Below are 72,089 nucleotides of genomic sequence, written 5' to 3'. Positions count from 1 at the left end.
CAATGTTTTTACAATTTTTCAAAGTTTCAAAAGTATTAATACTTTAACATGAACCAATTTTTTCAACAGGGCTGCAGACAGGCTCTGTTACAAATTAAGCAACAGTGAGCTATAAAAATATTTATGGGTTTCACCTGCCCTCTTCGGTGATAAATTTTTCAGAGGTACACTTGTACTCTTGGCACACTTATTTTTCGGGCCCACGCCTACACTCTTATCCAACTAATTTTTCCGGCCTTTGCCTACGCTCATGGTACCCCAATGTTTCAGAGGTTGGCCTATACTATTACTACAGAAATTTTACTGGGGTCTGCCTGTCTATACTTCTGCTACAAGAAAGTTACAGGGGTCTGCCTATACTGCTGCCACTGAAATGTTACAGGGGTCTGCCTATACTGCTGCTACAAAAATGTTACTGGGGTCTGCCCATACTTCTGCCACGTAAATGTTACAGGGGTCTGCCCATACTGCTGCCACAAGGATGTTACTGGGGTCTGCCTATACTGCTGCTACAAGAATGTTACTGGGGTCTGCCTATACTGCTGCCATGTAAATGTTACAGGGGTCTGCCTATACTGCTGCCACAAGGATGTTACTGGGGTCTGCCTATACTGCTGCTACAAGAATATTACTGGGGTCTGCCTATACTGCTGCCACGTAAATGTTACAGGGGTCTGTCTATACTTCTGCTACAGAAATGTTACAGGGGTCTGCCTATACTTCTGCTAATTAAATGCTACTGGGGTCTGTCTATACTGTTACTACAGAAATGTTACTCGGGTCTGTCTATACTGTTACTACAGAAATGTTACTCGGGTCTCCCTAGACTTCTGCCACATAACTCTTACTGGGTTCAGCTTATACCTTTGCTACAGGAATATTACAGGGGTCTGTGTATACTATCAGTGCACTAAGTCTTCCCATCACGGTGTTCTACCTATCTGGCCCAAAAATAAAACTCAGACTGACTAGGGCATGAATTGTGGGCCGGGGCCAACATGTATTTTCTCTCGCGTTACCACAGGTATCCAGGGCACTGCAATGTGATTAATTTATGTACCTTCTCTGGGTTCCTGGGACCCACCCATGCTGTGGGTGCACACAGACTTCCCATAGCGGAGTTGTACCTGCCTGGAACAAAAAAAAAAACAGACTGACTAGGGCATGGATTGTGGATGAGGCCAACATGTATTTTCTCTCAGGTTACCTCAGCTATCCGGGGCACTGCAATGGGATTTCTTTATGTACCATCTGTGGGTTCCTGGGAGGCACCCGTGATGTGGGTGCACACAGACTTCCCATAGAGGTGTTTTACCTGTCTGTCCCCAAAACACTGAGAGACTTGGGTAGGGTGCAGAGTGCAGATATTTTACCCCTTGTGTTGTCGATGAGGTATCCGATACCCAAACAGAATGAGTAGTGTGTGGACACATGGAGTCCCCATTGCTATGTCACTCGCAGCACCTTGGGCCACACAAGCTGTTTGCTGGGACGGAGGCTGACCCAGGGCCCGCTCACATACTTCCCACACAGAGTATTGCTGCATTGTGGAGATGTGTAGAAGTGCTGGGCTGGCAGCTGAGTCCCCTTTGCACAAATGAAAACCTTAGCAAGCATGGGTCATATACAAAAATGCTCGAGTCACCCATTGACTTCAATGGGGTTCGTTACTCGAAACGAACTCTCGAGCATTGCGGAAAGCTCGACTCGAGCAACGAGCACCCGAGCATTTTGGTGCTCGCTCATCTCTAATAGAGAAATTATATTAGACAAGATTAAGAACTATTTTAAGTGTAATGCTAAGTGGGTCTGGTTGGCACATACAGCTTATACGAGAGGTATATTTATTTAATTGGGGGCAAGATTTAAAAAAGAGAAGTCATAAGAAGTAGATGATCTTATTAACCCATTAAGAACCAGGCACAGTAAATTTATGGGCTTAAAGCACCGCCGATCGTAAAATTACGGCGGCACTTGAAGCCTCCTGGCTCTGCAATAATTCAGAGGCAGGAACGGGTTATCAGCTGTTTGTGACAGCCTTCTGCTTCCCAAAGTATACAGTGCTCAATGAGCACTGTGTACTGAAAGTGAAATTACAGTGTAACTTTCACATCGGGAACCCAGGGGGTCATGTGACCGCTGTGGTTCTCTGCTACAGCAGAGCTGGAGGGTCATTCTAGACCCTGGCCAGCACTGCCAGTGACTAATGTCACTACAGGGGTTGCTTTCCCCTGTAACTGCGGCTCCTATGGATGCCTCAGCTACAGTGGGAAAGTGTCACAAAAAAAAAAAAAGAATGATCCCCAGAGGTCTTATATGACTTTATGGGGGACATAGATAGTAAAAAAACATAATTACATACATAAGAAGAACAATATCACAGAATACAACAACAATATATACATCATAAGATACATCATATATCATAAGAAAGAAAATAACACAAAGCCGACGCCAACAAAAACCGTCGCTGTATGTGCCCTGTAAACCAAAACTATATATACTATATATCAAAACATCCGAAATAAATAGAAGAACCCATTCCATACTTTATTTTAGCATAAATATACTAAATTAAAATATAACTATAAATGTTAAAAAAAAAACAATTTTTTTTAGCATTTTACCCCCAATAAAACTTTACAAAATACGGGAAAAAAAGTCAGTGAAAAAGATATTTGAAAAATTGCCTTATGTGTCACGGGAAACGAAAAACGCAGTAAAAATAATTTTGGTAGCTTAAGGCCTCATGTCCACGGGGAAAATCAGATCCGCTGCAGATTCTCAATGGAGAATCTGCAGCGGGTCCCTCCTGCCCCGCGGACATGAGCGCCGAAAATAGCAATTTAAAAGCATTTACCTATCCGTAGCGGGCGGGGACGCTCTGCTCTTCCTCACGGCCGGATCTTCATTTTCGGCCGGCGGATGAATTCCTGACGCCGGCGGCACGTCGCCGGCACGTCGCCGACGTGCCGCGCGCATGCGCCGGGCACATCCGCCGAGCCGAAGCAAGGGAGATGCGGCCGTGAGGAAGAGAAGAGCTTCCCGGTCCGCTGCGGGTGAGTAAATGCTTTAAATTCCTATTTTAGGTCTCCCGCGGATCCGGACGGCTTCCATAGGCTTCAATAGAAGCCCGCGGGAGCCGTCCCCGCGGGAGACCTGCATGAAAATGGAGCATGGTCCAGATTTTTTCATGCTCCATTTTTTTTTAAATCACTTTTATTGACGATCCGCGGGTATTTATGTACCCGCGGGTGGTCAATGCATCCCTATGGGGTGCGGATCCGCGTGCAGGTAATCCGCTGCGGATCCTAAATCATATTTTCCCCGTGGACATGAGCCCAAAGGAAACAATCAGCATCCAACATCAGAAATCTTAGAAGACTTTTTTCGCCGCATCCCTTTACAGACTATATCTAAAGATGATAATAAGATATTGGGGGCCCCTTTCTCTTCAATAGAGTTAGATTCGGTAATAATATCCTTGAAGCCCCTAAAGGCCCCTGGTCCCGAGGGGTTTGCAAATAAATATTTTAAAAATTTTACAGAATATTTGTCTCCATGTTTACTAGAAACATTAAATTTAGCTGCAGACGACGGGTTCCTTCCAGAAGAATGTCTGCAGCAATATCCGCCCAATTTCTTTGTTACATTCAGATGCTAAAATTTATGCTAAATTGATAGCTAATCGCCTACTGACTATCCTCCCTAAGGTTATTCACTCTGACCAAGTAGGGTTTACAAAGGACAGACAAGTGCCAGACAGCATACGCAAAGTTATAAACTTGATCCATAAATCAGAACAGTCTCTTACCCCTACTGTGCTCCTAATTTTGGACGCTGAAAATGCCTTTAATAGGGTCTATTGGGACTTTGCTTTCTTAGCCCTGAAAAAGTTTGGCATGGGAAATACCGTGATTAATAAAATTACAGCACTTTACTCTTCCCCTGCGGCTAGAGTCCTGGTTGTCGGAACACTTTTGAGACCTTTTAATATTTCCAATGGGGTAAGACAGGGTTGCCCGCTGTCTCCTTTGCTTTTTACTATGGCTATTGAACCTCTGGCTGAATTGATCTATACCAACATGTGTGTGCAGGGTGTTATCACAGGTTCCCTTAACCATAAATTAGGTTTATTTGTAGATTATATCAATCTGACTTTAACCATAACTCTCCAGCCTGACGGAGGTCTGGAAGGATATACAGATGTATAGAAAGTGTCTTATTACAGCTTGAATGCCACCAAGTCCCAAATTCTGGAAATTGATATTTCACCCAGCCACCGTGAAGCTTCAAGGAAAGAGTTTCCCTTCCAGTGGCAGGAGAATAGCATTCCCTACTTGGGGATTATGTTGTCCCATCCCTTAAATTTGATAGTAGAAAGAAATATTAACCCTTTGATGGATTCTCTGCGGCGAGAGCTAGACTCATACAAGTCCTAGTACATATCATGGCTGAGCAAAATTGCAATTTATAAAATGATGACGCTCCCTAAGCTCTTGTATGTTTTTAGTTTTCTCCAGATTGTGCTGCCCATTAAACATCTCAAAAAATTGCAGCGACAAGTTACTCACTTTATCTGGGAGGGAAAGAGACCCAGAGTAGCTCTAAATATTATAGCTCTGAGAATGGGTAAGGGCGGAGTAGGTCCACCAAAAATAGAAACGTATCAAAAGGCTGCAATTATAAATCAGACAACATACTGGTCATCCCTGGCTAGAGATATGGGCTGGTTAGCAATCGAGGAAGCAACCATCAAGCAGAGACCATTGGGGGCGCTATTATGGGCTTATATTCTATCCCTTCTTGGAAAGGTTCCCACACTTAATATTATATATCCTGATTTGTCCCCCATGGTACAGGCTTCTCTGAACGCCTGGAAATATCTGATCAAAAATCTTGTTCCCTCTCCTCAATCTAATACACCCCATATCCCCATAGAGACACTGGAGTTTTATGAAAGATCTGGTCTAAAGATCTTGGAAATCAAGAGGGGTACAGTGTCCAGTGTCTCTTAAAAACAGGGGCCTGTGTGAGGGTGACGTGTTGCAGGCGTTGCGGTGGTAAGGGTTCTCTGCTCCACACTTTTTGGGACTGCCTGTGTTTAACCATTTACTGGAAAGAAATATTTCTTATGATCAAAATTATTGCAAATCTCAGTCTCGCCAAACGTCCCGAAAGTGCCCGCCTTCTTTTACACATGGAAGGGATACACGACCAACTTAGAAAGATAATAGGACATATGTTTATGTCTGCGTCTTACCTAATAGCCAAACAATGGAAGAAAGTGCTGCCCCCAAGAATAGAAGACCTCTGTGATTTGCTGATCGCTCATGCTTCAAATGGAGAAATTGATGGCAACTCGATCTAACAATCTGTTGAAATATAAGGAAATGTGGAATGTATGGCTTTCAAGAAATACCGAATAGATGTTTAGAGAGCAAATTCTGTTTTTTATTGTTTTTGTGTTGTTCTGTGTAGTGCTGAGGTTACTGTATTAAAAGAGAAAAAAAAATGTCAGGACATAATTTAGAAAGTATTGTCATATACATACAATCGCACTGCAGCACTCGTTTATCCAATTACCGTAACATGGTGATAATCATTAGGGGGATGTCACGCCTCGGTCCGGGTTGGATCCACACACGCTCCAATAGAAAATATAATCAGAGGCAGCATCCACGGCAATGTTACAGCAATAAAATTACACTTTATTCCATCATGGTCCTATGAAACAACAACGTTTTGATTCAATAATGGATCTTTGTCAAGCCTGGTTATATTATCTATTGGATAATCTAGAACGTTTTCATGCGTGTATCATGTGACTTGTATAACGATTTTCAAAAGGTTCTTTACATGTCTGTAATATCTCGAATTCCACCTGCGTATAACCGTACAAAAGAAAAATGTTCTAAAGAAGGTAAAAAGCTCTTGATTTTGCCGTTACATTCAGCATCAGGCGTCCTTTCCATTTTATATTATACTTTTTTACTACTGTAGATATTTGCCGTGCTAACGGAAAGAGATGAAGCTTCCAGAACACGAACAAACATTCTGCAGGCGCCGTCAGCTTATTCTAGGATGGGGGATGATGTAAGATATATGAAAAATAATCAGAAATTACATACAGTGCATGAACAGCACTAAATCATGTATTTACCTCACTATATATAAAGGGGTTTGTTAGCTGCCACAGAGAGACGGCTACTAACCTCCAGTATAATAAATGATGCCACACGCAGTATAATGTCACCACTAACCTCCAGTATAATAAATGGCGCCACACGCAGTATAATGTCACCACTAACCTCCGGTATAATAAATGGTGCCACACGCAGTTTAATGTCACCACTAACCTCCAGTATAATAAATGGTGCCACACGCAGTTTAATGTCACCACTAACCTCCAGTATAATAAATGGTGCCACACCCAATATAATGTCACCACTAACCTCCAGTATAATAAATGGTGCCACACACAGTATAATGTCACCACTAACCTCCGGTATAATAAATGGTGCCACACGCAGTTTAATGTCACCACTAACCTCCAGTATAATAAATGGTGCCACACGCAGTTTAATGTCACCACTAACCTCCAGTATAATAAATGGTGCCACACCCAATATAATGTCACCACTAACCTCCAGTATAATAAATGGTGCCACACACAGTATAATGTCACCACTAACCTCCAGTATAATAAATGGTGCCACACTCAGTATAATGTCACCACTAACCTCCAGTATAATAAATGGTGCCACACACAGTATAATGTCACCACTAACCTCTAGTATAATAAATGGTGCCACACGCAGAATAATGTCACCACTAACCTCCAGTATAATAAATGGTGCCACACACAGTATAATGTCACCACTAACCTCAAGTATAATAGATGGTGTCACACGCAGTATAATGTCACCACTAACCTCCAGTATAATAAATGGTGCCACACACAGTATAATGTCACCAGTAACCTCCAGTATAATAAATGGCGTCACACGCAGTATAATGTCACCACTAACCTCCAGTATAATAAATGGTGCCACACACAGTATAATGTCACCACTAACCTCCAGTATAATAAATGGTGCCACACACAGTATAATGTCACCACTAACCTCAAGTACACTAAATGGTGCCACACGCAGTATAATGTCACCACTAACCTCTAGTATAATAAATGGTGCCACACGCAGTATAATGTCACCACTAACCTCTAGTATAATAAATGGTGCCACACACAGTATAATGTCACCACTAACCTCTAGTATAATAAATGGTGCCACACACAGGATAATGTCACCACTAACCTCCAGTATAATAAATGGTGCCACACACAGTATAATGTCACCACTAACCTCCAGTATAATAAATGGTGCCACACACAGTATAATGTCACCACTAGCCTCCAGTATAATAAATGGTGCCACATGCAGGATAATGTCACCACTAACCTCCAGTATAATAAATGGTGCCACACGCAGTATAATGTCACCACTAACCTCCAGTATAATAAATGGTGCCACACTCAGTATAATGTCACCACTAACCTCCAGTATAATAAATCGTGCCACACACAGAATAATGTCACCACTAACCTCCAGTATAATAAATGGTGCCACACGCAGTATAATGTCACCACTAACCTCCAGTATAATAAATGGTGCCACACGCAGTATAATGTCACCACTAACCTCCAGTATAATAAATGGTGCCACACGCAGTATAATGTCACCACTAACCTCCAGTATAATAAATGGTGCCACACACAGTATAATGTCACCACTAACCTCTAGTATAATAAATGGTGCCACACGCAGTTTAATGTCACCACTAACCTCAAGTATAATAAATGGTGCCACACGCAGTATAATGTCACCACTAACTTCTAGTATAATAAATGGTGCCACACGCAGTATAATGTCACCACTAACCTCTAGTATAATAAATGGTGCCACACGCAGTATAATGTCACCACTAACCTCCAGTATAATAAATGGTGCCACACCCAATATAATGTCACCACTAACCTCCAGTATAATAAATGGTGCCACACACAGTATAATGTCACCACTAACCTCTAGTATAATAAATGGTGCCACACACAGTATAATGTCACCACTAACCTCCAGTATAATAAATGGTGCCACACACAGTATAATGTCACCACTAACCTCAAGTATAATAAATGGTGCCACACGCAGTATAATGTCACCACTAACCTCTATTATAATAAATGGTGCCACACACAGTATAATGTCACTACTAACCTCCAGTATAATAAATGGTGCCACACGCAGTATAATGTCACCACTAACCTCCAGTATAATAAATGGTGCCACACGCAGTATAATGTCACCACTAACCTCCAGTATAATAAATGGTGCCACACACAGTATAATGTCACTACTAACCTCCAGTATAATAAATGGTGCCACACGCAGTATAATGTCACCACTAACCTCCAGAATAATAAATGGTGCCACACGCAGTATAATGTCACCACTAACCTCCAGTATAATAAATGGCGTCACACACAGTATAATGTCACCACTAACCTCAAGTATAATAAATAGTGCCACACACAGTATAATGTCACCACTAACCTCCAGTATAATAAATGGTGCCACACACAGTATAATGTCACCACTAACCTCCAGTATAATAAATGGTGCCACACACAGTATAATGTCACCACTAACCTCCAGTATAATAAATGGTGCCACACGCAGAATAATGTCACCACTAACCTCCAGTATAATAAATGGTGCCACACACAGTATAATGTCACCAGTAACCTCCAGTATAATAAATGGCGTCACACGCAGTATGTGTAAAAGGCATCTATCACCAGACACATGCTGCCGGATCTGAGAGCTGCATAAACTAGTGGCAGAAACCCCAATAATGGCGCTGGGTCACTTACTGGATTTTATTCATTAGTTTCCATAAAATTACTGTTTCCGCATCAGTATTAGCAGCTCTTCAGGAACATGGCACCTCTCCACTTCCAACCCCGCCCCGGTCTCATTCCTGGGTCACACGGTTTCCCTTACACAATCCATAGCCCTTTCAGTGGAAGCACATCTTCTCCCTCAATTCCTGGATCTCGTCAATCAGCAGCAATAGGGTTGTCACCTTTCTCCCCAAAATATAATAGACAAATTCAAATTAAAGGGGTCTGATTTGAGGGCGGGGCTTATCATGGAGTGCAATTTGTCAGTCCTGTCCTCCATATCCGCACACAGTCCCCCGTACAGCCCTTCTAAATACATACAATATATATCTTACTTCGCAGTTTATATGTCAGGACTACCCATGGCTCCTATACAGCGTTGGTAAGACATTATATAATAATCCAGCCCTAAAAGGCAATCTGTAGTGGCCACACTCAGGAAACAGGTCACAGAGCTCCAAGAGTTTTGTGCCTCCTACCAGGAAAGGGTTGCTACTCTGCAACAAGAGATCGAGAGGTTATAGAGGCAACTCTTGGAGATGCACAACTCAGTGCCAGACGTCTGCATGCCACCAAAATTTGCAGGAGATCGTCGCCAATATAGAGGTTTCCTAAATCAATGCAGAATTTACTTCCAGATGCAGCCCACCTTGTTTATGAGCGACAGGAAGAAGGTGTTTTTCATCATTAACCTCCTCACTGATGAGGTGATTGCATGGGCCTCGCCATACAGAGACCAACAGTAATCTGCTTGGTAGCTTTGATGCCTTCATGACCACTATGGGTTAAACCTTTGATGATCTGAACCGCTGTGTCACGGCTGTAAGGAGGTTACATAACCTACGACAAGGGCGACGTTCCATTACAGAGTATATGGCGGAATTTTGCTGCTGGGTGTATGATACCACATGGAATCCAGCTGCACAGCAGAGCCAATTCTGCTGGGGATTATCTGAGTGGGTAAAGGATGAACTTGCCAGAATGGAGACTCCTGATGACCAGGAAGACTTTATTCAGCTGTGCATCTGAATTGACCAGAGACTTTCCACATGGTGAAAAGAGAAACTGCGTGGTTTGGGCACCAGCACCCCTTAGTCATTGTCAATCCACATTGAGTCCTCCGCTGAGGACTAAAGCCACATCAGGACGGATACAGATCAATGTAATCTGCAAACCCCTTTCTACTGTTGAAAAAGAAAGGCACCATGCTGATATAATTTGTGCCTTTATTGTGGAAACTCAGGACATTATGCTTTAACCTGTCTAAATAAGTTCCAAAGGACGATCGCCCTAGCCAACATCAAGGCCACAACCAATCTAGTGGTCACAAAACAAGGTGATATTATGAAACACACCTTTGCACTGAGTAGCAACCCGGGGAATAATCACTCACATCACAGGTAGAGATGAGCGAGCACCAAATTGTCGGGTGCTCGTTACTCGGGACGAAAATTTCGCGATGCTCGAGGGTTCGTTTCGAATAACGAACCCCATTGAAGTCAATGGGCGACCCGAGCATTTTTCTATATCTCCGATGCTCGCTAAGGTTTCCATTTGTGAGAATCTGGGCAATTCAAGAAAGTGATGGGAACGACACAGCAACGGATAGGGCAGGCGAGGGGCTACATGTTGGGCTGCATCTCAAGTTCACAGGTCCCACTATTAAGCCACAATAGCGGCAAGAGTGGGCCCCCCCCCCTCCCAACAATTTTTACTTCTGAAAAGCCCTCATTAGCAATGCATACCTTAGTTAAGCACCACACTACCTCCAGCAAAGCACAATCACTGCTTGCATGACACTCCGCTGCCACTTCTCCTGGGTTACATGCTGCCCAAACCCCCCCCCCCTTCCCCGCACGACCCAAAGTCCACAGCACACACCAAAGTGTCCCTGCGCAGCCTTCAGCTGCCCTCATGCCACGCCACACTCATGTCTATCTATAAGTGCGTCTGCCATGAGGAGGAACCGCAGGCACACACTGCAGAGGGTTGGCACGGCTAGGCAGCGACCCTCTTTAAAAGGGGCAGGACAATAGCCCACAATGCTGTACAGAAGCAATGAGAAATATAATCCTGTGCCACCGCCATCAGGAGCTGCACACGTGGGCATAGCAATGGGGAACCTATGTGCCACACACTATTCATTCTGTCAAGGTGTCTGCATGCCCCAGTCAGACCGCGTTTTTTTATAAATAGTCACAGGCAGGTACAACTCCGAAATGGGAATTCCGTGTGCACCCACAGCATGGGTGGCTCCCTGGAACCCACCGGCTGTACATAAATGTATCCCATTGCAGTGCCTTGGACAGCAGAGCTAACATCAGATTAAATGCAGGTGGGCTTCGGCCCACACTGCATGCCCCAACCTGACCAGGGTTTTTAATTCATAGACACAGGCAAGTACAACTCCCTATTGTGAAGTCCCTGTGGACCGACAGCATGGGTGGGTGCCAGGAAGCCACCGACGGTACATAAATATATCCCATTGCATTGCCCATCACAGCTGAGGTAATGTCATGTTTAATGCAGGTGGGCTTCAGCCCACACTGCATGCCCCAGTCAGACTGGGGGTTCTTTAGAAGTGGACACATGCAGTTACAACTCCGTGTGGACCGACAGCATGGGTGGCTCCCTGGAACCCACCGGCGGTATATAAATATATCCCATTGCAGTGCCCATCACAGCTGATGTAACGTCAGCTTTAATGCAGGTGGGCAAAAAATTCATTGGATTACACTGTAGGCGAGGGCCCCAAAAAATTGGTGTACCAACAGTACTAATGTACCTCAGAAAAATTGCCCATGCCTAACCAAGAGAGCAGGTGAAACCCATTAATCGCTTTGGTTAGTGTGGCTTAATTTGTAACTAGGCCTGGAGGCAGCCCAGTTAAAATAAAAATTGGTTCAGGTGCAAGTTTCAACGCTTTAATGAGCATTGAAACGTATAAAAATTGTTTACAAAAATTATATGACTGAGCCTTGTGGGCCTAAGAAAAATTGCCTGTTCGGCGTGATTACGTGAGGTTTCAGGAGGAGGAGCAGGAGGAGGAGGATGAATATTATACACAGATTGATGAAGCAAAAATGTCCCCGTTTTTGATGGTGATAGAGAACGATGCTTCCATCCGCGGGTGCAGCCTACGTATTGCTTAGGTATCGCTGCTGTCCGCTGGTGGAGAAGAGAAGTCTGGGGAAATCCAGGCTTTGTTCATCTTGATGAGTGTAAGCCTGTCGGCACTGTCGGTTGACAGGCCGGTACGCTTATCTGTGATGATTCCCCTAGCCGAACTAAACACCCTCTCTGACAAGATGCTAGCCACAGGACAAGCAAGCACCTCCAGGGCATACAGCGCAAGTTCAGGCCACGTGTCCAGCTTCGACACCCAGTAGTTGTAGGGGGCAGAGGCGTCACGGAGGACGGTCGTGCGATCGGCTACGTACTCCCTCACCATCCTTTTACAGTGCTCCCGCCGACTCAGCCTTGACTGGGGAGCGGTGACACAGTCTTGCTGGGGAGCCAGAAAGCTGTCAAAGGCCTTAGAGAGTGTTCCCCTGCCTGTGCTGTACATGCTGCCTGATCTCCGCGCCTCCCCTGCTTCCTGGCCCTCGGCACTGCGCCTTCTGCCACTAGCGCTGTCGGATGGTTATTTTACCATCAGCTTGTCCGCCAGGGTCCTGTGGTATAGCATCACTCTCGAACCCCTTTCGTCTTCGGGTATCAGAGTGGAAAGGTTCTCCTTATACCGTGGGTCGAGCAGTGTGTACACCCAGTAATCCGTAGTGGCCAGAATGTGTGTAACGCGAGGGTCACGAGAAAGGCATCCTAACATGAAGTCTGCCATGTGAGCCAGGGTACCTGTACGCAACACATGGCTGTCCTCACTAGGAAGATCACTTTCAGGATCCTTCTCCTCCTCCTCCTCCTCAGGCCATACACGCTGAAAGGATGACAGGCAAGCAGCATGGGTACCCTCAGCAGTGGGCCAAGCTGTCTCTTCCCCCTCCTCCTCATCCTCCTCATGCTCTTCCTCCTCCTCCTCAACGCGCTGAGATATAGACAGGAGGGTGCTCTGACTATCCAGCGACATACTGTCTTCCCGCGGCTCTGTTTCCGAGCGCAAAGCGTCTGCCTTTATGGTTTGCAGGGAACTTCTCAAGAGGCATAGCAGAGGAATGGTGACGCTAATGATTGCAGCATCGCCGCTCACCATCTGGGTAGACTCCTCAAAGTTTCCAAGGACCTGGCAGATGTCTGCCAACCAGGCCCACTCTTCTGTAAAGAATTGAGGAGGCTGACTCCCACTGCGCCACCCATGTTGGAGTTGGTATTCCACTATAGCTCAACGCTACTCATAGAGCCTGGCCAACATGTGGAGCGTAGAGTTCCACCGTGTGGGCACGTCGCACAGCAGTCGGTGCACTGATAGATTAAACCGATGTTGCAGGGTGCGCAGGGTGGCAGCGTCCGTGTGGGACTTGCGGAAATGTGCGCAGAGCCGGCGCACCTTTCCGAGCAGGTCTGACAAGCGTGGGTAGCTTTTCAGAAAGCGCTGAACCACCAAATTAAAGACGTGGGCCAGGCATGGCACGTGCGTGAGGCTGCCGAACTGCAGAGCCGCCACCAGGTTATGGCCGTTGTCACACACAACCATGCCCGGTTGGAGGCTCAGCGGCGCAAGCCAGCGGTCGGTCTGCTCTGTCAGACCTTGCAGCAGTTCGTGGGCCGTGTGCCTCTTATCTCCTAAGCTGAGTAGTTTCAGCACGGCCTGCTGACGCTTGCCCACCGCTGTGCTGCCACGCCGCGCGACACCAACTGCTGCCGACGTGCTGCTGCTGACACATCTTGATTGCGAGACAGAGGTTGCGGAGGAGGAGGAGGGTGGTTTAGTGGAGGAAGCATACACCGCCGCAGATACCACCACCAAGCTGGGGCACGCAATTCTGGGGGTGGGTAGGACGTGAGCGGTCCCAGGCTCTGACTCTGTCCCAGCCTCCACTAAATTCACCCAATGTACCGTCAGGGAGATATAGTGGCCCTGCCCGCCTGTGCTTGTCCACGTGTCCGTTGTTAAGTGGACCTTGGCAGTAACCGCGTTGGTGAGGGCGCGTACAATGTTGCGGGAAACGTGGTCGTGCAGGGCTGGGACGGCACATTGGGAAAAGTAGTGGCGACTGGGAACTGAGTAGCGCGGGGCCACCGCCGCCATCATACCTTTGAAAGCCTCCGTTTCCACAAGCCTATACGGCAGCATCTCCAGGCTGATAAATTTGGCTATGTGCACGTTTAACGCTTGAGCGTGCGGGTGCGTGGCGGCGTACTTGCGCTTGCGCTCCAACACTTGCGCTAGCGACGGCTGGACGGTGCGCTGACAGACATTGGTGGATGGGGCCGAGGACAGCGGAGGTGAGGGTGTGGGTGCAGGCCAGGAGACGGTAGTGCCTGTGTCCTTAGAGGGGGGTTGAATCTCAGTGGCAGGTTGGGGCACAGGGGGAGAGGCAGCGGTGCAAACCGGAGGCAGTGAACGGCCTTCGTCCCACCTTGTGGGGTGCTTGGCCATCATATGTCTGCACATGCTGGTGGTGGTGGCTCCCCGGCTGATCTTGGCGCGACACAGGTTGCACACCACTGTTCGTCGGTCGTCTGCACTCTCAGTGAAAAACTGCCAGACCTTTGAGCACCTCGTCCTCTGCAGGGTGGCATGGCGCGAGGAGGCGCTTTGGGAAACAGTTGGTGGATTATTCGGTCTGGCCCTGCCTCTACCCCTGGCCACCGCACTGCCTCTTCCAACCTGCCCTGCTGCTGCCCTTGCCTCCCCCTCTGAAGACCTATCCTCAGTAGGCGTAGCAAACCAGGTGGGGTCAGTCACCTCATCATCCTGCTGCTCTTCCTCCGAATCCTCTGTGCGCTCCTCCCTCGGACTTACTGCCCTTACTACTACCTCAGTGATAGACAACTGTGTCTCATCGTCATCGTCCTCCTCACCCACTGAAAGCTCTTGAGACAGTTGCCGGAAGTCCCCAGCCTCATCCCCCGGACCCCGGGAACTTTCCAAAGGTTGGGCATCAGTCACGACAAACTCCTCCAGTGGGAGAGGATTCGGAACCATTGCTGCCCATTCTGGGCAGGGGCCCGAGAACAGTTCCTGGGAGTCTGCCTGCTCCTCAGAATGTGTCATTGTAATGGAATGAGGAGGCTGGGAGGAAGGAGGAGCAGCAGCCAGAGGATTCAGAGTTGCAGCAGTGGACGGCGCAGAACTCTGGGTGATCGATAGATTGCTGGTTGCACTTTCTGCCATCCACGACAGGACCTGCTCACACTGCTCATTTTCTAATAAAGGTCTACCGCGTGGACCCATTAATTGTGAGATGAATGTGGGAACGCCAGAAACGTGCCTCTCTCCTAATCCCGCAGCAGTCGGCTGCGATACACCTGGATCAGGAGCTCGGCCTGTGCCCACACCCTGACTTGGGCCTCCGCGTCCTCGCCCGCGTCCACGTCCACGTCCTCTAGGCCTACCCCTACCCCTCAGCATGCTGTATTACCAGTAGTGCAGAAACAGAACGCTGTAATTAAATGTGCCGCTTATTGGCCTGTGGTTGGAGGCTGACTTCGCTTACGGAACGCACAGCAGAGCCAGGAAAGAATTTTGCGCAAGCCTGCTGTAACACTTAGCTGGCGGCGTATGAATTAGGACAACTACCCCCAGCAGAGACGCAGTACACTGAGGACGGTCACAGGCAGCCCAAATAGATTTTTTTTCCCAAATGTTTTTGGAAAAGCCCACTGCCTATATAGACCGTATATGTCTTCTGTCCCTGCCTCACCACTACTGGCCCTGGACTATGTAAAATTACTGCAGACTGTTTCACTGTGGACAGGAATACAGCAGTGATGTAACAGGCAACACAGAGCCAGGAAAGAATTTTGCGCAAGCCTGCTGTAACACTTAGCTGGCTGCGTATGAATTAGGACAACTACCCCCAGCAGAGACGCAGTACACTGAGGACGGTCACAGGCAGCCCAAATAGATTTTTTTCCCAAATGTTTTTGGAAAAGCCCACTGCCTATATAGACCGTATATGTCTTCTGTCCCTGCCTCACCACTACTGGCCCTGGACTACGTAAAATTACTGCAGGACGCAATGCTCTGGACGCAATGCTCTGCACGGCCGATATACAAAAAAAAAAAAGTGCAACACTGCAAAAAGCAGCCTCAACAGTACTGCACACGGTCAGATGTGGCCCTAAGAAGGACCGTTGGGGTTCTTGAAGCCTACAATAACTCCTAACACTCTCCCTATAGCAGCTCCAGCAAGACAGCACTTTCCCTGAACAATGTCAGAATGCATCTGTGGCGAGCCGCGGGAGGGGCCGATTTATATACTCGGGTGACACCTGATCTCGACAGCCACTCACTGCAGGGGGGTGGTATAAGGCTTGAACGTCGCAGGGGGAAGTTGTAATGCCTTCCCTGTCTTTCTATTGGCCAGAAAAGCGCGCTAACGTCTCAGAGATGAAAGTGAAAGTAACTCGAACATCGCGTGGTGCTCGTTTCGAATAACGAGCATCTCGAACACGCTAATACTCGAACGAGCATCAAGCTCGGACGAGTGCGTTCGCTCATCTCTAATCACAGGTAGACACCAATGGGTTAAACTCCATATGTCTATTTATTTTAAACTTCACAATTCTCAGCAATAGCAGCTTGCTTCAGCACAGCACTTTATACACGTAAACTTAAATGTCCTTTTATTTCAGGGTTTTAATAAACAGTCCAACTGTGGTTCTCACCCACTCTCTAGGGCAGCTTCATACTGTTGTCTTCAGGACTCACTCTGTTTTCCCTCAGGACGGTTTCACTCCAACCTTCCTGAGGCACACGAACAGTCTCTCCAATGTCCAGGTCTCTCTCCAGACCTCTTGCTCCCAGTCCAGGTCTCCCCCTGGATCTGTCTTGGGCTCTTCACAGCCTAGGTCAGTCTCACTGGACCTCTCTGGCTCACAACCCAGCACCCTCTCACTGGACCTGTCTCTGGCTTGCAGCACACTTCACCTCTCACTGTAGTAGGAATGAACAGCTATATCCTACTTCCTGACCACACCTGTGGGTGTTTTCCCTTGTCTTACTCACCAGACTGCCTGTCTGAACCCCTACAACTGGTAATTTATGATTGTGTAAAAACCCTTCCCCCGCTCCACCTTTTTGTCCTCCCAATAGAGATTTTAATGGATAATCAGAAGACGCAGTGTTCAGCGATGTTGAATTCAGAAGCAGGAGGAAACTGCTGCCACCAGACTTAAGGCCTTACGGATTGATATGGAAATCGTGGATGGGTGACCCTTGTCTTTTGGAACTGTCACACAGGAGACGGTCGAAATGGAGCTCTGCATGAAAGCTGACCATCAAGAAACAATCAGCTTCCAGCTCATCTTGTCTCCTAAATTTCCAGTGACTCTCAGGATCCTCTGGTTCTCTACCCACAATCCCTCTATCAACAAGGAATTAACAGCCATTTCTTTCCCTTCAGAATTCTGTAAAGAGAATTGCCAGATAGCAACATCCACCCCTAAACCAATGCAAGACCTCGAGGATCGTCAACAGGACTTTGAGAAATTGCCAGATGTTCAGGAATGTCTGCAGCAAGAAGAAAGCTGACCAACTGCCACCTTATCGCCATATGACTGTCCTATTGAGCTGATCTCTTGATCTTCTATTCCATTTAGGCGTATCTACAACCTCTCAGAACTAGAGTTAGGGTCCCTTAGGGAATATTTTGGATGAAAATCTAAAGAAGAACTTCATCCCATCGGGAGCACCCATTTACTTTGTTTAAAAAAAGACTCTACTGCAACTGTGCATTTACTACAAGAAACTAAATAGGATCACTGTTAAGAATCACTATCTTCTCCCATTAATTCCAGAACTGCTGGAGAGGCTTCGGGCAGCCGAGGTCTTTACTAAACTGGACCTCAGAGAGCATATAATCTGAATCTGCCATGGGGATTAATGAAAAACTGCTTTCAGAACAAGATATGGACATTTCAAATCTCTAGTGATGCCGTTCGGTCTATGCAATCCTCCCAGACATTTGCAGCAAGGGTTTCCATTGCAGTGTTATGAGTGGGAAGGCAAGTGTGTTCAATATGCGTAACGTTTAGCTAGGCTACACTATTTGACAAGCGTGGGACTAGCGTTTTGCAGTCATTAAGCTAAATTACCCTATTTATCTTGGTATTTCCCATTGAGGCCAAAAGTGAATCCACAGAGGCAACAAGCTCACCGACCACATCCCCAAGGGTCAACCCAGATGGGACATAGGAGGAGCCAGAGCTATCCACTTGACCTGGCCCATCTCCGGGGCCATAGCCTGCATTATCAGCAAGCAGAGCCAGGCGAACAAGGTAGGAGGTCCCAGTGGGACGCCTTGTCAACCAGCGAGTCCTGCCCCAAGACTGGTGGGCTGGGTGCATAACTTTGGGCAGACTATGGTGGACAGTTTGAAGGCCTTGACTGCGGAGTGCTGCTTCCCACTGCAGTCTGCAATCATGACATTAATAGAAATATCTTCCTCCCCAGTGATGCCAGACTGCTATGTGAAGGCATACATCAGTTAAGGCTAAATTGCTGCCTCCATCTATGAGCCTTCCTTCATGTCGCTTTGATTTTGTTTACTTCGTTATGTAATTTTTTTGTTAAAAAATATTTAGATTTTTTCAAAAGCCGATGTGGCGAATTTTATGTTGTTCATATCCCTCTAGCCTTAAAAAAAGTTTTTTTCATTATTGTATGTGTTTTTCTTGTTTTCAGCCCTCCAAAACGTAAAAGAATGTTGGCGCTATTCCCCAACAGGTTTAACAAAAAAAGTGTCAACATTCTGGTTAAGGACGGACAGAGGCCTAAACTGGGTTTCCCATTTAATCTACACATGAGCTCCTTGCTGGAGAACAGGACTATAAATCTGTTGTAAGAGCCAGTGAAGTCTGGCATAATTGCATAGGGATGTGGGTCCAAAATAAATTACTATTGTGGGCCTATGCGACTATCTATGACAACGATATACCAGCCATTTGCATGATTTGCCTTTGAGCCTTCAGCACAGATATTTTAGCGTACAAAAACTTTTTTTCATACACAATGATAGATGAACGATCTTTGAAAAGGCTTGGCAATAACACTACCTTTAGCAAATGTCGGAAAATTACTGCAGACACATGGTCTAGGCAGTGACGAAGCAGGCAATCACAGGCAAAATATCCTGAACTTGCTATTTTAGATTCAAAAGATTTTTATTCACATTTGTCAACATTACAAATATTTTGTGTGAGCTCGCATAAATTGCAGAAGAGAAGAAAAAAATTCTTGGCTCTAAGAGCTCAGTGAGAGTCTATCACGGCATTACCAAATCCAACATCAAGTAACATCAAAAGAAAAGAAAAATTATTAGTAGAGATGAGCGAGCACCAAAATGATCGGGTGCTCGTTGCTCGTGTCGAACTTTCCGCGATGCTCGAGAGCTCGTTTCGAGTAACGAACCCCATTGAATTCAATGGGCGACTCGAGCATTTTTGTATATGACCGATGCTCCGGATAGGTCTACACTTGTGAAACTCGTGAAAACATCAGAAAGTCATGGAAACACCACAGAAACGGATACGGCAGGGGCAGCATGCAGGGCTGTATCTCAGGCTCCCAGGTCCCACTATTAAGCCACAATAGGGGCAAGAGTGGGCCTCCCCCCCTAACAATTTTTACTTGAGACAAACCCTCATTAGCACGGCACACCTTAGCAAAGCACCACACTACCTGCAATAAAGCACAATCACACCGCTGCCTCCTCTCCTGGGTTACATGCTGCCCAACCCCCCACACGACCCTGCGTCCACAGCTCACACAAAAGTTCCCTGTGCAGCCTTCAGCTGCCCTCATGCCACACGCTCGTTTCATAGCTACACTACCCTCATGTCTATTTCCAAGTGCGTCTACCATGAGGAAGAACCAGAGGCATACACAGCGACCCTCTTTGTAAAGGGGGGGCGAAAGCCCACAATGCTGTTGAGAATCGATGATAAATTGACGTACGATCATCATTCCAATCCCGTGCCACCCCCGTCGCAAAATAGTCAGGAGCCGCAAACGTCGGCATAAAGGGGACTTAGGTGCCAGCACTTCCACACATCTCCATGATGCAGCAATATTCTGTGTGGGAAGCACGTGAGTGGGCCCAGGGTCAGACTCGGTCCCAGCAAACATCTTGTGTGACCCAAGGTGCCGCGAGTGATATAGCAATGGGAAATCCATGTGTCCCCACACAATTCATTCTGTGTAGGTGTTAGATAGCTCAACAGCGCAATGGAAAGTCTTTGAGTTCCTTGAGCTTGCCTATGCTGTTGGTGCACAAAGATGGTATTACACAAGAAGAAATCAGAGCGCCCAAACATGGCAGAGTTTCACACCGCCAAGGATCTCGGCCCACTTTTCTACCCTAGTCAGTTACTGTATTTGTGCCAGACAGGAAAAGCAACGCAATGGGAATTCATTGTAACTCAAGCATGTTATTACACATGAGGAAATCAGAGTGCCCAAACATGGCAGAGTTTCAACCTGCGAAGGGCATCGGCCTACATTTCTGCCCTAGTCAGTCAGTGGGTTTGTGCCAGACAGGTAAAACACCGCAATGGGAAGTCTTTGTGCACCCACAGCATAGGCGAGCCCCTTGAACTTAAAGATGGTATTATGCATAAAGAAATCATGGCAAAGTTACACCTAGCTGTAACCAAGGCCAATCACCGCCTGCAGGTGACACCACTGCCTCTTCTCCTGTGTTACATGCTGGCATTGCTGTCCAACCCCCGGCACAAGCTTGCGTCCACAGCGCACACAAAATTTTCCCTGCACAACGTTCAGCTGCCCTCATGCCACACGCTGGCCCAGGGTCAGACTCGGTCCCAGCCTCCACCTGGTTGACCCAATGTGTCGTCAGTTACGGTTCCTTTCATCACTCCAAAGACTGGATGAACCAAGAAGAAGTTCCACAGGCCAAACCTGGCACAGTTGCACTCCCCGCCCCCCCCCCCCCCCATGACCTCGGCCTTGGCCCACACCCTCGGCAATCGTGGGCATAAAGCGGACTTCGATGCTAGTACAGCTGTGAACGTCTCATTAAATTAGTTGCGGTTGCTTTCACGGCTACAAAGACTGGATTAACCAGGAATAAGTTCCACAGGCCCAACCTGGCGCAGTTACATTTCCCCCAGGACATAGGCCTCGGCCCACACCCTCAACAATCGCAGGCATGAAGCGGACTCCGATGCTAGTACAGCAGTGAACATCTCATTAATGCAGTAACGCTCCTCTTCTTTGGCCCAAACCAGTGTCTCAGATAACTGTGGTGACACGAGAGAAAATACATGATGCCCAGTGCTGATCCCCTGACCCCAAGGAGGAGGTAGCCTTAGAAGGCCAAGCAAAATGACTAGGAACCGCAGTAGCCTGTGTGGGAAGTATGTGAGCGGGCCCTTGGTCAGGCTTGGTCCCAGCAAACACCTTGTGTGACCCAAGGTGCCGCGAGTTACATAGCAATGGGAAAATCCATGTGCCCACACACTATTCATTCTGTGTAGGTGTCGGATAGCTCAATCGACACCGCAAGGGGAAAGCCACTGGTGTACATATAGGGGGCGCTGGGGGCGCAACTGAGACCCGGCCCCTAAGCCCCTAGGGGCCCAGGGGGCTTACTTTCCACGACACTGACTGACTGCACTTGCTTTCACTATGGTCTCTGCACAGGCAGGCAGCTTCTCCTGCACATCGGCGCTTCCTCACGGACCTCTGCTCAGACTCCTCCCCCATCTGGTTCTCCAGCACTGAGATCATCAGAGGGGAGGAGTCTGAGCAGAAGTCCGGGAGGAAGCGCCAATGTGCAGGAGAAGCTGCCTGCCTGCGCAGAGACCATAGTGAAAGTAAGTGCAGTCACTGCGAGGGAACGTGCTCCTGTGTGATGGGGGAGAACGAGCAGTGTTCGGTATGATTAAGAGAGAGGGGGGAATCCTGTGAGATGGGGAGTATGGGGGGGGGGAAACGAGGGGTGTTCTGTGTGATGGGGAGTGTGTCTGTGTGGGGGGGGGTTCTGTGTGATGGGAGTGGGGGGAAACAAGAGGTGTTCTGTGTGATGGGGAGCGTGGGGGGACGACAGGGGGGGTTCTGTGTGATGGAGAGTTGGGGGGGCAGGGCGGTTCTGTGTGATGGGAGTGGGGGGAAACAAGAGGTATTCTGTGTGATGGGGAGTGTGGGGGGGACAGGGGGGGTTCTGTGTGATGGGAGTGGGGGGAAACAAGAGGTGTTCTGTGTAGAGATGAGCAAGCACCAAAATGCTCGGGTGCTCGTTGCTCGAATCGAGCTTTCCGCGATGCTCGAGAGTTCGCTTCGAGTAACGAACCCCATTGAACTCAATGGGCGACTCGAGCATTTTTGTATACCACCGATGCTCGCTAAGGTTTTCATTTGTGCAAATCTGCAAAACCTACGAAAGTGATGGAAACGACATAGAAACGGATAGGGCAGGCGAGGGGCAACATGCACGGCTGCATCTCAGGTTCCCAGGTCTCACTATTAAGCCACAATAGCGGCAAGAGTGCCCCCCCCCCCAACAATTGTTACTTTGGACAAACCCTCATTAGCAAGGCACACCTTAGCACCACACTACCTGCAACCAAGCACAATCACTGCCTGGGGGTCACACCGCTGCCTCTTCTCCTGGGTTACATGCTGCCCAACCCCCCCCCCCCCGCATGACCCTGCATCCGCAGCGCACACAAAAGTGTCCCTGCACAGCCTTCAGCTGCCCTCATGCCACACGCTTGATTCATAGCCACACCACCCTCATGTCTATTTCCATAGCTGAATGCCCTAGACATTCTGTGTTTTTTTTTTTTAAAGTGCCAGGCTGGTACAACTCCGCTATGGCAAGTCTGTGTGCACCCACAGCATGGGTGGCTAGCAGGAACACACATACGGTACATCGAGAAATCCCATTGCAGTGCCCCGGATAGCTGAGGTTACGTGAGAGGAAATGAATGTTGGCTGCGGCCCACAGGCCATGCCCTAGACATTCGTGGTTTTTTTAAAAGTGACAGGCAGGTACAACTCCGCTATGGTAAGTCTGTGTGCACCCACAGCATGGGTGGCTAGCAGGAACACACAGACGGTACATAAAGAAATCCCATTGCAGTGCCCCGGATAGCTGAGGTTACGTGAAAGGAAATACATGTTGGCCTCGGCCCACAATATATGCCCTAGTCAGTCGGGGTTTTTTGGGGGGCCAGATAAGTAGAACACCGCGATGGGAAGACTTAGTGCACCCATAGTATACACAGATCCCTGTAATATTCATGGAGCAAAGGTATAAGCTGAACCCAGTAACAGTTATGTGGCAGAAGTCTAGGGAGACCCCAGTAACATTTCTGTAGTAATAGCATAGGCCGACCTCATTGGAAATGAGAGTGGAAAGGTTCTCCTTATACCGGGGGTCGAGAAGGGTGTACACCCAGTAATCCGTAATGGCCAGAATGCGTCTAACGCGAGGGTCACGAGAAAGGCAGCCTAACATGAAGTCAGCCATGTGTGCCAGGGTACCAGTACGCAACACATCGCTGTGCTCACTAGGAAGATCACTTTCCGGATCCTCCTCCTCGTCCACAGGCCATACACGCTGAACAGATGGGAGCAAGCAGCATAGGTACCCTCTGCAGTGGGCCCAGCTGTCTCTTCCCCCTCCTCCTCCTGCTCCTCCCCCTCCTCCTCCTCATCCTCCTCCTCCAAACCGCGCTGAGATATAGACATGAGGGTGCTCTGACTATCAAGCGACATACTCTCTTCCCCCATCTCCTGTTCCGACCGCAAAGCGTCATGCTTTGCAGCGAACTTCTCAGCAGGCAAAGCAGAGGAATGGTGACGCTAATGATTGCAGCATCACCGCTCACCATCTGGGTAGACTCCTCAAAGTTTCTGAGGACCTGGCAGATGTCTGCCATCCAGGCCCACTCGTCGGTAAAGAATTGGGCCGCCCATGTTGGAGTTGGTATTCCACTATTGCTCTACGCTGCTCATACAGCCTGGCCAACATGTGGAGCATAGAATTCCACCGTCTGGGCACGTTGCACAGCAGCTGGTGCTCTGGCAGATTAAATCGATGTTGCAGGGTCCGCAGGGTGACAGCGTCCGGGGTGGACTTGCGGAAATGTGCGCAGACGCGGCACACCTTGCCGAGCAGGTCAGACAAGTGGGGTTAGTTTTTCAGAAACCGCTGAACCACCAGATTGAAGATGTGGGCCAGGCATGGCACTTGTGTGAGGCTGCCAAGTTGCAGAGCCGCCACCTGGTTACGGCCGTTGTCACACACGACCATGCACAGTTGCAGGCTCAGCAGCAAAAGCCAGAGGTCGGTCTGCTCAGTCAGACCCTGCAACAGCTCGGGGACTGTGTGCCTCTTGTCACCTAGGCTGAGTAGTTTCAGCACGGCCTGCTGACGCTTGCCCACCGCTGTGCTGCCGCGTCACACCGACTGCTGGCGACGCGCTGCTCACATTTCTTAATTGAGAGGTAGAGGTTGCGTAGGAGGAGGAGGAGGGGGGGTTTGGAGGAGGTCGCATAGACCACCGCAGATACCAGAACCGAGAAAGGACCAGCAATTGTGGGTGTAGGTAGGACGTGTGCGGTCCCAGGCTCTGACTCGGTCCCAGCCTCCACCAAGTTCACCCAATGCGCCGTCAGGGAGATATAGTGGCCCTGTCCGCCAGTACTTGTCCACGTGTCCGTGGTTAAGTGGACCTTCCCAGTAACCGCGTTGGGGAGGGCACTGATGTTGCGGGAGACGTGCTGGTGTAGGGCTGGGACGGCACACCGGGAAAAATAGTGGCGACTGGGGACCGAGTAGCGTGGGACCGCCGCCACCATCATGTTTTTGAAAGCCTCCGTTTCCACAAGCCTGTATGGCAGTATCTCCAGGCTGAACAATTTGGCAATGTGCATGTTTAAAGCTTGAGCGTGCGGGTGCGTGGCGGCGTCTTTGTGCTTGCACTAGCGACAGCTGGACGCTGCACTGAGAGACATTGGTGGATGGGGCCAAGGACAGCGGAGGTGAGGGTGTGGGTGCAGGCTGCGAGGAGCTCGTGCCTGTGTCCTGAGAGGGGGTTGGATCTGAGTGGCAGGTTGGGGCATAGGGGGAGAGGCAGTGGTGCAACCTGGAGGCAATGAACAGCCTTCGCCCCACCTTGTGGGGTGCTTGGCCATCATATGCCTGCGTATGCTGGTGGTGGTGAGGTTGGTAGTGGTGGCTCCCCGGCTGATCTTGGCGCGACACAGGTTGCACACCACTGTTCGTCGGTCGTCCGCGCTCTCACTGAAAAACCTTAACACCTTTGAAGACCTAGGCCTCTGCAGGGTGGCTTGGCGCGAGGGGGTGCTTTGGGAAACAGTTGGGGGAGTCTTCGCTTTGGACCTGCCTCTACCCCTATCCAGCCCACTGCCTCTTCCAACCTGTCCTGCTGCTGCACTTGCCTCCCCCTCTGAAGACCTGTCCTCAGTTGGCTTAGCAAACCAGGTGGGGTCAGTCACCTCATCGTCCAGCGGTTCTTCCTCCGAATCCTCTGTGCGCTCCTCCCTCGGACCTATTGCCATTACTACTACCTCACAGATAGACAACTGTGTCTCATCATCATCGACCTCCTCACCCCCTGAAAGCTCTTGAGACAGTTGCCGGAAGTCCCCAGCCTCATCACCATAACCCCGGGAGCTTTCCAAAGGTTGGGCATCGGTCACGACAAACTCCTCAGGTGGGAGAGGAACTATTTCTTCCCAATCGAGGCAGGGGGCCGAGAACAGTTCCTGGGAGTCTGTCTGCTGATCAGAATGTGTCATTTTCATGGAGTGAGGAGGCTGGGAGGAAGGAGGGGCAGCGAGAGGATTCAGAGTTGCAGCAGTGGACGGCGCAGAACTCTGGGTGATCGATAGATTGCTGGTTGCACTTTCTGCCATCCACGACAGGACCTGCTCACACTGCTCATTTTCTAATAAAGGTCTACCGCGTGGACCCATTAATTGTGAGATGAATGTGGGAACGCCAGAAACGTGCCTCTCTCCTAATCCCGCAGCAGTCGGCTGCGATACACCTGGATCAGGAGCTCGGCCTGTGCCCACACCCTGACTTGGGCCTCCACGTCCTCGCCCGCGTCCACGTCCACGTCCTCTAGGCCTACCCCTACCCCTCAGCATGCTGTATTACCAGTAGTGCAGAAACAGAACGCTGTAATTAAATGTGCCGCTTATTGGCCTGTGGTTGGAGGCTGACTTCGCTTACGGAACGCACAGCAGAGCCAGGAAAGAATTTTGCGCAAGCCTGCTGTAACACTTAGCTGGCGGCGTATGAATTAGGACAACTACCCCCAGCAGAGACGCAGTACACTGAGGACGGTCACAGGCAGCCCAAATAGATTTTTTTTCCCAAATGTTTTTGGAAAAGCCCACTGCCTATATAGACCGTATATGTCTTCTGTCCCTGCCTCACCACTACTGGCCCTGGACTATGTAAAATTACTGCAGACTGTTTCACTGTGGACAGGAATACAGCAGTGATGTAACAGGCAACACAGAGCCAGGAAAGAATTTTGCGCAAGCCTGCTGTAACACTTAGCTGGCTGCGTATGAATTAGGACAACTACCCCCAGCAGAGACGCAGTACACTGAGGACGGTCACAGGCAGCCCAAATAGATTTTTTTCCCAAATGTTTTTGGAAAAGCCCACTGCCTATATAGACCGTATATGTCTTCTGTCCCTGCCTCACCACTACTGGCCCTGGACTACATAAAATTACTGCAGGACGCAATGCTCTGGACGCAATGCTCTGCACGGCCGATATACAAAAAAAAAAAAGTGCAACACTGCAAAAAGCAGCCTCAACAGTACTGCACACGGTCAGATGTGGCCCTAAGAAGGACCGTTGGGGTTCTTGAAGCCTACAATAACTCCTAACACTCTCCCTATAGCAGCTCCAGCAAGACAGCACTTTCCCTGAACAATGTCAGAATGCATCTGTGGCGAGCCGCGGGAGGGGCCGATTTATATACTCGGGTGACACCTGATCTCGACAGCCACTCACTGCAGGGGGGTGGTATAAGGCTTGAACGTCGCAGGGGGAAGTTGTAATGCCTTCCCTGTCTTTCTATTGGCCAGAAAAGCGCGCTAACGTCTCAGAGATGAAAGTGAAAGTAACTCGAACATCGCGTGGTGCTCGTTTCGAATAACGAGCATCTCGAACACGCTAATACTCGAACGAGCATCAAGCTCGGACGAGTGCGTTCGCTCATCTCTAATCACAGGTAGACACCAATGGGTTAAACTCCATATGTCTATTTATTTTAAACTTCACAATTCTCAGCAATAGCAGCTTGCTTCAGCACAGCACTTTATACACGTAAACTTAAATGTCCTTTTATTTCAGGGTTTTAATAAACAGTCCAACTGTGGTTCTCACCCACTCTCTAGGGCAGCTTCATACTGTTGTCTTCAGGACTCACTCTGTTTTCCCTCAGGACGGTTTCACTCCAACCTTCCTGAGGCACACGAACAGTCTCTCCAATGTCCAGGTCTCTCTCCAGACCTCTTGCTCCCAGTCCAGGTCTCCCCCTGGATCTGTCTTGGGCTCTTCACAGCCTAGGTCAGTCTCACTGGACCTCTCTGGCTCACAACCCAGCACCCTCTCACTGGACCTGTCTCTGGCTTGCAGCACACTTCACCTCTCACTGTAGTAGGAATGAACAGCTATATCCTACTTCCTGACCACACCTGTGGGTGTTTTCCCTTGTCTTACTCACCAGACTGCCTGTCTGAACCCCTACAACTGGTAATTTATGATTGTGTAAAAACCCTTCCCCCGCTCCACCTTTTTGTCCTCCCAATAGAGATTTTAATGGATAATCAGAAGACGCAGTGTTCAGCGATGTTGAATTCAGAAGCAGGAGGAAACTGCTGCCACCAGACTTAAGGCCTTACGGATTGATATGGAAATCGTGGATGGGTGACCCTTGTCTTTTGGAACTGTCACACAGGAGACGGTCGAAATGGAGCTCTGCATGAAAGCTGACCATCAAGAAACAATCAGCTTCCAGCTCATCTTGTCTCCTAAATTTCCAGTGACTCTCAGGATCCTCTGGTTCTCTACCCACAATCCCTCTATCAACAAGGAATTAACAGCCATTTCTTTCCCTTCAGAATTCTGTAAAGAGAATTGCCAGATAGCAACATCCACCCCTAAACCAATGCAAGACCTCGAGGATCGTCAACAGGACTTTGAGAAATTGCCAGATGTTCAGGAATGTCTGCAGCAAGAAGAAAGCTGACCAACTGCCACCTTATCGCCATATGACTGTCCTATTGAGCTGATCTCTTGATCTTCTATTCCATTTAGGCGTATCTACAACCTCTCAGAACTAGAGTTAGGGTCCCTTAGGGAATATTTTGGATGAAAATCTAAAGAAGAACTTCATCCCATCGGGAGCACCCATTTACTTTGTTTAAAAAAAGACTCTACTGCAACTGTGCATTTACTACAAGAAACTAAATAGGATCACTGTTAAGAATCACTATCTTCTCCCATTAATTCCAGAACTGCTGGAGAGGCTTCGGGCAGCCGAGGTCTTTACTAAACTGGACCTCAGAGAGCATATAATCTGAATCTGCCATGGAGATTAATGAAAAACGGCTTTCAGAACAAGATATGGACATTTCAAATCTCTAGTGATGCCGTTCGGTCTATGCAATCCTCCCAGACATTTGCAGCAAGGGTTTCCATTGCAGTGTTATGAGTGGGAAGGCAAGTGTGTTCAATATGCGTAACGTTTAGCTAGGCTACACTATTTGACAAGCGTGGGACTAGCGTTTTGCAGTCATTAAGCTAAATTACCCTATTTATCTTGGTATTTCCCATTGAGGCCAAAAGTGAATCCACAGAGGCAACAAGCTCACCGACCACATCCCCAAGGGTCAACCCAGATGGGACATAGGAGGAGCCAGAGCTATCCACTTGACCTGGCCCATCTCCGGGGCCATAGCCTGCATTATCAGCAAGCAGAGCCAGGCGAACAAGGTAGGAGGTCCCAGTGGGACGCCTTGTCAACCAGCGAGTCCTGCCCCAAGACTGGTGGGCTGGGTGCATAACTTTGGGCAGACTATGGTGGACAGTTTGAAGGCCTTGACTGCGGAGTGCTGCTTCCCACTGCAGTCTGCAATCATGACATTAATAGAAATATCTTCCTCCCCAGTGATGCCAGACTGCTATGTGAAGGCATACATCAGTTAAGGCTAAATTGCTGCCTCCATCTATGAGCCTTCCTTCATGTCGCTTTGATTTTGTTTACTTCGTTATGTAATTTTTTTGTTAAAAAATATTTAGATTTTTTCAAAAGCCGATGTGGCGAATTTTATGTTGTTCATATCCCTCTAGCCTTAAAAAAAGTTTTTTTCATTATTGTATGTGTTTTTCTTGTTTTCAGCCCTCCAAAACGTAAAAGAATCTTGGCGCTATTCCCCAACAGGTTTAACAAAAAAAGTGTCAACATTCTGGTTAAGGACGGACAGAGGCCTAAACTGGGTTTCCCATTTAATCTACACATGAGCTCCTTACTGGAGAACAGGACTATAAATCTGTTGTAAGAGCCAGTGAAGTCTGGCATAATTGCATAGGGATGTGGGTCCAAAATAAATTACTATTGTGGGCCTATGCGACTATCTATGACAACGATATACCAGCCATTTGCATGATTTGCCTTTGAGCCTTCAGCACAGATATTTTAGCGTACAAAAACTTTTTTTCATACACAATGATAGATGAACGATCTTTGAAAAGGCTTGGCAATAACACTACCTTTAGCAAATGTCGGAAAATTACTGCAGACACATGGTCTAGGCAGTGACGAAGCAGGCAATCACAGGCAAAATATCCTGAACTTGCTATTTTAGATTCAAAAGATTTTTATTCACATTTGTCAACATTACAAATATTTTGTGTGAGCTCGCATAAATTGCAGAAGAGAAGAAAAAAATTCTTGGCTCTAAGAGCTCAGTGAGAGTCTATCACGGCATTACCAAATCCAACATCAAGTAACATCAAAAGAAAAGAAAAATTATTAGTAGAGATGAGCGAGCACCAAAATGATCGGGTGCTCGTTGCTCGTGTCGAACTTTCCGCGATGCTCGAGAGCTCGTTTCGAGTAACGAACCCCATTGAATTCAATGGGCGACTCGAGCATTTTTGTATATGACCGATGCTCCGGATAGGTCTACACTTGTGAAACTCGTGAAAACATCAGAAAGTCATGGAAACACCACAGAAACGGATACGGCAGGGGCAGCATGCAGGGCTGTATCTCAGGCTCCCAGGTCCCACTATTAAGCCACAATAGGGGCAAGAGTGGGCCTCCCCCCCTAACAATTTTTACTTGAGACAAACCCTCATTAGCACGGCACACCTTAGCAAAGCACCACACTACCTGCAATAAAGCACAATCACACCGCTGCCTCCTCTCCTGGGTTACATGCTGCCCAACCCCCCACACGACCCTGCGTCCACAGCTCACACAAAAGTTCCCTGTGCAGCCTTCAGCTGCCCTCATGCCACACGCTCGTTTCATAGCTACACTACCCTCATGTCTATTTCCAAGTGCGTCTACCATGAGGAAGAACCAGAGGCATACACAGCGACCCTCTTTGTAAAGGGGGGGCGAAAGCCCACAATGCTGTTGAGAATCGATGATAAATTGACGTACGATCATCATTCCAATCCCGTGCCACCCCCGTCGCAAAATAGTCAGGAGCCGCAAACGTCGGCATAAAGGGGACTTAGGTGCCAGCACTTCCACACATCTCCATGATGCAGCAATATTCTGTGTGGGAAGCACGTGAGTGGGCCCAGGGTCAGACTCGGTCCCAGCAAACATCTTGTGTGACCCAAGGTGCCGCGAGTGATATAGCAATGGGAAATCCATGTGTCCCCACACAATTCATTCTGTGTAGGTGTTAGATAGCTCAACAGCGCAATGGAAAGTCTTTGAGTTCCTTGAGCTTGCCTATGCTGTTGGTGCACAAAGATGGTATTACACAAGAAGAAATCAGAGCGCCCAAACATGGCAGAGTTTCACACCGCCAAGGATCTCGGCCCACTTTTCTACCCTAGTCAGTTACTGTATTTGTGCCAGACAGGAAAAGCAACGCAATGGGAATTCATTGTAACTCAAGCATGTTATTACACATGAGGAAATCAGAGTGCCCAAACATGGCAGAGTTTCAACCTGCGAAGGGCATCGGCCTACATTTCTGCCCTAGTCAGTCAGTGGGTTTGTGCCAGACAGGTAAAACACCGCAATGGGAAGTCTTTGTGCACCCACAGCATAGGCGAGCCCCTTGAACTTAAAGATGGTATTATGCATAAAGAAATCATGGCAAAGTTACACCTAGCTGTAACCAAGGCCAATCACCGCCTGCAGGTGACACCACTGCCTCTTCTCCTGTGTTACATGCTGGCATTGCTGTCCAACCCCCGGCACAAGCTTGCGTCCACAGCGCACACAAAATTTTCCCTGCACAACGTTCAGCTGCCCTCATGCCACACGCTGGCCCAGGGTCAGACTCGGTCCCAGCCTCCACCTGGTTGACCCAATGTGTCGTCAGTTACGGTTCCTTTCATCACTCCAAAGACTGGATGAACCAAGAAGAAGTTCCACAGGCCAAACCTGGCACAGTTGCACTCCCCGCCCCCCCCCCCCCCATGACCTCGGCCTTGGCCCACACCCTCGGCAATCGTGGGCATAAAGCGGACTTCGATGCTAGTACAGCTGTGAACGTCTCATTAAATTAGTTGCGGTTGCTTTCACGGCTACAAAGACTGGATTAACCAGGAATAAGTTCCACAGGCCCAACCTGGCGCAGTTACATTTCCCCCAGGACATAGGCCTCGGCCCACACCCTCAACAATCGCAGGCATGAAGCGGACTCCGATGCTAGTACAGCAGTGAACATCTCATTAATGCAGTAACGCTCCTCTTCTTTGGCCCAAACCAGTGTCTCAGATAACTGTGGTGACACGAGAGAAAATACATGATGCCCAGTGCTGATCCCCTGACCCCAAGGAGGAGGTAGCCTTAGAAGGCCAAGCAAAATGACTAGGAACCGCAGTAGCCTGTGTGGGAAGTATGTGAGCGGGCCCTTGGTCAGGCTTGGTCCCAGCAAACACCTTGTGTGACCCAAGGTGCCGCGAGTTACATAGCAATGGGAAAATCCATGTGCCCACACACTATTCATTCTGTGTAGGTGTCGGATAGCTCAATCGACACCGCAAGGGGAAAGCCACTGGTGTACATATAGGGGGCGCTGGGGGCGCAACTGAGACCCGGCCCCTAAGCCCCTAGGGGCCCAGGGGGCTTACTTTCCACGACACTGACTGACTGCACTTGCTTTCACTATGGTCTCTGCACAGGCAGGCAGCTTCTCCTGCACATCGGCGCTTCCTCACGGACCTCTGCTCAGACTCCTCCCCCATCTGGTTCTCCAGCACTGAGATCATCAGAGGGGAGGAGTCTGAGCAGAAGTCCGGGAGGAAGCGCCAATGTGCAGGAGAAGCTGCCTGCCTGCGCAGAGACCATAGTGAAAGTAAGTGCAGTCACTGCGAGGGAACGTGCTCCTGTGTGATGGGGGAGAACGAGCAGTGTTCGGTATGATTAAGAGAGAGGGGGGAATCCTGTGAGATGGGGAGTATGGGGGGGGGGGAAACGAGGGGTGTTCTGTGTGATGGGGAGTGTGTCTGTGTGGGGGGGGGGGTTCTGTGTGATGGGAGTGGGGGGAAACAAGAGGTGTTCTGTGTGATGGGGAGCGTGGGGGGACGACAGGGGGGGTTCTGTGTGATGGAGAGTTGGGGGGGCAGGGCGGTTCTGTGTGATGGGAGTGGGGGGAAACAAGAGGTATTCTGTGTGATGGGGAGTGTGGGGGGGACAGGGGGGGTTCTGTGTGATGGGAGTGGGGGGAAACAAGAGGTGTTCTGTGTAGAGATGAGCAAGCACCAAAATGCTCGGGTGCTCGTTGCTCGAATCGAGCTTTCCGCGATGCTCGAGAGTTCGCTTCGAGTAACGAACCCCATTGAACTCAATGGGCGACTCGAGCATTTTTGTATACCACCGATGCTCGCTAAGGTTTTCATTTGTGCAAATCTGCAAAACCTACGAAAGTGATGGAAACGACATAGAAACGGATAGGGCAGGCGAGGGGCAACATGCACGGCTGCATCTCAGGTTCCCAGGTCTCACTATTAAGCCACAATAGCGGCAAGAGTGCCCCCCCCCCCCAACAATTGTTACTTTGGACAAACCCTCATTAGCAAGGCACACCTTAGCACCACACTACCTGCAACCAAGCACAATCACTGCCTGGGGGTCACACCGCTGCCTCTTCTCCTGGGTTACATGCTGCCCAACCCCCCCCCCCCCCCCCGCATGACCCTGCATCCGCAGCGCACACAAAAGTGTCCCTGCACAGCCTTCAGCTGCCCTCATGCCACACGCTTGATTCATAGCCACACCACCCTCATGTCTATTTCCATAGCTGAATGCCCTAGACATTCTGTGTTTTTTTTTTTAAAGTGCCAGGCTGGTACAACTCCGCTATGGCAAGTCTGTGTGCACCCACAGCATGGGTGGCTAGCAGGAACACACATACGGTACATCGAGAAATCCCATTGCAGTGCCCCGGATAGCTGAGGTTACGTGAGAGGAAATGAATGTTGGCTGCGGCCCACAGGCCATGCCCTAGACATTCGTGGTTTTTTTAAAAGTGACAGGCAGGTACAACTCCGCTATGGTAAGTCTGTGTGCACCCACAGCATGGGTGGCTAGCAGGAACACACAGACGGTACATAAAGAAATCCCATTGCAGTGCCCCGGATAGCTGAGGTTACGTGAAAGGAAATACATGTTGGCCTCGGCCCACAATATATGCCCTAGTCAGTCGGGGTTTTTTGGGGGGCCAGATAAGTAGAACACCGCGATGGGAAGACTTAGTGCACCCATAGTATACACAGATCCCTGTAATATTCATGGAGCAAAGGTATAAGCTGAACCCAGTAACAGTTATGTGGCAGAAGTCTAGGGAGACCCCAGTAACATTTCTGTAGTAATAGCATAGGCCGACCTCATTGGAAATGAGAGTGGAAAGGTTCTCCTTATACCGGGGGTCGAGAAGGGTGTACACCCAGTAATCCGTAATGGCCAGAATGCGTCTAACGCGAGGGTCACGAGAAAGGCAGCCTAACATGAAGTCAGCCATGTGTGCCAGGGTACCAGTACGCAACACATCGCTGTGCTCACTAGGAAGATCACTTTCCGGATCCTCCTCCTCGTCCACAGGCCATACACGCTGAACAGATGGGAGCAAGCAGCATAGGTACCCTCTGCAGTGGGCCCAGCTGTCTCTTCCCCCTCCTCCTCCTGCTCCTCCCCCTCCTCCTCCTCATCCTCCTCCTCCAAACCGCGCTGAGATATAGACATGAGGGTGCTCTGACTATCAAGCGACATACTCTCTTCCCCCATCTCCTGTTCCGACCGCAAAGCGTCATGCTTTGCAGCGAACTTCTCAGCAGGCAAAGCAGAGGAATGGTGACGCTAATGATTGCAGCATCACCGCTCACCATCTGGGTAGACTCCTCAAAGTTTCTGAGGACCTGGCAGATGTCTGCCATCCAGGCCCACTCGTCGGTAAAGAATTGGGCCGCCCATGTTGGAGTTGGTATTCCACTATTGCTCTACGCTGCTCATACAGCCTGGCCAACATGTGGAGCATAGAATTCCACCGTCTGGGCACGTTGCACAGCAGCTGGTGCTCTGGCAGATTAAATCGATGTTGCAGGGTCCGCAGGGTGACAGCGTCCGGGGTGGACTTGCGGAAATGTGCGCAGACGCGGCACACCTTGCCGAGCAGGTCAGACAAGTGGGGTTAGTTTTTCAGAAACCGCTGAACCACCAGATTGAAGATGTGGGCCAGGCATGGCACTTGTGTGAGGCTGCCAAGTTGCAGAGCCGCCACCTGGTTACGGCCGTTGTCACACACGACCATGCACAGTTGCAGGCTCAGCAGCAAAAGCCAGAGGTCGGTCTGCTCAGTCAGACCCTGCAACAGCTCGGGGACTGTGTGCCTCTTGTCACCTAGGCTGAGTAGTTTCAGCACGGCCTGCTGACGCTTGCCCACCGCTGTGCTGCCGCGTCACACCGACTGCTGGCGACGCGCTGCTCACATTTCTTAATTGAGAGGTAGAGGTTGCGTAGGAGGAGGAGGAGGGGGGGTTTGGAGGAGGTCGCATAGACCACCGCAGATACCAGAACCGAGAAAGGACCAGCAATTGTGGGTGTAGGTAGGACGTGTGCGGTCCCAGGCTCTGACTCGGTCCCAGCCTCCACCAAGTTCACCCAATGCGCCGTCAGGGAGATATAGTGGCCCTGTCCGCCAGTACTTGTCCACGTGTCCGTGGTTAAGTGGACCTTCCCAGTAACCGCGTTGGGGAGGGCACTGATGTTGCGGGAGACGTGCTGGTGTAGGGCTGGGACGGCACACCGGGAAAAATAGTGGCGACTGGGGACCGAGTAGCGTGGGACCGCCGCCACCATCATGTTTTTGAAAGCCTCCGTTTCCACAAGCCTGTATGGCAGTATCTCCAGGCTGAACAATTTGGCAATGTGCACGTTTAAAGCTTGAGCGTGCGGGTGCGTGGCGGCGTCTTTGTGCTTGCACTAGCGACAGCTGGACGCTGCACTGAGAGACATTGGTGGATGGGGCCAAGGACAGCGGAGGTGAGGGTGTGGGTGCAGGCTGCGAGGAGCTCGTGCCTGTGTCCTGAGAGGGGGTTGGATCTGAGTGGCAGGTTGGGGCATAGGGGGAGAGGCAGTGGTGCAACCTGGAGGCAATGAACAGCCTTCGCCCCACCTTGTGGGGTGCTTGGCCATCATATGCCTGCGTATGCTGGTGGTGGTGAGGTTGGTAGTGGTGGCTCCCCGGCTGATCTTGGCGCGACACAGGTTGCACACCACTGTTCGTCGGTCGTCCGCGCTCTCACTGAAAAACCTTAACACCTTTGAAGACCTAGGCCTCTGCAGGGTGGCTTGGCGCGAGGGGGTGCTTTGGGAAACAGTTGGGGGAGTCTTCGCTTTGGACCTGCCTCTACCCCTATCCAGCCCACTGCCTCTTCCAACCTGTCCTGCTGCTGCACTTGCCTCCCCCTCTGAAGACCTGTCCTCAGTTGGCTTAGCAAACCAGGTGGGGTCAGTCACCTCATCGTCCAGCGGTTCTTCCTCCGAATCCTCTGTGCGCTCCTCCCTCGGACCTATTGCCATTACTACTACCTCACAGATAGACAACTGTGTCTCATCATCATCGACCTCCTCACCCCCTGAAAGCTCTTGAGACAGTTGCCGGAAGTCCCCAGCCTCATCACCATAACCCCGGGAGCTTTCCAAAGGTTGGGCATCGGTCACGACAAACTCCTCAGGTGGGAGAGGAACTATTTCTTCCCAATCGAGGCAGGGGGCCGAGAACAGTTCCTGGGAGTCTGTCTGCTGATCAGAATGTGTCATTTTCATGGAGTGAGGAGGCTGGGAGGAAGGAGGGGCAGCGAGAGGATTCAGAGTTGCAGCAGTGGACGGCGTAGAAGACTGGGTGGTCGATACATCACTGGATGCATTTTCTGCTATCCACGACAGGACCTGCTCACACTGCTCATTTTGTAATTAAGGTCTACCACGTGAACCCCAAAATTGTGATATGAAGCTGGGGAACCCAGAAACTTGCCTCTTTCCTAATCCCGCAGCAGCCGGCTGCGATTCACCTGGACCAGGAACTTGGCCTGTGTCCACACCCTCACTTGGACCTCCGCGTCCTCGTCCACATCCCTGTCCACGTCCTCGACCCCTACCCCTTATCATGGCGGATTACAAATAGAGCAGTGGCCAAATAGATTACCCCACTGTACAGCACTGACAACTGGGCCTTAATTCACCGCACACAGAGACTTGTAGATAGCGGAGGCTCTATGCTGTGACTAGGAAAAAAGTAACCCGCTGTCTCGCGCTGATACCTAGGGGTAATTTACTGCTCGCAGAGACTTGTAGATTATAGAGGCTATGTGGAGTGGGAGAAGACTGTAAAGCCAGTGGATAGTGCTGGTAACTGCGGCGATCTTAACCCCACCAACGGAAATGGTATTGTGGGACGCTCTGCACAGTGGCTGAGTTGAAATACTTTGCAGTGGCCCCAGTAATATTACAGTACTGTTTAGCGGTGAGACCGCGGTCTAATTTACTGCAGACACAGACCGGTATAAATAATTATGGAATTATTTGTGTTCACTTTCGCGCTAAGAGCGGAATTGTAACGCAAACTCCAGGCAGAAAAAAATAATACGGAAGGCTGCAAACAGGCTTAGCTGCGTAATACTGAAGCACTGCAACTCCCAGTAGACACCCAGTAAAATGCAGACAGTCAGAGGTAGCCCTAAGAAGGACCGTTGGGGTTCTTGCAGACAGGATCCTACACTACCACTTTCCCTATCTCAGCAGCACTTTCCCTATACTCTGTATTATAGACTGCAGACCGAGAACGCTATAGCTGTAATGGCCTGCACAGCCCGAGATGAAAAAAAAAAAATAGTGCAAAACTGCTCCCAGCCAGCCACAAAAGTAATGCACACGGTCAGATGTGGCCCTAAGAAGGACCGTTGGGGTTTTTGAGGACAGGATCCTACACTACCACTTTCCCTATCTCGTCAGCAGCACTTTCCCTATACTCTCCAAGTGTGTGTCTGAGGCGAGCCGTGGGCGGGACCGCTTTAAGTACTTGATCTCGCCAGCCACTCACTGTAGGGGGGTGGGATAAAGCTGGCACGTCACAGGAGGAAGTGGTAATGCCTTCCCTGCATGTCTATTGGCTAAAAAATGGTGCTAAACATGCAGGGAAGGAAATGAAATTGACTCGAGTACTGCGTGCTGCTCGTCTCGAGTAATGAGCATCTCGAGCACCCTAATGCTCAAACGAGCATCAAGCTCGGACGAGTGTGCTCGCTCATCTCTAATTATTAGGCATTACACAAACACAAAGCAAAAAGAAGCAACTTGTAAAACAGTTGACACAACAGACACTAAACATCAGACAACTAGACATGGGTACGATAGGTGAGGTGGTAAGGGGAGGGGGCACTGGACCCGCAGAACCGAGAGTAGCGCCCATGTCCAGCTGCGGAAAAATTCACCGGATCCACTCTCTATATCTGTTCCAAGGAGTGGAAAGAGATCCACACCTGCCATAATCTATGGAACTCTTCATGGGCTCCACTCTCATCTGACTTCATCACGTCAAAGCGCATAAGTTCATTGAGCTCATCAGCCCATATCACCCTTGATAGTGGGGTGGTGGACCGCCACAATCTTGGTATGATTCTTCTGATTGCTAGGATAAAGAAATGCAAAATACTGCTTTTGGTCTTTTTAGTAGGACGTGGGAAGATTGAGAGCAGGGCCATTTCTATGGTTAAGTTCACCTGTGGCGAGCAGATAGTGTTGTTGACCTCCATCACTTCCCTCCACAGGATGGCCACTGCTAGACAGCTCCACCAAATGTGAGACAGGTCACTTCTGTCTCTATTGCACCTTCAATACGTGGGTGACATAAGAGGAAAAATTCTGTGTAAGTGGTCAGGGGTATGGTACCACGGGGACAGAACCTTGAAATTTAGGTCTTGAAATTTGCATGCAGATGAAAGTTTGTGGCACATGACCCAGGCCCTCTCCCAGTCTTCCTGTGGGAGCCTCCAACCCAGCTCCTGCTCCCAGGTGGCCACATAAGCCAGTATCTGAGACCCGAGTGAGCAGCAGCCTGTATATTCTGGATATCCTGTGTCTCTGGGAAACTGGCAACACACATGTTCAAATGCAGTGAGGGGGCCAGAAATATTCACCCGGGGGGCTCAGGGACCCCACAAAACCCCTAAGTTGAAAATATTGCAACCATGAAGCATGGCAAGGTCCCCCCTCCCCCGTGATCTCTGGAAGTGGCCTCAGGCCCAAAGGAATCATTATGTCCTGGAGGTGAGGGATCAGAGTAATCGGTAGACCCAAGACAGGGGGTCCTCGCATGGAGGCCTCAAACTGTGGATTAGAGACCAGAGGGGTGTGGGGTCCGGGTACTGACACCAGACCATTGGATGGCGCAAACTCTGCCCAGGCTTTGTAGAAGTTGTTCAAGGAAAGGGGAGATGTTGGAGATAGAGCCTATGAACCTGGGTGGAGTCCACATTGCACCCCGTAGGGACCCCAGCACCATCGCATGTTGCGCCTCCACCCACAGTTTCGAGCTCTCCCTCTTAAGAAGATCCAATATACAGTTGGCAATGCTGGCTTTGTAATAGAAGGACAGGTCGGGTAAGCCCAGCCCTCCCTCCCCTTTGGCTCTCGTGAGAAGGGAAAAATGCATTCAAGGTTTCCTCCCTCTCCATACAAATGCCATGATTAAGGAGCACAGCCTCTTTAAGTAGGAGCTCGGGAGTTTTATTCGGATCGTCTGACAAAGGTAGAGAAATCTGGGTAGAGAATCCCTCTTAAAGGCATTGTTCCTCCCGCCCCAGGAGAGGAGTAGGGATTTCCATTTATTGAGCTTTCTCTCTAAATTAGTGGCGAATGGTATAAAGTTTAATTTAAACACCTGGGAGACATCCATGGGTAGTTATATGACCAAGTATTTTATTGCTGAGTGTCTCCAGCTGTCAGGACTAGGCGTCCGGGAGACTGGAAGTCCCTGAAAATACCCGCAACCCCTGTCCCTACCTACTTGCCCCCCTGGGCTAAGCCCCAGGGTGACAACTGGGCGACAGTCCCTACACTCACTAAGGAAGGGGGACACTGGGACTAACAAACAGACAGACACTGGAACAAACAACAGCAAGGAGAGTCAGACAATCTAGGTCAGCAATGAGAGGGTACGCGGTACAAGAGGGTCAGGCAAAGGCAACGTCAGCTCAAAAGGCAGAGAGTCAGTATCAGGAGTCAGAAATACGAAGTACGCTGGTGTAGCAGGAAATCCAAACTAACACTGGCACTGGTCTGCAGACACCAGCAGGTTTAAATGCTGTCAGAGCTCCCGCCCCAGCAGCTGATTGGGGCGGGGAGCCTGACAGCAGCTGAGTGCACCCAGCAGCACTGGGGACCCCGCCCCCAGCCCTGCAGGAGGCAGGAAAGGAGACACATGTCTGGTTGCTATAATACCTAGGACACGACGCAGGGCAACACCCACCGCGTCCCTAGGGGAGGTGACGAGGACTAGGGCCCCCCTGCGCCGCACAGCAGCTGCACGTGTGACAGGACCGGCGGTGCGGGCACGACGGACCCGCGAACCGCCAGTCCTTACACCAGCGGTAGGGGAATCGGGCCTCTAGGTGTGATGCCTCAGCCTGCGGCAACGAGACATTTAGTATTTCTGATTTTGGGGCATTTACCTTATAGTTACTAATTCTACTGAAATATTTAAATTCTTGATGCAGTGTGAGTTGGATAGATAAAGAAGTGGATCGTCTGCAAAGAAAGCCATTTTATGTTCTGTGTCCCCAATACGATATCTCGAAATAGAACTGGTTTGGTGAATCACGTTTGTCAAAGCCTCCATAGTGCGGACATATAGGAACGGGGACAGAGGACATCCCTGTCTGGTCCCGTTCTGAATTTGGAAGTCATCTGACAGGGCCCCAGTTGACTCTGATTCTGGCAGAGGGGCCACGATACGGTGACATGATCCGCTCATGCATTCGTGGTCCGACGCCAATCTTGATCAGGGTGGCAGACAGAAAGTTCCAACTAACCCTGTCAAATGCCTTCTCTGCGTCAACCGCCAAGAGACACAGGGGGCTGTTGGAATGTTTAGCTCCGGCTATTGGTGTTATCCCTAGCTTCTCTACCTGGGACAAACCCCACCTACTCCCTGTGGATCAAGCGTGGGATGGTGGCTTGTAGGTGCGACGCAATTAGCTTCGCGAATAATTTGATGTCTATCTTGGGAAGGGAAATTGGTCTATAGTTGCTGCACACCGAGGCGTTTTTGCCTGGTTTGGGGATGACTGAGATATGAGTCATTAGAGCCTGGGCTGGGAAGGGGCACTCATGCCGCACCGCGTTAAAGGCCCTCAGCACCAGAGGGGAGATCTCTTCCCTAAACAATTTATAAAATCTAGCTGTGAAGCTATCGGGGCCTGGGCTCTTGCCCACTTTGCAATTTTTATGGATTCTGAGAGTTCGGAAGAGGAAAAATCTGCCTCCAAGTCCCCAGACTCCTTATTTGTCATACTGTCAGGACGGTTAAGGTCGAGGTATGCCTCAGCCTCCACAATCACATTCTGGTTACTGGACTGGTGGTCTCCCTTGATGTTACATAGCTTAGTGTAGTAGCTCTTAAATTCCTCTAAGATGTCTGAAGTAGCGTGGACAAGGCCTCCCCCACCTGACTGGATTTTGGGAATGGGTGTTAAGCGAGATCTTTCGCACTTGTCCCCCGTACTCAAAGGAACTACAGCGTAGCCTGTCCCTCGAAACCAGGGCAGTTGGTCAGGAATGCTCACAATTTGTTGTCTTAGTGTGGAAATTTCTACCTTCAGAACTTCCCATTGGGACCATTTATTAGCTGCCTCTTTGGACTGTAAACTTTGTATTAGCTTGCCCCGTTTTGCGGAGTTATCTTTTTCAAGTCTCAATCCGTGTGCGATCAGAAATCCCATAAGGACTGATTTCAGTGCTTCCCACTGTATGGAAGCTCCTGTGCTGTCGCTCTAGTGAGTTTCTATGAACTCTGCTATTGCTTTTTTAATGTCTAGTATGCATAGGGCATCCTTAAGCAGATTGTTGTTGAGCCTCCAGGAAAAGCCCCCCGGGCAATTGCCCCAGTTCAAACATTCACCATAGATCGGCGAATGGTCGGACCAGATCAAAGTGCCCTGGTAGCATCTCGGGGAGCAGTCCAAAAAACTCTGTGAGACTAAAAGTAAATCCATCTTACTGTATGAGTTGTGGGCCAAGGAGTGGAATGTGTAATCCCTGACCCCCGGGTGAAGGATCCTCCACAGGTCAACCAGATGCATTGCATCCAGCGTAAGTTTGAATGTGCGAAGCGCTGCCCGGGAATTCCGCCAGCGTTTGCAGAATACTTGATGCACATGTGACCTGATCCTGGTTAGGGAGATAGACATTAGCTAAAGTTACAATAGACCCAGCTGCATCGATTTTCAGGAAAACATAACGCCCATCTGGATCCATTTTAGAATCCAGAACCTGTTGTTTAAACTCTTTGTGTAGAGCTATTGACACACCTCCCACTTTTTTAGAGGGGTGGGGGCCATGGAACCAGGTGGGATAATATTTGGAACAACAGGAGGGGACACTGTCAGCTGGAAAGTGTGTGTTTCCTGGAACAAGGCCACCATCACTGGCTTTTCGTGGAAGTGGTAGAGTATTTGGTTCCTTTTCTGTGGAACATTTAGGCTTTTCGTGTTGAAAGTACTACATGTTAGGTCACCCATAATGTCTGAGGGAGAAAAGAACTTTTAAACATATGTCCAGATGGCCCCCCAGGAGGAGGTTGGGGGAGAGGAAAGGGGAGGGAGAAAAACAGTAAGAAGGCAAGACACAGACATTCAACAAATAAGACAAAAGGTTGCTATCGTTGTACAAGAGACAGCAACAGCCAACGGTGCCCTCACTTCCCGGTGGAGCTGTGGAGGGCGACAAACTTTCCAACCAACCGCTGCCACCACCACCTGCGCTATAGATTAAACTTCTTGAATAAAAATTATCAACCCCAAACAGGTTCGGGACCCCTCTCGGACAAGTTCAGGTCATTTTGACAAGGTAAAAGAGTGCGAGCCATGATATTCCCTTCATGCGAGGTCACTGGTTGGAGATGTGTGTGTCCCCAGTGTCTTCTGGGATGGTGCTCGGCGTTGTGTCCCCCTGGCCTGCCCTTTGCCACTCGTTTCTGGGTGGAGGAATAGTCAGGGAACGTGAGCTCAGCCACTTAGGGAGGGACACAGAAGGTAGCTTGAATGTGGTCAGAAAGTTAGGTAGGTATCCAAAGCCTCTAAATGTGGCCAACTTGCCCTCTTTAATGGTGTGAAGCTGAAACGGGAATCCCCAGCGGTAATTAATTCTCCTCTCCCAAAGAAGTGCCAGCAACGGTTTTCAGGGCCTTGCGTAGCTGAAGAGTGCGGCGGGAGAGATCTGACAGGATCAGCAATGGAGTGCCATGGAAGGACAATTCTCCTGCCCTTCTAGCACGCTGAAGGATCTGTTCCTTAATCAAGTAAAAATGGATATTGCATACCATGTCTATAGGTCTGTTGGGATCTATAGGATTTCGGGCCCAGGGAACGGTGGATTTGATCAATCCCAATAGCCGAATCAAGTGATTTCTGGAGCAGATTATTGAAGAACTTGTGGGCCCAAGTCTCAAACTGGGAGGGACTAATGTCCTCAGTGAGACCCCTCATCCTCAGATTGTTTCTGCGATGACTGTTCTCTAGATCATCTATTAAAAAATACTCACTGAAAATGACCATATACTTACTGACTAAGGAGGGCAGATAGCTGCATCCTCTCATCATGCAGATATCAGACTACCAAATGAGGGAGCTAATTACACCTGTGAGGGACACCGATGAAACAGCCACTCACACAGCCTCCTAATTTAGAGGGGGGTGTGCCCATATTGCCTGGCACAGCGCAGTGATCGTTTTCACTGGTACTGGCAGCACTAGCTCTCCCAATATGCTATTGTCAAGTTCCCATTATCTTATTCACAGACTGAAATCCTAAAGGCTGGAGCTGCTGCCAGATTTATCTGACATTTTTTGTTTTGGTTTACTTACTACTCTCTGTAGCCAGGCTTCCAGCAATTAGTGTTGTTTGCCTGAGCATAGATAGGGATAATAGGCTAGGTTTATTTGCTGTTACCCCTGGGTTTAAGAGGGAACGTAAACCTTCAGATATTAGGATCAGAAAGTGAGGTTAGGAAGTTGTCAACTTTCTTCTCGTTCAGACACATTGTGTTCTGGGACCCTTCATAGCCGTGATCTCGGCACTGGCAGATCATATCCAACTGATGAAAGATTGCCTGCGGATGTGTATCCCATTTGCATTTCATCAATTGTATAGATGATCAGATGATTTCTACATTACATAGCGCTATTCACTCATATTTTATTGAGGAAGTACGAAACGCTTGTAATTTATCTCTATACACTCAATCCGCTTAATTTAAATTTATGCTGCAATTGGGCATGAATAATTGAGTGTACGATCCTTGACAATTATCGTTTTCTATCTGTATGATACTTTTGCTCCTGATGAATCACGTACGCGAGGAAACGCGTTGAGCCTGACAGACGAGAGCTTGATGTATAACGAAATCGATATGGATTCCTTCTATATTGTCTGATACTAAATGGGACAACAAGGATTATAGTTACCAGAATATCACTATTGTGACAACTATAGCAGTCCACCACTACTATACCTGTGTGACTGCTTGAGAAGAAATGTATAAGTAAATACATCATCTGAACACATATTCAGTTTTCTTTTATGAAGCCTTCACCTTTCCTTGTAGGATTTTATAATAAAATTAAATAAAAGTTATATTTTATTTTAGGATTTCAGTCTGTGAATAGAATAGATATATACTGATCCCCTGCAGCAGTGATTTTTTTCCCAATATGCTATCTATGCCTGATGCTTTATTTTTTGCTAGTTATTCCATTGCCATAACCACTTCTGGCTCCATAATAGAGGGCTCCAGGTTCACAGGCTCCACATCATGCAATGGTCTAGGCATGTGGTTGCAGGCATATAGTTCCTCTGAGTATTTCCTCCGCCTATGCTTGATACTCTGTTGATCAATCAGTTCCTTCCCATTTTTGCCTTTGTTTGTGTTGTTGCGTGCCATGAAAGGTTTTTGGGCCAGCTTGACCTGTGAGAATAGGCCTCGCATATGGCCTTTCATGGCTTCTGCTTTGAGTTGTTTGCAACGCTCATTCCAGGCCATTTCCTTGTTTTTCCTTTCCGCTCGCTGAAAATCATCCTTTAGTTGCCGAACTTCGTCTTTGCTGCTGGCTGCCTTTGCTGCTCTTCTTTTATCAGCTATTCTGAGGGTTTGCTCAGAACCCAGCCATGTATCCTATATACGCCGATTGCAAGCCCAGATAAATGGGGAGGATTAGGGAAAGACCTGACAACCTATCCTGTAAAAACTTTGCCTGGAAACCCTATGTAAGAGCTCCCCAATGATTCAAATATGGTATCCAATGGCAGGCCTCCCAGGCTGAAGGATTTTCTAAATGCTACTGGGGAAGAGCAAGGTGTGAGTACAAGTAGTCGAGGTTCCCTCAGTAGCCTTTATTACAAACAAGCAGAACTCAAAAGCAGTAGAAAATTTTAGAACAATCAGCAACCGTATCACTGCTATCCAGATATGTGGTAAGCCAGTGAACATCTCAGTCTTACAGGTCTATGCCCCAACGACAAATGCTGATGAGGAAACCACTGAAGATTTCCATGCTGACATCCAGAAAGCTCTAAACGAAGTGCCAAAGAAGGACATCATTTACATTATGGACGACTTCAATTCCAAAGTCAGCAGCCAGCCAGAAGCAACCGACATGAAGATTTGGGCTTGGAGAAAAAAATGAAGCTGGGGATCGCTTGGTACAGTTCTGCGAAGAAAACCGGCTCAGGGTAGCAAACACATGGTTTATGCAACCCAAACACAGAATGTACACGTGCACATCTCCCAACAGCCTCCATAGAAAGCAGATTGATACATCCTAGGTAATCATCGTTCAATTGTTGCAATAAAAACCTGGCGCCGACAGCAGCACTGATCATGAACCCACAATCCAGATAATGGGAACTTGACAAGCAGTAAGAAGAATGCTTCTATCTTCATCAGATCTAATATGCCATAAAACAAACAGGTTTACAGAGAATGCGTTTCGGGTTCACAAGCCAACCTTTGTTCACCTCAGTGTTAAAATCATGTGTAACCTGCTAAAATAGATATCTACCATCACCAAATAAAAAACAACCTGTGTGTTAACCCTTGGAGCGTTGAACAGAACATTGAAATGGAATGTGCTCTGCTCCCATAAACAGGCACTGACCAGTGTATATGTATAGCTGTATATATCAGCTAATTCATTACTGTTAGTTAATACACATAAGAAACATGATGGTATCCTGTACATGAAACTTTTCTTTAGTAAATCTAACAACAAAGTAAAAAAATATGCTGTGGGACAATGCAAACTGCATTTGGTTGATGCAACATAGACGAGACATCATGAGTAGAGATGAGCGAGCATGCTCGGTTAAGGCAGTAACTGCTTACTGGTCTGAGCAAATTCAGGGGGGTGGCGGGGGTAACAGGGGGTAGAGAGAGAGAGATCTCTCTCACTCTCTCCCCCGCTACCCACTGCTCTGCTCTGACCAGTAAGCAGTCACTCGAGAAGAGTGATGCTCGCTCGAGTAACTGCCTTAACCGAGCGTGCTCGCTCATCTGTAATCATGAGTTTTAGAGATTAGAGATGAGCGAGCACACCCGTCCAAGCTTGATGCTCATTCGAGTATTAGGCTACTCGAGATGCTCGGTATTCGAGTTGAGCAACACGCGGTACTCGAATCAATTTCATTTCCCTTTCCCGCATGTTTAGCGCCATTTTTTAGCCAATAAACATGCGGAGAAGGCATTACCACTTCCTGCAGAGACGTGCCAACCCTCTGCCCATATACAGCAGTGAGTGGCTGAGGGGATAAGGTGACCGCCGAGTACTTAAACTGGTGCCACCCGCGGTTCACCTCAGACGCATGCTGGCAGAGGAGAGGGAAAGAGCTGCTGACACTGAGATAGGGAAAGTGTTAGAGTAGGGAGGATCCTGTCTTCAAGAACCCAACAGTCCTTCTTAAGGCTACTCCTCATTGTCTGCAATAATTTTTTTGGCTGGCTGGAAGCAGTGGTGCACCAATTTTTTTTTCACGCATCTAGGCCTATGCAGAGTATCTCACATCCACCATTCTCTGTGTAGGGTGAATTAGCTGCAGTTATCAGCACTATTCACTGAGTTCATTTTTCTGCCCCTGTGCAGAGCATCTCACATCTCCCATTTGCTGTGTGCGGTCAATTAGCCAGAGTTCTCGTCGCTAAACGGTACGCTAATTTTTTCTGGGGCTGTGCAGAGCATCTCACATCTCCCATTTGCGGTGTGCGGTCAATTAGCCAGTGTTCTCATCGCTAAACATTCCGTTAATTTTTTCTGGGGCTGTGCAGAGCATCTCACATCTCCCATTTGCGGTGTGCGGTCAATTAGCCAGTGTTCTCATCGTTAAACATTCCGTTCATTTTTTCTGGGGCTGTGCAGAGCATCTCACATAGCCCATTCGCTATGTGCGGTGAAGTAGCTGGAGTTCTCATCGCTAAACAGTCTGTTAATTTTTTCTGGGCCTGTGCAGAGCATCTCACATCTCCCATTTGCTATGTGCGGTCAATTAGCCAGAGTTCTCATTGCTAAACAGTCTATTAATTTTTTCTGGGGCTGTGCAGAGCATCTCACGTCTCCCATTTGCGGTGTGCCGTCAATTAGCCAGTGTTCTCATCGTTAAACATTCCGTTCATTTTTTCTGGGGCTGTGCAGAGCATCTCACGTCTCCCATATGCTGTGTGCGGTCAATTATCCAGAGTTCTCATCGCTAAACAGTCTGTTCACTTTTTCTGGGGCTGTGCAGAGCATCTCACATAGCCCATTCGCTATGTGCGGTGAAGTAGCTGGAGTTCTCATCGCTAAACAGTCTGTTAATTTTTTCTGGGGCTGTGCAGAGCATCTCACATCTCCCATTTGCTATGTGCGGTCAATTAGCCAGAGTTCTCATTGCTAAACAGTCTATTAATTTTTTCTGGGGCTGTGCAGAGCATCTCCCATTTGCGGTGTGCGGTCAATTAGCCAGTGTTCTCATCGTTAAACATTCCGTAAATTTTTTTCTGGGGCTGTGCAGAGCATCTCACGTCTCCCATATGCTGTGTGCGGTCAATTAGCCAGAGTTCTCATCGCTAAACAGTCTGTTCATTTTTTCTGGGGCTGTGCAGAGCATCTCACATAGCCCATTCGCTGTGTGCGGTGAAGTAGCTGGAGCTCTCATCGCTAAACAGTCCGGTAATTTTTTCTAGGGCAGTGCAGAATATCTGACATCTACCATTCACTCTGTTGGGTGAAGTAGTCGCAGTTATCAGCACTATCCACTGGGTTAATAGTTTTCTGCCCCTGTGCAGAGCATCTCACAATACCCTTTCCTTGTGTGCGGTGAGGTAGCCACAGTTATCAGCACTATCTACTGGGTTAATAGTGGATACTTTTTTCTGCCACTCCATACAGCCTCTCTTTTCTACAAGTCTTTGTGAGCGGTAAATTACCCCTAGGTATCAGCACAAGACAGCAGTTTAATTTTTTCTGTCACAGCATATAGAGCCTCCGGTATCTACAAGTCTCTGTGTGTGGTGAAGTAGCCCCAGTTCTCAGCGCTATATAGTGGGTTAATTTATTTGCGCCCAACTCTATCCTTTACCCAACATGATGAGGAGTAGGAGTGAGGGTCGAGGACGTGGACGTCGAAGTGAGGGTGTGGGCCCAGGCCAATGTCCTGGGTGGGGTGAATCACAGCCAGCTGCTGTGGGATTAGAAGAGCACCGCGTCTTTCCGCTCTCCAGCTTCATATCACAATTTGCCGGTCCGCGTGGCAGACCTTTATTACAAGCACAGCAGTACGAGCAGGTCCTGTCGTGGATCGCAGATAACGCGTCAAGCAATGTATCGAACCCCCAGTATTCTAAGCAGTCTACTACTACCGGGCTAGGGACTGTGCCTCTGAATCCTCTGGCTGCTCCTCCTTCCTTCCAGCCTCGTCACTCCATGAAAATGACAGATTCTGAGCAGACAAACTCCAAGGAACTGTTCTCCGGTCCCTGCCCTGAGTGGGAAAAAATGGTTCCTCTCTCACCTGAGGAGTTTGTTGTGACCAATGCCCAACATTTGGAAATTTCCCAGAGTCCGGGTGATGAGGCTGGGGACTTCCGGCAACTTTCTCAAGAGCTTTTTGTGAATGAGGATGATGAGACACAGTTGTCTGTCAGTGAAGTAGTAGTAAGGGCAGTAAGTCCGAGGGAGGAGCGCACAGAAGATTCAGAGGAAGAGCTGCTGGACGATGAGGTGACTGACCCCACCTGGCTTGTTAAGCCTACTGAAGACAGGGCTTCAGAGGGGGAGGCAAGTGCAGCAACAGGACAGGTTGGAAGAGGCAGTGGGATGGCCAGGGGGAGAGGCAGGGCCAGAGGCAATAATCCTCCAACTGTTTCCCAAAGCACTCCCTCGCGGCAAGCCTCCATGCAGAGGGCTAGGTGTTCAAAGGTGTGCATGTTTTGAGTGGAAGCCCAGACAACCGACGAACAGTGGTGTGCAATCTGTGCCGCACCAAGATCAGCCGGGGAGCCACCACCAGCATGTGCAGGCATATGATGGCCAAGCAACCCACAAGGTAGGACGAAGGCCATTCACCGCCTCCGGGTCACACCACTGCCTCTTCCCCTGTGCCCCAACCTGCCACACCGATCCAATCCCCCTCCCAGGGTGCAGGCACAAGCGCCTCCCGGCCTGCACCCACACCCTCACCTCCACGGCCCTTCACGGCATCTAGCAATGTTTCCCAGCGCAGCGTTCAGCTGTAGCTAACACAAGCGTTGGAGCAAAAGCGGAAATACGCAGCCACCCACCCACCCATATGCACAAGCTTTAAACAAGCACATTGCCAAATTAAGCAGCCTGCCATACAGGCTTATGGAAATGGAGGCTTTCAAAAACATGATGGTGGCGGCGGTCCCGCGCTACTTGGTCATCAGTTACCAATATTTTTCCCAATGCGCCCCCCCCCCCCTACACCAGCACGTCTCCCGCAACATAAACTGTGCCTTCACCAACGCGGTTACTGGGAAGCTCCACTTAACCATGGACATGTGGGCAAGTACTGGTGGGCAGGGACACTATATCTCCCTGATGGCACATTGGGTGAACTTGGTGGAGGCTGGGACCGAGTCAGAGTCTGGAACTGCTCACGTGCTACCCAAACCGAGGATAGCCGGTCCTACCTCGGTGATGGTTTCTGCGGCGCTTTATGCCACCTCCTCCAAAACCCCTCCTCCTCCGCCACCTCCACCTCTCAATTAAGAAGTGTGAGCACGTCGCCAGCAGTCGGTAGCATGCGGCATGGCTGCACAGCGGTGGAGTTAGCATCAGCAAGCTGTGCTGAAACTAATCAGCTTAGGTGACAAGAGGCACTTGGCCCCCGAGCTGTTACAGTGTCTGACAGAGCAGACTAATCTCTGGCCTTCACCGCTGAGCCTCCAACTGGGCATGGTCGTGTGTAACAACGGCCGTAACCTGGTGGCAGCTCTGCAGCTTGGCAGCCTCACACAAGTGCCATGCCTGGCCCACGTGTTCAATCTGGTGGTTCAGCAGTTTCTGAAAAACTACCCCCACTTGTCTGACCTGCTCGGCAGGTCCACCACGGATGCTGCCACGCGACACGCCCACGTGGTGGAATTCTACGCTGCACACGGTCAGGCTTTATGAGCAGCGTAGAGCAATTGTGGAATACCAGCTGCAACATGGCCGGCGGAGTGGTAGTCAGTCTCCGCAGTTCTTCACAGAGAAGTGGGCATGGATGGCAGACATCTGTCAGGTCCTCAGAAACTTTGAGGAGTCTACCCAAATGGTGAGCGGCGATTCGGCCATAATTAGCGTTACTATCCCGCTGCTTTGCCTGCTGAGAAGTTCGCTGCTAAGCATAAAGACGGGCGCTTTGCAGTTAGAACAGGAGATGGGGCATGACAGTATGTCGCTTGATAGCTAGACCACCCTCATGTCTGTATATCAGCGCGTTTTGGAGGAGGAGGGGGAGGAGGAGGGGGAAGAAACGGCTGCCCACACTGCAGAGGGTACCCATGCTGCTTCCTTCTCATCTGTTCAGGAGGAGGAGCATCCTCCTAGTGAGGACAGCGATGTGTAGCGTACTGGGACCCTGGCATACATGGCTGACTTCATGTTAGGCCGCCTTTCCCATGACCCTCACGTTAGACGCATTCTGGCCAACACGGATTACTGGGTGTACACCCTTCTCGACCCACGGTATAAGAAGAAACTTTCCACTCTCATTCCCGAAGAGGAAAAGGGTACAAGAGTGATGCAATACCACAGGGCCCTGGTGGAAAAAGTGATGCTAAAGTTCCCATCTGAAAACACTAGTGGTAGAAGGCACAGTTCAGAGGGCCAGCTAGCAGGGGAGGTGCAGGGATCAGGCAGCATGTCCAGTGCAGGCAAGGGAACTTTCCAAGGCATTACCCAGTTTTGTGGCTCCCCAGCAAGACTGTGTCACCACTCCCCAGTCAAGGCTGAGTTAGAGGGAGCACTGTAAAAAGCTGGTACCACCATCCTTTGTGATCCCTCTGCTCCATACAACTATTGGGTGTCAAAGCTGGACACGTGGCACGAACTTGCGCTGCACGCCCTGGAGGTGCTGGCCAGCCCTGCCACTAGTGTCTTGTCAGAGAGGGTGTTTAGTGCAGCTGGGGGGGATCATCACAGATAAGCATACCTGCCTGTCAACTAACAGCACCCACAGGCTTACATTACACTCATAAAGATGAACAAAGGCTGGATTTCCCCAGACTTCTCTTCTCCACTGGTGGAAAACAGCAGATCATAAAGATTCTTTTAGTTGCAACAGGAGAAATATGCATCCTCTCTCACCCCAAAAAGGGGGTAAGTAGCTTTGTCGATCCCTCTCGGATCTTACTCCTCCTCCTCCTAAAACAGCATGTCATCATGCTGAACTGCCAATTTTTCTGCAGGCCAAAAGGCTCTGTTATAACCAAATTTTTCGGAGTGCTGTCTCCAGGCTCTGTTACAAACTAAGCAACAACGAGCTGTATCTTTAAAAAATGTTTATGGGTTTCAACTACCCTCAGGGTAAAGCAATTTTTCAGGGCTAGACTTGTACTCTTGGTACATCAAATTTTTAGGCCCTCGCCTATACTGTTAGCAAACTAATTTTTCTGGGCTTCGGCTATACTGTTGGTAAACAAATTTTTTCAGGTGTTCACCTGTACTCTTGATACAGCAATATTTCAGGCCTTCACCTATACTCTTAGCCAACTAATTTTTCCGGGCTTCGGCTATACTCTTTGTAAACAAATTTTTTCAGGTGTTCGCCTATACTGTTGGTACACCAATGCTTTAGGGGTTCGTCTACACTCTTGCTACAGAAAGGTTTCAGGGGTCCGCCTATACGCTTGCTACTGAAGGGTTTCCGGAGTTTGCCTACACTCTTGCTACAAAAATGTTTCAGGGGTCCGTCGATACACTTGCTACAGAAAGGTTTCAGGGGTCCACCTACACTCTTGCTACAGAAAGGTTTCAGGGGTCTGCCTACACTCTTGCTACAGAAAAGTTTCAGGGGTTCGCCTATACACTTGCTACAGAAATGTTTCAGGGGTCCCCTTATACTATTGCTACTACAATGTTTCAGGGGTCCACCTATACACTTGCTACAGAAATGTTTCAGGGGTTTGCCTATACTCTTGCTACAGAAATGTTTCAGAGGTCTGCTTATACACTTGCTACTGAAAGGTTTGAGGGGTTCGCCTATAATCTTGCTACAGAAATGTTTTAGGGGTCCGCCTATACTCTTGCTACAGAAATGTTTCAGGGATCCGCCTATACTCTGGCTGCAGAAAGGTTTCAGGGGTCCGCCTATACTCTTGCTACAGAAAAGTTTCAGGGGTCCGCCTATACTCTTGCTACAGAAAAGTTTCAGGGGTCCACCTATACTCTTGCTACAGAAATGTTTCAGGGGTCCGCCTATACTCTTGCTACAGAAATGTTTCAGGGGTCTGCCTATACTCTTGCTACAGAAAAGTTTCAGGGGTCTGCCTATACTCTTGCTGCAGAAAAGTTTCAGGGGTCCGCCTATACACTTGCTACTGAAAGGTTTCAGGGGTTCACCTATACACTTGCTATAGAAATGTTTCAGGGGTCCCCTTATACTATTGCTACTACAATGTTTCAGGGGTCCACCTATACACTTGCTACAGAAATGTTTCAGGGGTTTGCCTACACTCTTGCTACAGAAATGTTTCAGAGGTCTGCTTATACACTTGCTACTGAAAGGTTTGAGGGGTTCGGCTATACTATTGCTACAGAAATGTTTCAGGGGTTTGCCTACACTCTTGCTATAGAAAGGTTTCAGGGATCCTCCTATACACTTGCTACAGAAAGGTTTCAGGGGTTCACCTATGCTCTTGCTACTGAGAGGTTTGAGGGGTTCGCCTATACTATTGCTACAAAAAAGGTTTCAGGGGTTCGCTTATACTATTGCTACAGAAAGGTTTGAGGGGTTCACCTATAGTATTGCCACAGAAATGTTTCAGGAGTCCGCCTATACTGTGGGTGCGCAAATGCTTTCCCTATGCGTTGTTCAGCTATCCGACACATACACATAATGAATTGGGCAGAAGTGTGGGCAGAGGCCGATGTCCTGGGCGGGGTGAAACTCTGCCATGCTTGGGCACTCTCTTTTCTTCCTGTTTAATACTGTCCTTGGGCTCGCCTATGCTGTGGGTGCACAAAAGTTTCCCAGCGTGGTGTCCAGCTGTCTGGCACAAACACACTGTATGACTTGGGTAGGGTGCAGACAGCTTTCCCATTGTGTTGTTCAGCTATCTGACACATACACAGAATGAATTGTGTGGGGACACATGGGTTTCCCATAGCTATGTAACTTGCACAAGGGTCACACAAGGTGGAGGCTGGGACCGAGCTTGACCAAGGGCCCGCTCACGTGCTTCCCACACAGAGGATTGCGGGTCCTATCTCAGTCATAGTTTCTCGGGCTTATTATGCCACCTCCCCCTCCTGTTGGGGTCTGGGGATCAGTGCTGCTCAACATGTATTTGCTCTCCTGTTACTACAGTTATCTGAGACACTGGTTTGGACCAATTAAAAGAAGCGTAACTGAATTAATGAGACGTTCACAGTAGTACTAGCATCCGGGTCCGCTTTATGCCTACAATTGCTGAGGGTGTGGGCAGAGCCTGAGGTCCTAGGGAGGTGGGGGGGTGCAACTGTGCCAGGTTTGGCCTGTGGAATTACTTCTTCATGGTTAATCCAGTCTTTGGAGCGCTGAAAGGAACCGTAACTGATTTAATGAGACGTTCATAGCATTACTAGCATCTGAGTCCGCTTTATGCCCACGATTGCTGAGGGTGTGTGCAGAGGCCGAGGTCCCGGGGGGGGGGGGGAGGCGGGGAGTGCAACTGTGCCAGGTTTGGCCTGTGGAACTTCTTCTTGGTTCATCCAGTCTTTGGAGTGATGAAAGGAACCGTAACTGACGACACATTGGGTCAACCAGGTGGAGGCTGGGACCGAGTCTGACCCTGGGCCAGCGTGTGGCATGAGGGCAGCTGAACATTGTGCAGGGAAAATTTTGTGTGCGCTGTGGACGCAGGCTTGTGCCGGGGGTTGGACAGCAATGCCAGCATGTAACACAGGAGAAGAGGCAGTGGTGTCACCCGCAGGCGGTGATTGGCCTTGGTTACAGCTAGTGTGCTGCTTAGCTAGGATGTGCCAGTGCATGTGCCTTGCTGCTTATGGTCTGTCCCAAGTAAATTGTTAGGGGGGTGACCGCCAGGTTCTTGCCCCCAATTTTGCTTAATAGTGTGTCCTGGGAACCTCTGATGCACCCATGCATGCTACCTCTGCCGTTCCCTATCCGTTTCTGTTGTGTTTCCATGACTTTCTGATGTTTTCAGGTGTTTCACACAATCTCCCCTATGCGGAGCATCGGTCAGCTTGAAAAATGCTCGAGTCTCCCATTGACTTCAATGGGGTTCGTTACTCGAAACGAGCTCTCGAGCATTACGAAAAGTTCGACTTGAGTAACGAGCACCCAAACATTTTGGTGCTCGCTCATCTCTATTAGAGATCTATTAGAAATTAAGAAAAGTGTAGCTATAAATATATCATTATAAGAGAAAAACTTTACAGGAATGATGCCCATCTGCACATAAGCTATGGATACATATCACAACTATGTGTGTAAAGAATCTATGTATGTCATCCAATTGACATCATATCCAGTAAAGCGCATATATGATGTGATAAACAAAATGTGTCATGTTAAATTACATAAATGGTGAAATAAATTCACAATGTGCATAATTGTATGAATACCAATAAAATCTATCAAAAAATGCTTATGCAAAATCAATATGTAATGGGGCAAAACGGATGATAAATAATATTAATAATGAAATAAAAACTGTAAATTAATATACATACATTAAATCTAGAGATGAGCGAACGTACTCGTCCGAGCTTGATACTCGTTCGAGTATTAGCGTGTTCGAGATGCTCGTTACTCGTGACGAGTACCACGCGATGTTCGAGTTACTTTCACTTTCATCTCTGAGACGTTAGCGCGCTTTTCTGGCCAATAGAAAGACAGGGAAGGCATTACAACTTCCCCCTGCGACGTTCAAGCCCTATACCACCCCCCTGCAGTGAGAGGCTGGTGAGATCAGGTGTCACCCGAGTATATAAATCGGCCCCTCCCGCGGCTCGCCACAGATGCGTTCTGACATAGAGGAGGGAAAGTGCTGTTGGTGCCGGAGCTGCTATCGGGAGAGTGTTAGGAGTATTTTAGGCTTCAAGAACCCCAATGGTCCTTCTTAGGGCCACATCTAACCGTGTGCAGTACTGTGGAGGCTGCTTTTTGCAGTGTTGCACTTTTTTTTTTTTTTGTATATCGGCCGTGCAGAGCATTGCGCCCTGCAGTAATTATTCATACTCCAGGGCCAGAAGTGGTGGTTAGGCAGGGACAGAAGACATATATTGTGAGGCAGGGACAGAAGACATATTTATTGAATATAGGCAGTGGGCCTTAGCAAAAACATTTGGGAAAAAAAATCTATTTGGGCTGCCTGTGACTGTTCTCAGTGTACTGGGTCTCTGCTGGGTGTAGTTGTCCACCTAATTCATACGCAGCCAGCTAAGTGTTACAGCAGGCTTGCGCAAAATTATTTCCTGGCTCTGTGTTGGCTGTTAAATCACCGCTGTATTCCAGTCCACAGTGCAACAGAGTGCAGTTATTTGACGTACTCCAGGGCCAGTAGTGGTGACGCAGGGACAGAAGACATATACAGTGCATATAGGCAGTGGGCCTTTCCAAAAACATTTGGGGAAAAAAATCTATTTGGGCTGCCTGTGACTGTCCTCAGTGTACTGCGTCTCTGCTGGGGGTAGTTGTCCTCCTAATTCATACGCAGCCAGCTAAGTGTTACAGCAGGCTTGCGCAAAATTTTTTCCTGGCGTTCCGTAAGCGAAGTCAGCCTCCAACCACAGGCCAATAAGCGGCACATTTACTTACAGCGTTCTGTTTCTGCACTACTGGTAATACACCATGCTGAGGGGTAGGGGTAGGCCTATAGGACGTGGACGCGGGCGAGGACGCGGAGGCCCAAGTCAGGGTGTGGGCACAGGCCAAGCCAGTGCGGTGGCCAGGGGTAGAGGCAGGGCCAGACCGAATAATCCACCAACTGTTTCCCAAAGCGCCCCCTCGTGCCATGCCACCCTGCAGAGGTCAAGGTGCTCTACGGTGTGGCAGTTTTTCACAGAGACGCCTGACGACCGACGAACAGTGGTGTGCAACCTTTGTCGCGCCAAGATCAGCTGGGGAGCCACCACCACCAGCATGCGCAGGCATACGATGGCCAAGCACCCCACAAGGTGGGACAAAGGCCGTTCACTGCCTCCGGTTTGCACCACTGCCTCTCCCCCTGTGCCCCAACCTGCCACTGAGATCCAACCCCCCTCTGAGGACACAGGCACTACCGTCTCCTGGCCTGCACCCACACCCTCACCTCCGCTGTCCTCGGCCCCATCCAGCAATGTCTCTCAGCGCAGCGTCCACACGTCGCTAGCGCCACTGTTTGAGCGCAAGCACAAGTACGCCGCCACGCACCCGCACGCTCAAGCGTTAAACGTGCACATTGCCAAATTGATCAGCCTGGAGATGCTGCCGCATAGGCTTGTGGAAATGGAGGCTTTCAAAAGCATGATGGCGGCGGCGGCCCCGCGCTACTCGGTTCCCAGTTGCCACTACTTTTCCCGATGTGCCGTCCCAGCCCTGCACGACCACGTCTCCCGCAACATTGTACGCGCCCTCACCAACGCGGTTACTGCCAAGGTCCACTTAACAACAGACACGTTAACAAGCATAGGTGGGCAGGGCCACTATATCTCCCTGACGGCACATTGGGTGAATTTAGTGGAGGCTGGGACAGAGTCAGAGCCTGGGACCGCTCACGTCCTACCCACCCCCAGAATTGCGTGCCCCAGCTCGGTGGTGGTATCTGCGGCGGTGTATGCTTCCTCCACTAAACCACCCTCCTCCTCCTCCTCCTCCTACGCAACCTCTGTCTCACAATCAAGATGTGTCAGCAGCAGCAGCACGTCGCCAGCAGTCGGTATCGCGCGGCACGGCAGCACAGCGGTGGGCAAGCGTCAGCAGGCCGTGCTGAAACTACTCAGCTTAGGAGAGAAGAGGCACACGGCCCACGAACTGCTGCAGGGTCTGACAGAGCAGACCGACCGCTGGCTTGCGCTGCTGAGCCTCCAACCGGGCATGGTCGTGTGTGACAATGGCCGTAATCTGGTGGAGGCTCTGCAGCTCGGCAGCCTCACGCACGTGCCATGCCTGGCCCATGTCTTTAATTTGGTGGTTCAGCGCTTTCTGAAAAGCTACCCACACTTGTCATACCTGCTCGGAAAGGTGCGCCGGGTCAGTGCACATTTCCGCAACTCCAAGACGGACGCTGCCACCCTGCGGACCCTGCAACATCGGTTTAATCTGCCAGTGCACCGATTGCTGTGCGACGTGCCCACACGGTGGAACTCTACGCTCCACATGTTGGCCAGGCTCTATGAAAAGCGTAGAGCTATTGTGGAATACCAACTCCAACATGGGCGGCGTAGTGGGAGTCAGCCTCCTCAATTCTTTACAGAAGAGTGGGCCTGGTTAGCAGACATCTGCCAGGTCCTTGGAAACTTTGAGGAGTCTACCCAGATGCTGCTGAGATGATGCTGCAATCATTAGCGTCACCATTCCTCTGCTATGCCTCTTGAGAAGTTCCCTGCAAAGCATAAAGGCAGATGCTTTGCACTCGGAAACGGAGCGGGGGAAGACAGTATGTCGCTGGATAGTCAGAGCACCCTCATGTCTATATCTCAGCGCGTTGAGGAGGAGGAAGAGGAGGAGGGGAAGGAGCATGAGGAGGAGGGGAAGGAGCATGAGGAGGAGGGGGAAGAGACAGCTTGGCCCACTGCTGAGGGTACACATGCTACTTGCCTGTCATCCTTTCAGCGTGTATGGCCAGATGAGGAGGAGGAGGATCCTGAAAGTGATCTTCCTAGTGAGGACAGCCATGTGTTGCGTACAGGTACCCTGGCACACATGGCTGACTTCATGTTAGGATGCCTTTTTCGTGACCCTCGCGTTACACGCATTCTGGCCACTACGGATTACTGGGTGTACACGCTGCTCGACCCACAGTATAAGGAGAACCTTTGCACTCTCATTCCCGAAGAGGAAAGGGGTTCCAGAATGATGCTATACCACAGGGCGCTGGTGGACAAACTGATGGTAAACTTCCCATCCGACAGCGCTAGTGGCCGAAGGCGCAGTTCCGAGGGCCAGGTAGCAGGGGAGGCGCAGAGATCAGGCAGCATGTACAGCGCAGGCAGGGGACCATTATCCAAGGCCTTTGCCAGCTTTCTGGCTCCCCAGCAAGACTGTGTCACCGGTCCCCAGTCAAGGCTGAGTTGGCGGGAGCACTGTAAAAGGATGGTGAGGGAGTACGTAGCCGATCGCACGACCGTCCTCGGTGATGCCTCTGCCCCCTACAACTACTGGGTGTCGAAGCTGGACACGTGGCCTGAACTCGCGCTGTATGCCCTGGAGGTGCTTGCTTGTCCTGCGGCTAGCGTCTTGTCAGAGAGGGTGTTTAGTGCGGCTGGGGGAATCATCACGGATAAGCGTACCCGCCTGTCAACTGACAGTGCCGACAGGCTTACACTCATCAAGATGAACAAAGCCTGGATTTCCCCAGACTTCTCTTCTTCACCAGCGGACAGCAGCGATACCTAAGCAATACGTAGGCTGCACCCGCGGATGGAAGCATTGTTCTCTATCACCATCCAAAACGGGGACCTTTTTGCTTCATCAATCTGTGTATAATATTCCTCCTCCTCCTCCTACTCCTCCTCCTGAAACCTTACATAATCACGCCGAACGGGCAATTTTTCTTAGGCCCACAAGGCTCAGTCATATAATTTTTGTAAACAATTTTTATACGTTTCAATGCTCATTAAAGCGTTGAAACTTTCACCTCAACCAATTTTTATTTTAACTGGGCTGCCTCCAGGCCTAGTTACCAATTAAGCCACATTAACCAAAGCGATTAATGGGTTTCACCTGCCCTCTTGGTTGGGCATGGGCAATTTTTCTCAGGTACATTAGTACTGTTGGTACACCAATTTTTGGGGGCCCTCGCCTACAGTGTAATCCAATTAATTTTTAGCCCACCTGCATTACAGCTGACGCTACATCAGCTGTGTTGGGCACTGCAATGGGATATATTTATGTACCGCCGGTGGGTTCCAGGGAGCCACCCATGCCGTGGGTCCACACGGAGTTGTAACTGCATGTGTCCACTTCTAAAGAACCCCAGTCTGACTGGGGCATGCAGTGTGGGCCGAAGCCCACCTGCATTAAGCACAACGTTACCTCAGCTGTGATGGGCAATGCAATGGGATACATTAATGTACGGCCGGTGGGTTCCAGGGAGCCACCCATGCCGTGGGTCCACACGGAGTTGTAACTGCATGTGTCCACTTCTAAAGAACCCCAGTCTGACTGGGGCATGCAGTGTGGGCCGAAGCCTACCTGCATTAAGCACGACGTTACCTCAGCTGTGATGGGCAATGCAATGGGATATATTTATGTACCGCCGGTGGCTTCCTGGCACCCACCCATGCTGTGGGTCCGCACGGAGTTGTAACTGCATGTGTCCACTTCTAAAGAACCCCAGTCTGACTGGGGCATGCAGTGTGGGCCGAAGCCCACCTGCATTAAGCACGACGTTACCTCAGCTGTGATGGGCAATGCAATGGGATACATTAATGTACAGCCGGTGGGTTCCAGGGAGCCACCCATGCTGTGGGTGCACACAAAATTCCCATTGCGGAGTTGTACCTGCCTGTGACTATTTATAAAAAAACGCGGTCTGACTTGGGCATGCAGACACCTTGACAGAATGAATAGTGTGTGGCACATAGGTTCCCCATTGCTATGCCCACGTGTGCAGCTCCAGATGGAGGTGGCACAGGATTGGATTTCTCATTGCTTCTGTACAGCATTGTGGGCTATCGCCCTGCCCCTTTTAAAGAGGGTCGCTGCCTAGCCGTGCCAACCCTCTGCAGTGTGTGCCTGCGGTTCCTCCTCATGGCAGACGCACTTATAAATAGACATGAGGGTGGTGTGGCATGAGGGCAGCTGAAGGCTGCGCAGGGACAGTTTGCTGTGCGCTGTGGACACTGGGTCGTGCGGGGGGGGGGGGGGTTGGGCAGCATGTAACCCAGGAGAAGTGGCAGCGGAGTGTCATGCAGGCAGTGATTGTGCTTTGTTGGAGGTAGTGTGGTGCTTGGCTAAGGTATGCATTGCTAATGTGGGCTTTTCAGAAGTAAAAGTTGTTGGGAGGGGGGGGCACTCTTGCCGCTATTGTGGCTTAATAGTGGGACCTGGGAACTTGAGATGCAGCCCAACATGTAGCCCCTCGCCTGCCCTATCCGTTGCTGTGTCATTCCCATCACTTTCTTGAATTGCCCCGATTTTCACAAATGAAAACCTTAGCGAGCATCGGCTATATACAAAAATGCTCGGGTCGCCCATTGACTTCAATGGGGTTCGTTACTCGAAACGAACCCTCGAGCATCGCGATAATTTCGTCCCGAGTAACGAGCACCCGAGCATTTTGGTGCTCGCTCATCTCTAATTAAATCCGTTCTGGTATTCCTACCCAGAGGTATTCTGGGGTTTAGTTCCATAATCCAATAAGCTTCCTGTTTATAAAGCATTTTTTAATTTATTTTTTGTCTTCTATTATCGGTCACAACTTTTATTTCGTTCCACCTAAAAGTAATGATGTTATTCTTAGCACTTCTACAAAGGGTTTTACAGCTCCTGAATGTCCTGATAAAGAATTTTTTATACCTCTGGCATGTTTTGTAATCCTCGTTCTTACTTTTCGTGAGGTGCATCCCATGTCCTGAATATTGCAACTAGTGCATTCAATTATATAGATCATATTAACTGAATTGAGGCCCGCACAGTAGAGGCCCGCACAGAAACGTCAGTAGTGACGGGCCAGCTCCGCTCGGAGCATGCGCCGGCTGGCCGGCAGCCAGGGCATAGCAGAGATAGAAGATTCCGGGAGCAGGATCCGACGCGGCCGTCTGCAGGTGGCCTTGCTCAAACTTTTCCCTCTTCTGACAAATGATACTCCTTCTTCCAAAATTTTACATAGGTAATTATCTTGTTTTAGTATGGGGAGATATGTAAAGAACATTTTTTTGCTATGTAGTAGTGCAGTACACAGAAGGGCCTGTAGAGTGCTGCAGACAGGTCTTCTGGTGTGAGGGTTAACACAAAGGGGTGGAGCAGGAACTAGAAAAGGGCCAGTTCCTGCCAGAATCAAGTCAGAGAGAGGTGGAGCAGAGCTATGGTGCTGCAGGCTGGTGGCCTAGCAAAGGCCAGAGTCCGACAAAAGTGACAACCCTGGACTCACACCCAAGCAGGGTGCATATGGACTGTGTATATTGACGTTGGACGATATTGCGGTGTTTTGTGATTGCGGTGATTACAAATAAAGGCTGGCAGGAGCCAGATAAAGAAATCCACATCTCCTGAGCAGTTTCTACCCGTGTGGTGTGCCATTTTCATGTGCAAGAGGTCGGCAATCTGCAGGCAAGTGTACCCCAACTTGCTACAGCTACCATAAAACTCATCACTGAATGGAGGGGAAATTACCAAGTTTCCTTTTATTCTGTTGTGTTTTTTATTTTGATTTATGCTACAGTCACCCAAAAGATTCTCTCTAGGATATTTATTGATTTTGTTACCGGCTCTACTCAATGTGGATCGTATTTTAACCCCGTTTCAGTAATCTGTGACAAACGACTCTTTCATAATCTCACATGTCTCCTCTGAAGAACATGCTCTTTTAGTCCTGACTAGCTCCCCAAATGGGATAGATTCTAAAGTGTGCGCAATTTTGTACATATTGTTTCAGTTATTACATTTCCATGCAGTACGAGGTCCAAGAAAGATACCTCGTTTTCATGGAAAGAACATGTAAATTTCAGGTTGTACTCATTGTCATTAATGTACTCTTTAAAATTGTGTACCATACTAGAGATTACATCCTCCAGGGATCAATCCACCCATGAGCTAAGATGCTCACAGGGTGAATTGATCCTTGCAACTATAGGTCTTAGAGGGGGAGGAACACCCCCTTATGAATTTTTCTGAGGCCATGAAAAATGTCCATGGCCAGACATTCTAGACATAAAAAAAGATACATCCCTATTATTTAAAACCCCCATTGTCTCCCCTCCTACAACAACCTGTTTAATTTGACCAAACATTCCTGTAAAGGATTGGATGACAACTGCCTATATACCATTGTGTTATCTAAGATATCAGATGCCAACCTAACATATAAGTTGGCGTCTAATATTACCACGTTTCCACCCTTATCTGATTCCCTTATTACAATATTCTTATTGCAGGCAAGGTCCTTCAACTCTTTTCTCTCTTTTTTATTTAAAGGGGTCGTCCGGCGCCGAAACGGGTTTTTTTTTTTTTAAACACCCCCCCCCCCCCCCCCGTTCGGCGCGAGACAACCCCGATGCAGGGGTTAAAAAAACAAACCGCTCAGCGCTTACCTGAATCCCGGCGGTCCGGCGTCTTCATACTTACCTGCTGAAGATGGCCGCCGGGGTCTGCTCCCTCCGTGGACCGCAGCTCTTCTGTGCGGTCCATTGCCGATTCCAGCCTCCTGATTGGCTGGAATCGGCACGTGACGGGGCGGAGCTACACAGAGCTGGCATTCTGCACGAGCGGCTCCATTGAAGAGAGCAGAAGACCCGGACTGCGCAAGCGCGGCTAATTTGGCCATCGGAGGGCGAAAATTAGTCGGCTCCATGGGAACGAGGACGCTAGCAACGGAGCAGGTAAGTAAAAAACTTTTTATAACTTCTGTATGGCTCATAATTAATGCACAATGTACATTACAAAGTGCATTAATATGGCCATACAGAAGTGTATAGACCCACTTGCTGCCGCGGGACAACCCCTTTAAGTTTTCTCTTTTTTTCCTTGTAGACCTTTCTTTTAATTTTAACAATTCTCGCTCCATTACTGTTTGGAACTCAGCCACTTCTTTTCATCTCAAAGAAAGGGGATAGAAACCTGGATTAGAGGTGGACATCGGTATAGAACCCATTAGTGGCAGGTCTTCAGTATCGGTCACGCAATACTGATCATGAACTCCTTGCAGATAAGATCAAAATCAAATTCCATAGCATGAAGATAGGTGCTCCATTGAGAAAATTTGACACCTCTAAAATCCCCCAATCATACACTATTGAGTTAGGAAACGGATTCAAACTGCTTGACAGATCAAAAAAGCATCCAGAGGAACTATGGCACGATATACAGTCTACAGTTATGGAAACAGACAGTAAGCAACAACAATTACAAACTGGTAATTACTGTCAAACTAGGGAACAGGAGCACCAAAAAATATTGTTTGCAATTAAAGTATTGGGACCCTAAGTGCGGTGGCTTTCACACTCGTATGTGCTGCCTGTCCAGCGCCTCAAGATAGTGGGAAACCTCTACCAAACTCCAGAAGCCTTGGGCAATCTCTAACCGTCGTTCCGCGATCGGATGTGGCATTATTTTTTTGGTGAAGACGATGCCAGATCAACTTAAGGTCCGATAAACTATGTCTGAGATGCTAGAGATTCCCAGCAGAAACTCAAAATGTAACGAGGCAGGAAAAAAAGAAATGAGGCTACACCAACATGGCCACAGTGGCCCACCAGAAAAAACAAAAATAGCTGAGTCACTAAAAGCCCTTCCTTTGCACAAATACACCTCGTCATATGGTATCCGAAAATGTGATGTCTAAGCGCACCGCCTGTGCGAGCTTATTAAACGTAGCAATTGAGATGTGGGTGAAGTAAAAAAATATTTCTGGGTGCCTGTGCAAATCCAAAAACTATGGAAGTGCCCTTTTTCAGACCGCATAGCCACCAGAGAATGCACCCACATGCTGTGCCTCCTTCTTGGCTCCTCTTACAACATGCTACGCTGCTTGCCAAATTACCAGGAACTAAGGCAGCTCAGGAAGACAGAACTTAGCTGAGAAGTCATGGTAGAAGATACGAAACATGAGCCAACAAAGCAAAAATACTCAAGCATCTCTGTTCTCTTCCAAAAGAGAGCAAATTGCATTGGCTAGCTCAGCTGTATGCCAGCGATGTGAGAGCGGGCCGGACCGACACAACAGCAAATCTGCTTCTCTTGTACAGTAAAAAGAACAATAAAATTGTGCATGAAAGAAGCACGCAGCAGGCCGTGAGCTGTTTTTAAAAGAAAACGTTTCAAAAGCGCCAGAAAAATGCTATTACGATAACTCTGTGTGTATCTCGCCCCAGTATCACGCTCACCTGTGTGAATGTAGATTCTAACTTTTCAAATTAGGGGGCTAAATCTATACAAAAATTGGCACCAAATGGTTTGAATTTTGTTGCAGATTTTGTGCTGCGGATTTACGCCTTGCTAACACGAGCATTGTTTTGAACGTGCGTGTGTGCACAAATCCGTGCGTCCACGCACGTGCAAAAACACGCGTGAATGAAGCTGCGTGTCTATTGCCGTCAATGGGGCCACTGCTGCTCCCGGCGGCCCCATTGAAAGCAATAGTATGCCAGCACCCCCGCAGTAATTTTCGGGGGAATGCTTTAAATATAATCCTTGAAAATCATTTCAAGCTGTAGTTAAAATATATATACACACACACATTCACCTCTCTGCCGCTGCCAAGGCTTAGGCATAACTAGTTGCTTGAGCGCTGCCTGTGATTGGTCACAGCACTCGGCAATCACAGGCAGCACTCGGGCATTTATTGAATTCTTGAAATTTTATTGAACTTCTTTGACGCTAATTTTTTTCTCCCTCAAGGGGAAGTGAAGATGTAATTGGTCCCTAGGATAATACACTGCATTACTTATGTAGAGCATTCTGCTTAACCTATGACAACGGACCATCAGACTCTGCTGGAGGTGGGGTCTAATAGACTGAGTTATGTGGCAGACAGGGAGGCCTTTTCAGGCTTCTGGCTGTCAAGGTAACCTGCTGGTACTCTGCAATCCCCTGCTCAGTGCCAAGGGGCGACAGAAGGATCCCCTTTCCCCTGTCATCTGCCTACATGCTGCAGTTGCTATTGCTTGTGGCATGTAAGAGATTAAACTGCCAGGATCTGAGGTTTCTCCATTCCTGGCAGTTAGAGCAGGAGCCTGGCTATCAGTAGGCAGCCAAGCCACCATCTTAAGTAGATGTATGTGCAGGATTAAAGCCCATCAGTAAGGTCAGTAATAAGGCATATTAGCCGTCACTAAGGGAATAGGTTGTGCTGTGGAATATACTGTATATATATTGAAGGGCCTAATTCTGAATCTTGTTATGGGTCGCCTGGGGTCTATGTAAGCCCCTGATTATAGAAGGTCATGAGTAGCCCCCAAACAGTCTGTGCATTGTTAGGAAGGTGTTAGCAGCTGATGTCCCAATATGGGGGCGTCTGCGGGTGAAACCTGACTATGAGACCAATGCCAGCTGGTGACAATACAGGAGGCATTACGGGCTGTCACCTTAATACAAGGGGCCTGAGAGCACAGAGTCATTATATAAGGAGGGTAAGAGCCTGTTGTCAGTTTATTCATTTCCAGCTGGAATAAGAAAAATAAAATCACATGTCTTAAGGCCGAACAAAGGCGAGGTGCAGGCTAATGGGAAAAAAAAACAGCCCGGTCATGAAAGGGTTACGGAAGTAAAAGATCTTGGTTTTGATGTTACATTCTGGTTGTGGCGTCCTTACTGTTTTACAATAATTTTTACTACTGTAGATATTTGCTGTTCAAACAGAGAATTTAAGATTCAAATAGATGCACAAATATCCTGGAACGTCAGCGTCTGCCGGGTGATCTAAGGTAGCTTAAAAAATCATGTTACATACAGCCCTAAATCCTCTATTTACCTCACTGCACACAAGGGGTCTGTCAGTAACCAAAGATGGCCACTTACCTCCAGTATAATAAATGGCACCACTCATGATACAATTAATGTCACCACTCACCTTCAGTTCAATAAAAGGCATCACACACAGTATATTTAATGTCTCCACTTACCTCAAGTATAATAAATGGAACCACTCATCGTACAATTAATGTCACCACTTACCTGTACAATAAATGGTATCATTTACAGTACACTTATTGCCACCACCTACCTTCAGTATAATAAATAGTGCCACATATGGTACAATTCATGTCACCACTTACCTCCAGTATAATAAATGGCACTACACACAATATATGTAAAAGCAATCTGTCACCAGACTTATGTGCCGGATTGGAGAGCTGCACAAACTAGTGGCAGAAATCCTGACAATGACATATTACTGTTTTTTTTCCCTAGTTTCCATAAAATCAGCGTTTCTGTGCCAGTATCAGCAGCTCTTCAGGAACATGGCACCTCGCCACTTTCCACCCCACCGTCTCAATGCTGGGTCACACAGTGCCCCTTACACAATCTACTACCCTGACAGCTGAAACGCGCCTGGTCTCTTACTGCCTGAATCTGCTCAACCTACGGCAATAGGGATGTCACTTTTTTCTAAAAAAAATAAGAGACAGATTAAAGGGGTGTAGCTTAACAAGTAATGTGATTTGTCAGTTGTTTCCTGTGTATCAGTACACAGTCCCCTGTACACCCATCCTAAATACATATACAGTATATATCTTATATCTCAGATAAACTGTACAGTATGAGCTCCTAGCACAGGAAGAGAAATATGATGTCATAGGCATCACAGAAACTTGTGATGATGCACAAGATTGGAAGACTTGAAGGATATAAAAAACAAACCTAATAAAAGATGAGTTGTTGTTCTGTTGTATGTTAGGAAAACATTCATCTCCACAGAGACTCAAGCTTCAGAGCATGATTGTTATGTGTGGGTAAGAATACAAGGAGAGAACTACAGAAAGGACACCATTGTAGGCATTGGTACTGTTGTATCTTGTCTCCACTGGAAGTAGGGGTGGAGACATGGGTTGTGCTGCCTCAGCGACAGGTGACGCCCCTAGGAATGGATTGGCTGATGCAGAGAAGGGTCAGGAGATGGCCCCAGCAGTGACTTGAGTGACTGGCGCTGACAATGACTGGGGGGGGGGCATTGCAGGCAGTCCAGCAGTAACACTCACAGCGGGGAATGGGAGCGGCCATGCCACCAGGAGGAGCAGAGCAGAGAAGCGAGGCACACATGCACTGACAGCGCCGCTAGCAAGCACTGGCCTCCAGCAAAGTAGATGAGAGGGGGAGCTGACATGGCCGAAATCGCGGTAGCAGACACATGAGCACAGCGAGAAAAAAAACATACCAGCACCGCTAGCAACTTTGACACGGTACTGTTGTATCTTGTTTCGGCCCAATAGCTGTATGTGTGGGGGTGGAATAGCTGTGGGAACCGAACACCAGCATCAAATCGGAAGCTAGGGGCCTGACGGGGCATACACTGCAGCAAAGAGCAGTCAGTGACTAGCTTCCGGTGGAAACAAGATACAACAGTACCGTAGGTATTTACTATAGGCCACCTGGACAAGCAGAAGATATGGATCAACTCTTATTCCATCAGATGGCCAAGCTTTCAATAAAGCACAACAAAGTGATCATGGGAGATTTTAACTATCCAGACATTTGTTGGGAATCTCTCTCAGGCAAAAGTAATGGGTCCAACAAATTCTTATCCGCTCTTGCTGACAACTTTATCTTCCAAAATGTAAAAGAGAAAACAAGGGGATCTGCTATCTTGGACCTAATCCTTACCAATAAGGAGAAAATGGTTGAGAAAGTAAGGTTGGCTGGGATCTTAGGAGGCAGTGATCATGCTATCCTAAGGTTCCAGACACTATCAAGGGGAGGGAGGCCTGAGAAGACTCAGACCTCAAGGCTGTATTTCAGAAAGGCATATTTTAATGAACTCAGAAAGACAGTAGGAAGCATCCAATGGCTGGATATTTTTTAAGGTCAAAAATGTCCAAGAAGGTTGGGAAATATTGCAAAATGAGATTCTCAAAGCACAATCGTCAATAATCCCTAAAAGATGGAAGAATTATAAGCATTTAAAGATCGAAGAACACAAAACTCAAATGCTTGCTAAAAAAAATGAAGAAAAATATGTTTATCAAATGCAAAGATGGTGGCTTATCTAAAGAAGAATATAATGCAGCATGTCAGAGAAGCTAAAACTAATAATGAATTGAGGCTTACAAGAGAGGCCAAAAACAATTAAAAAGGATTTCGGGGGTATGTCAAAAGCAAAAGAAAAGTTAAAGATGCTGTAGGATGTTTACAGGTAGAAAATGGTAAATTAGTTAAAAATGATATTAGGAAGGTTGAACTTTTAAATTCCTATTTTGTATCGATTTTCTCTCAGAAAGTAAATGTAACCTCAGCTGATCTTCCTTGTGCTATTGTAGGAATAAAAGAATATCTATAACCAGAGAGATAGTGAGGGAACACTTAACTAACGTAAAATGATTTCAAGTCTCAAGGTCCAGATGAATAACATCCTAAGATACTGAAGGAAGCAGCAGAGGTAATTGCTGAACCACTTGCTGTAATCTTTGAAAATTTTAGGAGAACAGGAGAAGTCCCAGAAGACTGGAGGAGGGCAAATGTTGTCCCTATCTTCAAAAATGTGAAAAAGGTGAACCAAGCAAACTACAGGTCATTGAGCCTGACTTCTATACCGGGAATGATCTTTGAACAAATTATTAACCCCTTCTTGACATGGCCTATTTTGGGCTTAAGGACGCAACAATTTTTGGCGGATTTTCTTCTCCGTTTATCAAAAGCCATAACTTTTTTATTTATCCGTCGACGCAGCCGTATAAGGGCTTGTTTTTTGCGTGGCGAACTGTAGTTTTTATAAGTGCCACTTTTGGGTACATAGACTATATTGTAAAACTTTTTTTTTTTTTTTTATGATAGCAGGGAGAGAAAACGCATCAATTCTGCCATAGATTTTCTTTTACAGCGTTAATCATGCAGCATAAATAACACAATCCATTTTTTCTGCGGGTCGGTACGGTTACAACGATACCAAAATTCCTACATTTTTTTTAGGTTTTCCCACTTTTCTGCAATAAAAACCCTTTTTTTTTGGAAATCTTTTTTCTTTTCTAAATCGCTGCATTCAAAGTCCAGTACCTTTTTTATGTTTTGATGTACGGATCTCTGTGAGGGCTTATTCTTTGCGAGACGAGCTGTTTTTACTGGTACCATTTTGTGGTACATACAGCTTTTTTGATCACTTTTATTGCGTTTTTAGTGAGGCAAAATGCTAAAAATTACCATTTTGCCTGTTTTTTAGCGGGTTTTTTTTGCGTTTTTTTCCGTGCACAGTCAAAAGCATGTGCAACTTATTGTACGCGTCGTTACGGACGCGACAATACCAAATATGTGGGGTTTTATTTTTTTTTTACCTTTTTTTATGCTAATCTGAGAAAAAGCATAAAAAATGTTTTTTTTTAACTCTTTTTTTACATTTTTTTAATTCATTTTTTTAATCTTTGTTTTTTTTTCAACATTTGTGTCCCCGTGGGGGACTTTAACCACTGCCCTGATGATCGCTGTGATAAGGCCTGGCAGAGCTACTGCTCTGCCATGCCTTATCGCTTATACAGCGATCTCAGACACTGGTAACACAGGATGCCAGTGTCTGGCGTCCTATTACCATGGTGACAGGCCGGGCTCTCGCGATGTTATCGCGAGACCCGGCCGGAGACACAGAGGGAGTCCGCTCCCTCTGTGAACTCTTTCCCTACCGCGACATGCCCCTCCGCTGTTGCAGCGGGACGCCGGCTGTGACTGACAGCCGGCTCCCGCTGCGGGATAACGTGGGATCATATGTGATCCCGCGCTAACCCCAGGACGTAAGTTTACGCCCTGTTGCGGGAAGTACCTTGCTGCCAGGACGTAAACTTACGCCCTGCAGCGGGAATGGTTTAAACAGCATGTATGCAAGTACTTGGATGAGGATGGAGTAATTAGCCAGAGCCAGCATGGGTTTGCAACAAACAAATTATGCTAGATAAATCTAATTTCCCTCTATGACAGAATCACCGACTGGGTTGATCAGGAAAATGCAGTAGATATAGTATATCTTGACTTTAGTAAAACATTTGACAAATTACCTCATACCATCCTTATTGAAAACAAAATGACTAAATATGGATTGACAGGGTAACTGTTAGGTGGATTCACAACTGGCTGAGTGATCGTACTCAAAGAGTGGTCATAAATGGCTGCACATCCAAGTGGAAGAATGTCTCAAGTGGGGTGCCACAAGGCTCTGTCCTGGGCCCAGTGTTATTGAACATTTTTATAAATGATCCAGGAGAGGGAATTGAGGGAACATTGATCAAGTTTGCCGACAACACAAAGCTAGAATGGATTGTTAACACTAGAGAAAAAGATTCAAAAAGATCTGGACAAACTTGAGCAGTGAGCAGCAACAAACAGAATGTTTTTTTTAAAAAGAGAGAAATCCAAAGTACTACATCTGGACAAGAAAAATGAAAAAACACATAGAGTGTCAGGGCTCAAACCCACAACTGTTTGTGTCCCAGTCAGCAGCTCTCTTTACTAGGCTAATCCAGCACTTCCTATAAAAGCCCAGCCTTGCCACTCCTTTAGTGTGTGATTATTGTTTTCCACCACTGTGATCAAGCTCCTTTTCTTCCTGCTCTTCTATTGTACTGCACCTTGATACACGGGACCTTTAGAGCACAGTCATTATATTAGAACGGCAAGAGCCTGTTGTCAGCTTATTCATAAATTAACAGCTGGAATAACAGAAGTAAAATCACACGTTAAGCCCCACCCCCAACAAACACCCTGTAGCCCATGGCCCCCTCTTATCGCTGGTTGGTATATTTTATTGATAAGTGACAATCTCATATCCATTCCAAATTTAAATAGTAAAAAACAAAGTGCTGTGGGTTGGACTAAGGCTCAGTGCATATTACCCTAAAAAAGCTTGTCCGTGCTGCTTCCACAAAAGACATGCTTCTTCATACATCTGCCATCTCTACTAAGTCAACATGTCTGTTTTTTTTACTTCACTATGTCATCCATTTTTCATGTCTGCAAAAAAGAAAAAATAACATGAAACACACCCAGTTTTCTTTTTTTTTTGCATCTCTGAGGGAAAATGAACAAAACAGGCGGCACACGGCCGACATCTGAGTGCGTTCTTTTTGTATTGTCATTGGCTTGCATGGATGAGTCTTGTCTGCACATCACATCACTATGGTGCATTTTATGATTTTTTTTCTCATGATCCATTTAAAAAAAACTGATGGGCGTCTTATCACATGGACCAATACGGGGCCGTGTGCTACTGGAGTCAACTTTGCTTGTTTACTCGGAGAGCACATGGACGAAAAACAACACTCG

The sequence above is a fragment of the Eleutherodactylus coqui genome, chromosome 1 (assembly GCF_035609145.1).
Source record: "Eleutherodactylus coqui strain aEleCoq1 chromosome 1, aEleCoq1.hap1, whole genome shotgun sequence".
NCBI classification, from domain to species: domain Eukaryota; kingdom Metazoa; phylum Chordata; class Amphibia; order Anura; family Eleutherodactylidae; genus Eleutherodactylus; species Eleutherodactylus coqui.
The sequence above is the reverse complement of the archived record's forward strand: the minus strand, read 5'-3'. Positions refer to the sequence as shown.